This window comes from Helianthus annuus, chromosome 14, assembly GCF_002127325.2.
Source record: "Helianthus annuus cultivar XRQ/B chromosome 14, HanXRQr2.0-SUNRISE, whole genome shotgun sequence".
Lineage (NCBI taxonomy): Eukaryota > Viridiplantae > Streptophyta > Magnoliopsida > Asterales > Asteraceae > Helianthus > Helianthus annuus.
This window is the reverse complement of record NC_035446.2, coordinates 143,237,021-143,309,109: the sequence shown is the minus strand read 5'-3', so window position 1 is coordinate 143,309,109 and position 72,089 is coordinate 143,237,021. Positions and strand designations below refer to the sequence as shown.

Here is a 72,089-nt window from a genome sequence, read left to right as displayed (position 1 = left end):
TGGGGTATTATCGCACTTTCGCTTAAGATCCTTCAACACACGGTCCACAGCGTTCCTTACGGCTATTTTGATCATAGCCTGTAATCCGGTGCTTATTAATTTCAGTCTTGCATCATCCTCCTGATTAACTGGATGATTGTGGGCTTCAGAGGAGTCAGCCATGGTGAAGCTTTGAAGGCTACAAACCAAGTAGTAATAATTGGTTTAAGTATATGGTGAATTGTCAAATTTGATGATTATTTAGCCATGGTACAAATAAACCATATAGGCGAATAGATAGTATTAACTTCATTTGGTTATGTTTTGCCTAAGTTTTTAAATAAACTATCTTTGGCGTTTAAACGGAATATAATCCTTCATATCTATTAGGCAGGGGACGTAAGTCACGACTGCCAATGTCATGCTGACATCTTTTATATAAAGCACAAGGGCTTGTTCCGAAGGACTTTTGATGGCTCATAGGCCTTGTCACTATGGAAATTTTAAATCATAATCAATGATTCCTTTGGATCGGAAAATTTCATATGTCATTGCCTTGACAAGAAGTTCTGAAATAAAACTATCTTTTCATGTATACATCCTTGCCCGTAGGTATACATCCTAATGGATGTTTTGATGTGTTCTTCATGTTCGACGTTTATAGCCATGATTTCCTTTTGATCATCTAGGCTAAACAAGGGGTTTGAAAAATTTTCCTAATATAAAGATGACAAGTGTGATTCTATCACATCACTATTGTCAGGAGTGTTAACATATTTACAATGTTACAAGGGTTTGGATTCTTTGAATAGGTTCTACCACCTTGGCCTCGCCTGGGATGACATATAGGCTAGGTCGTACCTTCAAGATTCTTTTTAATAAGTATGCTGGCAGGGAAGGAAGGATATTTATTTTATTCGGAATTTTTATCATAAATCCTAATTTATAAGTTAATAATAATAGCACAGATGGCCTAGTCGCGTAGACAAGTTAAATTTTTAAGCCATGATTTCAGAGAATCGCGGCATTAAGGTTTGAATCAAAGTTCATTACCTTTTTCCTGACAGGGAACTGTAGGCTGCCACTGTCTTCAGTCTCAGAGGACATTAACTATAGCCCGTAGGCACTTCCCTTCTAAGGGATGTTTATTACAGAATTGCCCTTAGGGAAATTCATTAACCATGGTAAACAGAGACCATATTTGGTTAATTTATTATTCATATATTTATTTAGGATTTCTATTATAATTTATCCTAATTATAAAACATTAACAGTTTTATCAGTGGCACTCAACGGCCTGGTCACATGGACATTTATAAATCTTAAGCTATGATTTCAGAGAATCAAAGCATGAAAGTATATTGGCACAATAGGCCTAGTCACATGGACAATTATAAATTATATGCTAGGATTTCAGAGAATCAAAGCATTTGAGGTTTGAACCTAGTTCATTAGCTTTATCTGACAGGGAGTCTTTGCTACCACTGTCTTTTGGCTCATATGGAAGTGAGCAGGGCCCGTAGGCATTATGTTACCACGTATGGTTAAAATATGATCATCTTAATTAATGATGTAAACCCAGGATTCAGAGATCATTAAACTGGGTTAGGAATCTTTTGAAGAATCCTTTATAAAATGACGTGTGTGATTTTAAATGAAATCACATCTGCCAGGAGTGTTAACATGTTTTAAGATGTTAACAGAGATCTGAATCTTTTACACAGGTCTTACCATCTTGACCCGGTCTTATAATTGACACGAAGGCTAGGTTTCACTCTCAAGATTCTTAATTAATGATTTGAATCTTTTTAACAGGTCTTACCATCTTGGCCCGGTCTTATAATTGACCCGTAGGCTAGGTTTCACACTTAAGATTCTTAATTTATAATTAACGCAGAACAATTTTAAATTGAGGTGTTAATATGGATCTAAATCTAATTATGGAATTACCATCTTGGCCCGGTCTTAAAATGACACGTGGCTAGGTCTTGTCCTTTTTAGACTTTGCCATTTTATTATAATGGTAGATCTTATAAAAGAAATGTTATTTTACATTTATTTAATATTTCTTGTTTAGAATGAAAGTTTAAACTTAATCATTCCATTATATAAAAATAAAAGTATAAAGTTGCCCTAAGCGGGACTTGAAAGGAATAATGTTGTCCTCGTAGGGACTGAAAGATAATTATGTCCTTATAAGGACTAATAAGGAAACGATCTTCAATAAAAGGAGTTTCTTCTTCATTTTATTTCTGAATGCTTTCTCCTTGGATGCTCGTTTCATTCTAGCCGTGGTACGAAGCTCAGCATCTCAGGGCTCCGGGTGTGGAGAACTCCTATTACGGCTTCTTCGCTTGGCGACGTATCCAACAAAAATTTGAAAGTAAAAATTTCAAGATTAGGATTGAGAATATTCCTAATTTAAGTCTAGACTCAGAAGGTTTAGATATGTGCAATTTTGTGTAACTGAGATTAAACACTAAGGCTAGTGTTTAATTCACTCAGTGTTGGCTCTGATACCAACCTGTCACACCCCAATTTCCACGTGTCACCGGTGGGCCCGGTGGGGGAGTATCGTGACGTCATGGTTGGTAACGTAATAGTCAAACAACACAATATTTAATATGCACAGCGGAAGCAATTGAAAATATAATACAACCGAGTTTATTTTTGTAATATCAAATGTCACAATATTCGGGAGTTTATCCACAGAAGGATCGAACATAAAATGGAAACAATAGTTCAACAGACTTCGGCATCCTAAGCTTGCGAGACTTTTAATGATGCTAAGGAGAAATCACAGCCAATTACGCTTAGTACCTGCATTTAATCTTTTTGGGAAAATACGTCAGTTTACACTGGTAAATACAATCAACTGACTCATTTTGAAAAATGATTGAAAATTGGTTTGGATGCACATGGCATAAACATTTTATTCTTTAACTTGGGAGAATCATATAATATTATAATCTTGTGAACGAATTACATGTTACTTGAGCGTTCAGTCGCCCGGATCTTGTCCGGGTTTAAGATCAATTGACACACCACACCATAGAGTTATACACTGACAGGTGTACGCCTACACCCCGTGCTCAGGTCGTGGCCAATCTCGTAAGATGATGCCAAGGATATCCGGGACATGGTCATTAACCCCCCAAAGGCATTAAGTAAACAAAACTGTTTAAACGAGCCGATCAAATTAGTCAACTACCCACTCATGATGGAGATTTGATGCTCGATCAAGCGGTATGCTATATACCGTAACCCAAGCCCGTATAGGGAAAATAAGTTAAAAGTATTTACCTGATGCAAGTATTAATCACAATAAGCAAAATGCACGTAGCTTTTACTGGTTCTCCTAATCTGGAACGAAGGTTTATAATAATCTATTAGAATTCTAACGGGTCTTTTATTAAGCTTAAGCTTAGACCGGCTAGTTTCAAAGATACGGTTCGTACGCACGATTAAGCGAAGACCGGATAGAATGTGATTTAGACCCGACAAGTTCAGAGACTTGTTTAATGTGGGTTTATTATTCACATTCTGGATTTTGAGATGAAACCGATAAGGTTTGACCCGTGTCGGTTAATTTATGTCAACTTGTTACATAAACCGAACCGAACGCGTAAAATGCGTAACGGGTATCCGTAAGAGCCATATACAGGTTTCCTAAGTTAATATGCTTCAAATATGTTGTGACATCAGTAGGATGTCTTTCATTATGCCCCGAACTAATTTAAACACAAACTATGCCCCGTAGGGGTAGTTTGGTCATTTTAAAGTTTGTAAAAGCGCTTAGATGTTTAACTGAGTTACTGGTCTGATGTAAACAGCAAACATACTCAATTTGATGAGTTATAACAGTAGGCTAAAGCATATATGTGAAATTTATCATTTTTAACCAAACTATGCCCCGTAGGGGTATTTTGGTAATTTCACATAAGCCGAAAAGCTCAAAAACGAAGTCTGAGTTAATCAACCTTTTCTTACTGTTAGAATATCATAATTTGCCTCATATATCAGTAGGTATCAACCCGAGTATGTTCAATATGATTTTAAAACATACTATGCGTTAAAAACGCTAAATAAGGCGATTAAAGGCCATTTCCGGGTTTGATACTTAAATCTGATATTTTTATATTTCCAGAAGGCTTAAAATAATTTATTTATTATATGTGGTCGGTAGCAAAAGGTTTGGAGTCGTTTCGATAAGTAAAACTCATTTTTATGGCCCGTAAGGGCAAACCGACAATTACCGGCTTAAGCCTACGACTACTAGTTATGCTCAGCCTAAAATTAATTAAAAATCTTTAAAAATGCCAAAATAATATATTACATCAGTGGGTATTAAGTTTGATACCAAAAAGTAGGCTTAACTAGGCTATACGCTAATTACGCTATTTTATTAACATAAAGCATTGATTTAGCGATATTGAGCATAACTCTTAATCTACAAGTCAAACTGATGTCAAACTTTGCATACAAGTTTATATATCGGTAACTAAGGTTTCTACACTTTTACATTTTCATAAATCACGTTTTTAAGATAATAAGGGCATAACGGTCAACATATGAGCAATTAACGGAAATATGCATATTAATTGGATAACTAGTGAACCAAGATGCATAATCGTAGAGGGTTGTTCTAACATGTATCCTAATCCAATTAAAGCTCTGAGGCATTTCTAAAACATGCCTAAACGGGTCAGAACTGAAAGTCAAAGTGAAAGTCAAACTATGTGACTTTCGGTTCCGAACCGGGTCTAAACAGGAAATAGTCGGGTGGAACATGTTTAGACATGTTCTTACACTTATTACTAAGTTATAACAATGATCAAACAGGTTGTATATGTTCTAGATAGCTAATTATGCATAAATGACATTTTAAGCATCCTGTTGACTTTTTAATTATATGTTTGACCCGACTTTTGACCTGGTTAGAGTGGTGATCAGGGGAAACCCTTTTGAGGTTTTATTACCCACATAAATACCAATCTATAACTACTTTTAATTCGAGGTATGACTGAGCCATTATTGACTGATCTCGAAGTCAAACCGTAATTACGACGGGTTGACTTTTAGCTAAATAACTAAGCTAAAATCAATTAAAGAAGGATTAGAACACTTACTGAAGTCCTAAGCTTGATTAGAGAACACTTGAGAGGAAGTTTGAGCTCCAGAAGTGATCCACAAATGCAGATGAAGGTGTGAGGAGTGTTTGGAACTTGAAGGCCCTTTTATAGTGAATTCAATCACCACAATTGGTTGACAAACAAGTCTAGCACTCACCATACCCTTCCAACAAGTGCCCTATAGGTTTAGGGTCGTTTAGGGGCCAAGGGGGATGTGAAAAATCGGTTAAAGTCGATCACAAAGGCACCTAGCAGACACACATCCAAGAAAATCGGAAATCTGCCCAGATATGGCAGTGGCGTAGCGCGACTGCCTAGGCAGTTAGTGCTCGCGCTACGCGAGCCCTTGGGATCATCCAACAAACTTTTTAAAAATTGCAGTTTTGGTCCCTGGCTCTTCAAACTTCAATTAGGCACTTGCTTATTGCATTTTGAGCCCTCGTAATTGATCTATAAGGGCCTCAAGACATATACCCACTTTGTTAAGTCCCCGGGTAACTTTATTGTTACCCGAAAAGGCCTAACTTTCAACGTTGACGCTTTAACCCCTCGCACACGAATTCGATCATAACTTTCTCATACGTTAACGAAACTTTACGAAATTTAAATCGTGCATTCTAGTGAGCATGATTAACATTTACAAAGCTTCGGGTTTGTCAAAAGGTCACTCAGAGGTATATCTTTAAACATGTTGACACATTTAACCCCTGTAGTTTGTAATCTCTCACTTTTAGCTTCGTATGATCCATGATTTATTCGTTTGAATGTATGAGCATCATGTAGGGTTAATGTACATTATATTTATTCACAGTTGACACTTAGAATACGTATATTCACATACTTTCCATGTTTGTCAACTTTAGTCCTTCTATAATATTTCTTTCACACGTTCAAACTTTATGACACGTGTCAACACATTACAGGACGTGAATTTTCGAGGTGTTACATCCCGATACCTGCATTTAACCCAGACGCATCACCTAGAATCCCAACTCCACGTCCTCCAGGATATGATCCATGGTTTTATGACAATAGGTCATATTCGGCCTTATACCCTCCTGAAGAAGAACTAAAACCTTTAGAACCTGATCCGTGGAAGGATATAGATAAGACATTTTTCGAAATGAATAGTGGAGACCCCTACGAGGAACCCATACTTCCACCTGAACCATTAGATCCACCAATGAGTAAACAACAGGTGCAGGAACTCCATCAGTATGGAGAAGATTTAGTGAAAGAGGGGAATAGAATCCAACAGATGGGGGAACAATTAGTTTGGAAATACGATGAGAATGAAATGCAGTACTGGATGAACGGAACTTAGAAATTAATTAGATATACGTGTAATTTTGTACTATAAAAAAATAAATAAAATATATATATATATATATATGTAGGAATGCATAGTATTTTCCTTTCCAGTTGTAATTTGTAATAGATGCATATATATATGAAAAAGAGAAAAAGTCGCAATGATCGACGTTTTTGACCAACTTGTTCGTGTGATTGTGTATAAATGATTGTATTCAATTCTATTATGTGATAATTAATATCTGGTAAATGTCTACAATCCAGATGGACAACGAAGTAAATCAAGAAAACTATAATAATGAGAATAATGGAAATCAAATAGATAACAGTGTCATTCAACATATAGTGGCACAAGGAATTATAGATGCCATGCCTTATATTATCAAGACTGTTAAAGAAGCAGATAAATCTGCAACTAGCAGTAAACGTTACACGCCGAACCAAGTCACAGTGTGAATAATTACAATGGACCTATTATCCAAGTTCCAATCCCTAAAAGAAGAAGAACCGCTCCATACGGTTGTTCTTTTAAAGAATTCTTGGCCTGTAAACCTATAGAATTCTCAGGCAATGAAGGAGCCATTGCAACCTTACGTTGGATAGAAAAGACAGAGGCAGTCATAAAAATAAGTAAATGCGCAGACGAAGATAAGATTATGTTTGCTTCTAATCTTTTCAAAAATGCAGCCTTAGAATGGTGGAATACTATTCTCCAGTCTAGAGGAAGTGACAGAGTTTATAATATGGAATGGATTAACTTTAAGGAAAAAGTTGAAATAAAATTATGTCCTCCTAATGAGAAGGAATAAATAGCCAATAAGTTCTTAAATCATAGAATGACTGGAATAGACTGCAAAGGTTACACTACCATATTCTTTGAATATGCTAGGATAGTATCATCCAGAGCCTCACCCGAACCAGTATTAATCTCCCGTTATATTTGGGGATTAATTGGTGAGATTAGACATGTAGTCAAGGCAGCTAGACCGCAAACCATAGAAGAAACAGTAGAACTAGCCAATACCTTGACTGACGAACTGGTTCGTACGCAAGAAGAAAACCAGAGGAAGAACCTAGCTCAAAAGCTTACACAGGAATTCCGTTTTAGTAATTCCTACCATGGAAAGGGAACAGGTTCTTCTGTACCCTACTGTAAGAATTGCAAAAGAAAGCATTTTGGAAAATGCTCTACTTATTGCAACTTTTGCAAAATCTCTGGACACAAGGAAGAAGATTGTATGAAGAAACCCAACAATGGGATATGCTATAATTGTGGAGAAATAGGACACATTAGACCAAACTGTCCGAAACTAGCTCTAGCCATGCCCAACAATACTAAAATGGCAAAAGCACCCAAGAAGAATGCCAGAGCCTTTGTTCTGACAGCTGAGAAAGCCAAGATGATTCCGGATGTGATCGCCAATATGTTTTTAGTTAATGACATATTTGCCAAGGTATTGTTTGACTCTGGTGCGAACTAAAGTTTTATCGATACTTCTTTCTACCAATTTCTTGATCAACCCTTAGTCAAACTTCAACAAGAATGTCTGGTAGAAACGGCTAATGGAGAATCTGTTAAGATAAGTGAAATCTTGCAGGGAGCAAGAATAGAAATCCTAAACCATCATTTCTTTGCTAACCTTTACCCAATGAATTTGGCCGGTTTCGATGTTGTATTAGGAATTGATTGGTTGGTAGCCAATCATGCCAATATTTTATGTGATCAAAAGTTAATACAAGTAAGTACACCAAGTGGTGAAAAGATCACAATTAAAGGAGATAAGCCAACTAGATTGATGAAATTCATCTCTGTGATGAAAGCTGCAAGTTATGAAAGAAAAGGAGGAGTAGTATATATGATTTCTGTAATCATTAATACTAAAGGAAAAAAATTAAAAGATATTCCTGTAGTATCTAAATTCGCAGACGTTTTTCCAGAAGAGTTACCTGGATTACCGCCTGATAGAGAGGTTGAATTTAGAATTCACCTAATACCAGGAACGGCGCCGATTGCCAAAGCACCATATCGAAGAGCACCAACAGAAATGCAGGAGCTGAAGAAGCAATTGGACGAACTTCTTAACAAAAGTTTTATACAACCAAGTTCATCCCCTTGGGGTGCATCAGTGTTGTTCGTTAAGAAGAAAGATGGATCGATGCGTGTGTGCATTGACTATCGAGAATTAAACAAAGTCACGATTGAAAATCGATACCCACTACCGAGAATTGATGATCTGTTCGATCAACTTCAAGGAGCTCGATTCTTTTCTAAGATCGATTTACGCTCTGGATATCATCAACTGAAAGTACAGGAAGAGGATATTCCTAAAACTGCTTTCAGAACAAGATACGGTTATTGTGAATTTACCGTCATGCCATTTGGTTTAACCAATGCCCCAGCCGCATTTATGGACATGATGAACCAAATATGTAAGCCATATTTGGATAAATTCGTAATTGTCTTTATAGATGATATTCTCATTTACTCTAAGAGTAAAGAGGACCATGCAGCCCTGTTGGTGCATCCGTCTGTCGACTACGTCTTGTATCGAGTCTTGCGTCGTATAGGATAGTTCAGGGCACGAAATCCTAGAAACTTGTATTAGGAGGTGATTTCGCCCCAAATGACATGTGGTCATTTGGAGCGAAACCCTATGTAATCCTGATTTCGCCCATATGTGTCTATATGTTTGATTTCGCTCATAATGTAACTTCTTGATTTCGCTCATGTGAACATGGTATGTAGGAGCGAAATCAGAGGATCTATATATAGGGATATGTAGGAGCGAAATCATGAGCATAGTTCTAGGTGTTGTCTTCCGGTAAGCCACGAAGTGCTGCCGAAGTGTTGTCAGAGCTTGTAATCGTTATCAAGATCAATACAAATACAGTTTAAAGTGAATACAGCTGAAATTGCACCAAAGCATTAGTTTCCGCCTCTTGTTTTGGATAGGAATTCTTCTGATCGACTCATACAGGGCCGAAAACGATCCTACAAGCCCTTCTGCATACTCTCCTCATATTGTTGAGAAAAGAGAAGCGTTATGCTAAATTCTCAAAATGTGAATTTTGGTTACAAGAAGTGCAATTCCTTGGACATCTGTTTAATCATGAAGGAATGTGGATCCCACAAAAATCGAGGCGATTACTAAGTGGAAAGTCCCTGAGTCACCAATGGAAGTACGAAGTTTTCTTGGACTGGCAGGATATTATAGACGGTTTATCCGTGATTTCTCTAGAATAGCCATTCCATTAACTAAACTGGCCTGCAAATCAGTTAAGTTTGAATGAGGACCAAAACAGGAAAAAACTTTTAAGATTCTTAACCAGAGGTTAACCAACGCACTCATACTGGCATTACCAGAAGGAACTGAAGACTTTATAGTCTATTGTGATGCATCTAAGTTAGGATATGGTTGTGTGTTGATGCAACGTTAAAAGGTTATAGCCTATGCCTCTAGACAACTTAAGAAACATGAAGAGAATTACACAACCCATGACTTAGAATTAAGAGCCATAGTTTTTGCCCTTAAGATTCGGAGACACTATTTATATGGAAATAAATTTGTTGTCTTCACTGATCATAAGAGTTTAAGATATATTTTCGGGCAAAAGGAATTAAATATGAGACAGAGACGTTGGATGGAAATTCTTAGTGATTATGATTGTGATATCCAATATCACGCTGGAAAAGCCAATATAGTAGCTGATGCTTTAAGTCGAAAGTACCATGAAAAACCAAAGCGAGTACGTTCTCTCATATTAAATCAACAAGTAGATTTAAATGAACAAATCAGAGAAGTACAGGAATCAGTAATCAAGGATGATACTGAAAAATTGAAAGGAATGATTAAGGAATTATAACAAGGAACAGATGGAATTTGGAAGTTCCATAAGAAAAGAATATGGATACCTAAACAAGGAAACCTACGTCATAGAATTCTAGAAGAAGCTCATAAATCTAAGTATACGATACATCCTGGAAGTGATAAGATGTATCAAGATCTAAGAAAGAATTTCTGGTGGATAGGATTGAAAAAGGATATAGCAACTTATGTTGCTAAATGTCTAACTTGTTCTCAAGTTAAAGCTGAGCATAAAAAACCTTCAGGTTTATTGCAGCAGTTAGAAATGCCCATATGGAAATGGGAATTGATAACAATGGATTTTGTTACCAAATTACCCAAGACAAGAAAAAGAAATGATACAATCTGGGTGATTGTAGACAGATTGACTAAATCTGCTCATTTCTTACCGATGAATGAAACTTTCAGTATGGAACAGTTAGCCAAGCTATATGTAAATGAAATAGTTTCATTACATGGATCCTTTATCTATCGTATCCGATAGAGATAGGCGTTTTACTTCTCATTTTTGGACAAGTTTCCAAAAAGCAATGGAAACCAAGTTGAATCTAAGCACAGCTTACCATCCACAGACGGACGGACAAAGCGAAAGGACAATCCAGACTATGGAAGATATGCTTAGAACTTGTGTAATTGATTTCAGAGGAAATTGGGACGATCATTTACCATTAATAGAATTTTTCTACAATAACAGCTATCATAGTAGCATAAATGCTGCACCATTTGAGGCACTTTATGGACGAAAGTGCAGAACTCCAGTCTGTTGGGCAGAGATTGGAGAAAAACAATTATCTGGACCAGAAATAGTGCAAGAAACGACAGATAAGATAATTCAAGTCAAGGAAAGACTAAAAGCAGCGTGAGATCGTCAAAAGAGTTATGCTGATAATAGACGAAAACCCTTGGAATTTCAAATAGGAGATAAAGTGTTGTCAAAAGTTTCTCCATGGAAAGGAGTAGTCAGATTCGTTAAGAGAGGGAAGCTAAGCCCTAGGTATGTTGGACCTTTTGAGATTATTAGCAGAATAGGACCTGTAGCTTATCAGCTACAATTGCCAGAGGAAATGGCAGGAATACATGATGTATTTCATGTAAGTAATCTCAAAAAGTGTTTAGAAGACGAATCTCTAGTAATGCCTCTTAAGGACATAGAGGTAAATGAGAAACTTAAGTTTATCGAGAGACCTATTCGGATTGAAGATAGAAAAATCAAGAATCTCAACACAAGAAATTAGTTCTGGTCAAAGTGAAATGGGGTTCCAAAAGAGGACCGGAATACACATGGGAACTCGAATCTGAGATGCAAAGGAAATACCCACACCTGTTCCAGTAGATCTCGAGGACGAGATCCAAAACAAGGTGGGGAGGATATAACAACCCCCCTAAAAATATTTTTGGACACCCTAGATGTCCCTAAATATACCCCGTACATGAAAACCGGACCCGTTATACCTCTATACTTAGAAAAATCAACAAAAACTAAGTTTAGCAGTTTCTCGCGGGCCGCGTAAGCCTAAGCTTTGGCTTTCGCTGGGCGCGACAGCCTGGTCCTTATCCGGACACGTGGCGTGCCACGTGGCATGTGACTCAGTAGACCTACCCCTTGACTCAGCCAAGCTATAAACGACACGTAATCGCTCGCGGGCCGCGAAGGCTTAAGCCTTGGCCGTCGCGGGGCGCGACAGACCCCGCGCCAGGCCTATATAAGGGGGGTCGAGCTCATTTGAATCGTCGTTCATTTTCTGAATTATCTCTTAAACTTTCTAATAGTAGAAACTCTACCCGGGCATTATACCCACTATATAGCGAAGCTCTGCCTCGTTGTAAGTACTATAACCCTGCTATTACCCTACACGATCGATTTAGGATTCCGTAATGCATGTCGGCTCCGCCCGACTCAGTCATTGGAATTCTGTCTCGTGTGTACACCCGATCGATTTAGAACTTCCGTAATGCATGTCGGCTCTGCCCAACTCAGTCATTGGAATTCTGTCTCGAGTTGTACAGTTAAATTGAATTGGATTATTTTACTAACACGTGTGCATTATTTGATTTATTAGATAATAATCAGGAGATTCTCAGGAAGCCTTAGTATTATCTAAACTTGCAATGTGAATGATTCCTCTTTTCACAAACTGTTTTGCAAAATCTCAAATGTTTAAATTATATTTCACAGTGATTGAGTATTTGTAATTCTACAATAATCGTCGGTATGTTGGGGTTTTGTATACAAGATTTGTTACTACACTGTGAGTAGTGACATTACCACCAGTCATGGATTGACAGTACCGTGGGTGGTAATTAAGGTAGAATGGTAAACAAATGTAATTGCGAAATCGCCCTCAATGCAGTAAAATGATAAAAATCTGTTTTGATTAAATTGGGATTCACTCACCAGTATTTCCTGCTGACAAAATGTTTTAAAACGTGTTTCAGGTAACATAATGTCACACCCCAACCGATGGCGGAAACATCGGGATGAGACAAAGTGTGTATAGATTGATAGAGACTTCATAACACTATGTGACAATATTTAATTAAATTCAAATTTCATTGCAATACTAAATTGCCATACAACATTTTAAAGTAGAAAGAACAACATTGTTCAAATTTCAACATAACATCAAAAGATAAATAGATTAAAGGTGTGTATCTAGTCCACCCTACACTTGTTTCATCATTCATCCATACTTCATAAATCAACCTGCAACATGTATTAAAATAGAGTTTCAATGCAAAAGCAAAGGCGAGTACACAAGTTTAATTACGTAGCCTAATAGAGTAAAAACTCAAATCCAACATGATTCATAACGTGTGACTACTAGTATGCAATTTTGGCGTACAATATGATCAAACCCGAGAATACAATGCATAAAAGAGCCTAATCCCAAAAGTTTAGCGGGGTGGTAATGTTTAACTTAACAATACCCAAAAGTATAACGGGCGGGGCGTTAATCCTATAGCGCTATAATTGTTAAGGTGGGCGAGTAAAGTTAATGAGCATATAACGTTCCAAAGCGTTCACAAAGCATACGAGAATAACAAGCAATTCACATTAGTTTCATGTTTAATCATGGATAGAGTATGTTTCGTTTGAGTTTAAAAAGTTGTTTGCATAATCATACATGTTGCATCCCAAAGTGTAAAAGGGAAAAGGGGATCGAGTATACTCACGGTTTTTTACAAGCTTTCCTACTTGATGTTCCGTGAGTGTTGGTTGTTTTAGATTGAAGCACCTTGTCCTCTTTTGTGAAGTAGGATGAATCTGCTCGAACACCAATTTGCAGCTGCGTTTTTGGATGATTTGAGAGAGATTTAGATGAGTTTGTAAAGTGTTTAGGACTTGGATTAGTGTGGTATTTATAAGAGAATGTTTGGGTTAGGTTGTAGTTGAGTAATTAATGTTAAAAATGAGTTTAAAACTCAAATAAACATCAATTTCGCGCTTAAAACACGAGCTGGAGGAGGCTGCTGGTCGCCAGGGATCTATCATAGCGAGTTGTTAAAGGAATTAAGAACTGGATTCATTTCGATGTGAAGACTTGGCTCAACTGGTTAGCGTGCCTTTGGGTGAAATGATAGACCCGGGTTCGAGTCCCGTGGTCTTCATTTTTTGTTATTTATTTTCATGTTTTGTTTTCTTTTTTTTAAACCTTAACTTTTAGAAAATTACATAATCAGTCCTTGTAAGTTTAAATCCCAGCAATTGCACAAATAGTCCCTTGTCTTAAACCACTAACTTATATTATGTTATAAAAGAAACTAACTTTATAAAACAAACTAACAAGGTTAGTTTACTAACTTTAAAATTTAACGAGACTAACATAGTTTATTATAAAATAACTTTTAAATAGTAAAATTAATTAATTTAATTAAGTTAATAATTGGTAAATAATCATATTTATAATGAATTAATAAAAAAAAGATTTTCAAGACTCGCTTTCTAAGTTAGGAATGAAAACGCAGGGCGTTACAGTCTCCCCTCATTTAGGAAATTTCGTCCCGAAATTTATTTAAGAGAAAGACTTTGGAGAACAAGCATTTGGCTAAAAGAGTTGAGATTCAGCATAGGTAAACGTGTATACATGTGTGTGAGTTTAAACAGTTTGAATCAATTTAGAGACGTATACATATAAAATGTGTCGTGTTAAGAGGAAAATATTGGTACAAAATGGTTTGTATTTTGAAGAAAAGTGAGATAGTTCGTATGGAGGGTTTTTAAGGATAGTAAAATTCACATATTTTTCAGAATTGTTATCGGGAGGAATGAGAAGGTTGGTATGTTAAATAAAGTGTCAACATTATAGAAGTTACGTTTGCACAAGAATAAAGAAATGGAAGGATAATTTTAGAGGTATGAGGATAGGTTAAGATTCGAGCGTTTAAACAGACTTGCTAGTGTACGAGGTTCGTATAAGAGAAAAGAATAATGGAGAATAATAGGAGTATTAAAGTGAACGATTGACCTTTAATAAACGAATGCAAGTATAAGAGTGGAATAAGTATTGGATAGACGAAAGTGACGTGTTAAGAATGAAGTCTCATCGTGGATAATCGGATATAATGCGTTTGTGAGTTGTTTAAAGTTTGAACTTTGGTCTAAAAGGTCTGCAAAACATTGAATTTCTCATGGCACGTTTTATGAAAGTTTAGTATCATGGTGAAAACACTTATATATAGGGTGTACCAGCGGCGTATCCACCATGTTTTGACCATGTTACGTCCGTCTCGTATTCGGTGTCATGTTACGCTCCGTGTCTTACCATACACAGTAGTACACTCTATGGTTCTCATACACCTATCACTAAAATCCCGTGTGCACCCGTGATTATATTGATGGTCGCATGATCCGCATAGCTTGTACTAGTTGAGTATGAGTTAAGATATACATAAATTTTGAAAATAGGATTGCGTGCGAATGGAAATGTGGCATAATAGCATGTTCACGTTCCAAATAGTGTAGACCAATGTAAGCGAATCCCTCGGGTTTCGCTCACGTATAGGTGCGAAAGTATAAACTTTGAGTATAAATAAAAGCATGAGCATAGTATAAGTTTAAATATGAATACACATGTGAGCATAATCACAACACGTATGTCAGGAGTATTAGTACAAGTATAAGCAAAACGCGTATGAAAATGAGTATAAATGTGAGTACAAATTTGAGCATAAACGGATGAATGTGGGTATAAAAAAATCGTATAAATGAGAGCATACATATGAGTACGGGTATAACATAAATTGTATAAATGCGAGTATAACTATGAATATAAGTGTAAACATAATTGTATTGATATGAATATAAACTTGGACATAAGTATGATGTAAATGTATAATTTGTTATCATGATTATAACGTAAGTGTATGAATATGGATATGATTATGAAAATAAACATAAATGTGTAAGTATAAATATAAGTGTAGACATAAGATGCCTAAATACGAATATGGATATGAGTGTAATAAGTAATGCTTTTGTATATGGTATTAGTCGTAATATACGAATTTAAGCATGTAAAAGGCCAAGAAGTTTTGAGTATGAAAACAAAATGAGGGGTATATGTGAAATTGTCGTGAGGTATAAACTAAAACACGTAAGATGATATGCATATATAGTTGTTTGAGCAAAACGTGAAGTTAAAATAGATTGAGTTGTCATGGAACGTAGAATCTAGTTTGTGAATGTAAAGAGAATATAAAACATCTTTGGATTATGCGAAGGGGTACTTCGTAAAAGAATGTAAATGCTACTATGGTTTTTAAAACAATTGATATAATTGAAAATTATTGGTTTCTATGAAGTTTCCTTACCCATGTGTTTTGAATTTAATTGACGTATCGAGTGAGGTTTTGAAAAGTCCTAGGGATTAATCAGTTTGCACCGTTTTAAATAACTTTGTATAAAAATTTGAAGTTTATAGATTCTTACGAAAAGTTGATCCTTAGAAAAGGAATTTGTTATATGGACTTAGTGTTTATCGAAAAAGATCTTTTAATAAGATGTTTTATTGAATTTTGAAAGAAGTTTTAGTAAATGTTTGAATATAATTTGTAATGTTTTATAGACGTGTGCAAAAAAAAAAGTTGCTTGATTCCCAATTGAAAATAAAAATCTCTAGTTTAATGTTGTGAGGTGAGCGTGTTTTTAATAATTACTTTGAATACGAAATTTCGTGGGCAATGGGTTTACTGGACCGACTAAGTTGATGAGTAACATTTCATGAAATTTTGAATATTGAAGAACAAGCGTTTACGAAAAAGTTAAAAATTTTGTGTATGTGAGCTATGTGAAAATAGATGGTAGGGTAAGAAATTCCTTTATATAAATAATGCATTTTGAAATAATTAGAGATTTAATTAATGATAAACGATTTAGATGTAAACATGATCGGGTTTACATAATATAGTCTATTAAAAGAAAGTATCGGTAACGATCACCAAGGTAAGGGAATCACCCCTAACCCATTGGCGAGGTCGTTGTAAGATGAAAAAAAGAAGCGAAGTTAATCGTCAAGGTAAGGAAATCACTCCTATCTTGATGATATGTCTCCACTTGTCGTTACAAAAAAATGTAAATAAAATTACGAGAAATTATGCATGCAAATAATGCATAATCGTATGAAAAGTAATAGTATGATGTATGCGCAAAAGTGAAATCTCACAAATAGTTCAAAATTGACAAGAGAGAATTTCATCATAAAAGGTCGAAAATAATAAAGCGTAAGTTCGATTAAAATTTGGATGGTTCCAAAATGGAACGTTGACTAACCAAAGTGGTCGAAAGGTCTCTTGAAATTGGGAAGCATGCTTTGGCCTAATAGGTGGTATACTCTCGCCGACAAGTCGGTTAACGGTATTCACCCTTCCGGTTACTACATGCCCCAATTCAATCGAAAATTCGAGACTTGGCGGGATCTTTAAAATTAAGGAGTGGGACTAGTCGACGAGGTGCGGGTTTCCCCCTAACTTGACGACTTTGTACCCTAAATGTGGTTGGTACTCGTCGGGTCAAAATTAAATTTCAACACATTGACGAGGGTCCACTAGAATTTGAAATTGAAATTTCCATTAAGATGTGGGTTCACCCCTGACTTAATGGTGTAATTTCATGCAAAAAAATAGAATTTAAACGGAATGAGAGTCGTTTATATAATATGAGTGTTGACGGAATTATAATAATCAAGAAAAATCTTAGAAAGAGCGTATGTTAAGGGAATAAACGAACAAGTATAAACACGTAAGAAGGCATGTCGAGAATAACACATAAAGAATAGAACAATAAAGCAAGTATCAACACATAATAAATCAAGTATCAACACATAAGTGACATATATGTTTAAAAGATAAAAAGAGAATAATTAAGAAGCAAATAAAGTAGCATGCAAGTAGTTTCAAGAAAAGTATAAGAATAAGGCTCTAAAACTATAGACTAGGTAAAAGCATTCCTACATTTCCTAATTCCCTATAGTTATGGCTCTGATACCAATCTGTCACACCCCAACCGATGGCGGAAACATCGGGATGAGACGAAGTGTGTATAGATTGCTAGAGACTTCATAACACTATGTGACAATATTTAATTAAATTCAAATTTCATTGCAATACTAAATTGTCATACAACATTTTAAAGTAGAAATAACAACATTGTTCAAATTTCAACATAACATCAAAAGATAAATAGATTAAAGGTGTGTATCTAGTCCACCCTACACTTGTTTCATCATTCATCTATACTTCATAAATCAACCTGCAACATGTATTAAAATAGAGTTTCAATGCAAAAGCAAAGGCGAGTATACAAGTTTAATTACGTAGCTAATAGAGTAAAAACTCAAATCCAACATGATTCATAACGTGTGATTACTAGTATGCAATTTTGGCGTACAATATGATCAAACCCGGGAATACAACGCATAAAAGAGCCTAATCCCAAAAGTTTAGCGGGGTGGTAATGTTTAACTTAACAATACCCAAAAGTATAACGGGCGGGGCGTTAATCCTATAGCGCTATAATTGTTAAGGTGGCGAGCAAAGTTAATGAGCATATAACGTTCCAAAGCGTTCACAAAGCATACGAGAATAACAAGCAATTCACATTAGTTTCATGTTTAATCATGGATAGAGTATGTTTCGTTTGAGTTTAAAAAGTTGTTTGCATAATCATACATGTTGCATCCCAAAGTGTAAGAGGGAAAAGGGGATCGAGTATACTCACGGTCTTTTACAAGCTTTCCTACTTGATGTTCCGTGAGTGTTGGTTGTTTTAGATTGAAGCACCTTGTCCTCTTTTGTGAAGTAGGATGAATCTGCTCGAACACCAATTTGCAGCTGCGTTTTTGGATGATTTGAGAGAGATTTAGATGAGTTTGTAAAGTGTTTAGGACTTGGATTAGTGTGGTATTTATAGGAGAAGGTTTGGGTTAGGTTGTAGTTGAGTAATTAATGTTAAAAATGAGTTTAAAACTCAAATAAACATCAATTTCGCGCTTAAAACACGAGCTGGAGGAGGCTGCTGGTCGCCAGGCATCTATCATAGCGAGTTGTTAAAGGAATTAAGAACTGGATTCATTTCGATGTGAAGACTTGGCTCAACTGGTTAGCGCGCCTTTGGGTGAAATGATAGACCCGGGTTTGAGTCCCGTGGTCTTCATTTTTTGTTATTTATTTTCCTGTTTTGTTTTCTTTTTTTTAAACCTTAACTTTTAGAAAATTACATAATCAGTCCTTGTATGTTTAAATCCCAGCAATTGCACAAATAGTCCCTTGTCTTAAACCACTAACTTATATTATGTTATAAAAGAAACTAATTTTATAAAATAAACTAACTAGGTTAGTTTACTAACTTTAAAATTTAACGAGACTAACATAGTTTATTATAAAATAACTTTTAAATAGTAAAATTAATTAATTTAATTAAGTTAATAATTGGTAAATAATCATATTTATAACGAATTCATAAAAAAAAGATTTTCAAGATTCGCTTTCTAAGTTAGGAAGGTTATGAAACGCAGGGCGTTACTGATGGGGAGTGTGAAACCCGGGTGTTAAAGTGTTTAAATTACATGTTTTAGTGCACTGTAGACGGTTATATATTTCGTATGTGATAACTACGAGTTCATGTGGTTTTACAGGTTAACCGTCTAAATCGGTGAAGTTGGATTGCTTAATGATGAAGTGGAATGACCATGGGTGATGACCGAGACATATTACATCATTCGGGATTCGTTTGGGTCAAAGAGATAGCCAAAAGTGATCAGCATGTACTGGGCGTAACTTACTGTTCAAAGCGTAACCTACGGTTGGTATATTATGTTGTTGTCAGCATGTTCAAACCACAAGGGAAGTCAACAACATCATACATGCACGTGAAGAAGAGGCAACACATCAAGTCATCATTCTCAATATATATATACGCAGACAGGGAGGTGATTAAAAGTCAAAGAAATATCATCATCATCTCATCGACACAAGGGGATATTTGGGCCACACATGGGCTTGGTGGAGGCAGAAGACATAACGCAGCCCAAGGTCAAATAAACAACAATAATCATCATCATCACGGCAGTTTAGGAACATTGGTGGCTTCTTGGTGGGCCGACTTTAGAGAATTGGAGCAGACCACTCATGTGCACTACAGGGTTTGGTCAAATAAACATCATCATCACTAAGTAGAAATGGGCCGATTGGAGCAGACTTTTGGATTTTGTTTTTCGGATTGGGCCAACACATCATCACGTGAAGATTGGAGCAACAACACATCAATTTGAGATGAATTTTATATCATCTTCGACGGCAGAAGAGGGGAGTCTCGTAGAGAGAGGGTTTCAACCGTGGTTCAAGCCTACGAAGATCAATCTTACCATATGAGCGGCTAGTCTTTAATGCTTTTCTCCGGATGGAGGGTTTGTGTAATTAGGTACTTTTATGTGTTTTTAATCATTGTAACTTGATGATCTAAGCATTCGATATTGTTCACCATGGATTTAATTGACTGATTGTAACTGGTTGCATTTATTTAAACCTTGATTTCTAAGCATTCAGTTCCCGAGAGTTCTAGTAATTGGGATATATTTGACATGGGATTAGGGTTTGTAATTGTAATTGATAATCATTCGATAACCACCCGTTATGTATTGACCGGAGTACTTAGTCGTTGGTTATCACAATTGGTTAATTAGGTTAAACATTTATGTCTATGTGAATGTTTTGATTAAACATATAACTGAACTTGTTTGCAAACCTGAAATCTGGAGGAACCTTTCTTTTTCCTATTGTTTAAAACCTCAAGTTCTTAATTCATAATTTAGTTAATCCACAAATCAAACAATCATAAGTTTATTTTTATAGTTGTTAACAAATACTTGACGGTACACACTTTCCACAATCCTCCTCTGGTTCGATATCCGACTTACTCTAGCTACTAGTTTATTTCGGTTTTTGCATGTCACTAACGACAGACATCAAAATGGCGTCGCTGCTGGGGAGGCGTGCACAAAGTGTTTAGTGTTAAGTTTTAGTAAAAAAAATAAAAAAAATAAAAAATAAATCTAAAAATCCCAAAAAGATTTTTCTTTGATGTTCGTGATTTACACTTGGTAGTTGAGTTGTGTTGTGCAGGATGACAGAGCATTACACAGATTTCAGCTTTCCTACGTGTATATTGTGCGGGGGTCCACGTCATCCGTATATCGGTTGCCACGAGGCCCACTACAGGAGGGCACATGGAAAACCGGTGTCTTATGTTTCACAGCTTCCACCTCCATCATACGCTGATAATTATGACCTAGAGATGGAGGATGATTATTACTCGGATGGATATGATCGGGACGAGGATGCTTATTATGAACCAAGGACGGATGGACGATGTTTCTGTTGCGGTCATAATCATACTTCTGTTTATGAAGATGTGTGCGCGGTGTATTTGGAAAATCCAGAGTATTGGAATAAAAAAATGATGGATGCATACATCTCAACACCGTATCAGGGATACCGACAGTATCATCCCGAGGAATATCCTGAGCCCGAGGGTGTCTATGCTTATCAGACCGAGGAGGAGAAAGAGCTTGCTATGTCGGAAGTGACTTTGTCCAAACTCGAGCAGTATTTATTAGCACCCAACCTTTCCGATGAAGATCGAATCAGCTGCCTAGTTTCCAAGTGTCAGAAGTTAAAAATGAAGATAGAAATAGAAGAGCGTCTCTCACCATTACCTGATGATATTAGAGATTATTCTCACATGGAGGAGGAGGTTGTGGAGGATAATACCACACCAATGAATTCTTTATCTAATGAAGAGTCTCTGGTGGATAAGATGGTGTGTGAGGATGAGGAGGCAGAGCAGTCTGATGAGATGAATGTGTGTACCGAACCTCTCCCCATATCAATCATTCCAATTAACAAGTGTGGGGAAGAGGGTTTGAGGAAGAAGATGAGAAGGGTGAAACAACAAGACATCAGGGTATATTGCATGAAGTGGATTAGCGAAACCCGCATATGCTTTCTAAACATGCCAATTATACTGACAAGCTTATGGAGATGGCATGTAAATTTCCGGGCATTCATTGGAAATGTTTCGGGTAAGTGTGCATTGAGACCACCATAACGCATATCAGGTACGGTCTGGCTGAAGACCTTTAAACTTAGCGCTCTCGGGAGGCAGCCCGAGGATGTAGAGTATTGTATTTTGGTTTCGTTTTGGTGTGTTTGTGTTTTGACAGGTTTTTATGTTCCATCTTCACGGATGCAATGATTCAAGTGTGGGGATGTTTTGCAACATCCCTGATGAGATATCAGAGAATCCAAGAGGAGTTTGCGCCCCTGTCTGATCACAGCAGCTGCACCGCTACAGACACTTGCTGATTTACTGATCAGGTCAATGTGTCTCTCTATCCTGTGTTTTATTTGTTTTCGTGTATTTGGTGGTGTGAAATTTTTGTGTATTTGAGCCTACTTAGTGATAGTTTAATTGTTATAAATGTTCATTTGTTAAGTGTAGGCCATATGCTGCTTTGTGTTAGAACTTGTGTAGTTTGATACGTACCGAGACTGTGGTTTAGCGTATGCACATAGATGATAAAGGCATTAGGACCCCTTCCATTGTGTTATCTGTTGATTGTTGATTCCACCCGCCCTAGTTAACCATGTTGAGGCTTATACCCTTCGTTTGTTACACCTTGTTTGACCCGCTTGATTACCAACCATGAATGACAAGTATGTTTAGAAGTATGTTATGAGAAAAAAAATGAAAAGAAAAAAAAAGAAAAAAGAAAGAAAAAAGAAAAAAAAAATCATTGTTATGTTCGTGTTAAATAAATGGGTCGAAAATCACCCAAAGTGTTAGTATCATTGTGAATAAGTTGTCATGGTTTGGTATGTTCTTTTGTGTTCGCCATATAAGCATAAAAAAATAATAAATAATTACCTCACCTTTACCCTTAACCCAAAACCCGTAAGTCCTTTTGATATGTGCTACGTTATTTGATACAGTGGAGGTGTGATTGCTATACAAGCTTATGATTGCAAAGTAGCGTAGTTGGTTGTGAGTGAATTACATACTAGCACATTACACGCTAGTCTTGATTGAGCCGAGAGGAGTGATTATTGTGAGGGGCGTGTGGCATGTGTGTAGTACCATAAGCATGTTAGTTTTAGTTAGGCAAGTCTTAAGCTGTTTTAAATGCGTATTATTTACTTGTCAGATTGTCAACCTCGATTGTGTTAGTCTATGGGAAGGGCATGACTTGGGGCCTTAAATTGTTGATTCGGTAAGGGATTTAATGGTGATGTGTTAATAAGGTGAGTAATGTGTGTAATAGTTGCTTGAGGACAATCAATGTTAAGTGTGGGGATGTGATGGAGAGTGTGAAACCCGGGTGTTAAAGTGTTTAAATTACATGTTTTAGTGCACTGTATGCGGTTATATATTTCGTATGTGATAACTACGAGTTCATGTGGCTTTACAGGTTAACCGTCTAAATCGGTGAAGTTGGATTGCTTAATGATGAAGTGGAATGACCATGGGTGATGACCGAGACATATTACATCATTCGGGAGTCGTTTGGGTCAAAGAGATAGCCAAAAGTGATCAGCATGTACTGGGCGTAACTTACTGTTCAAAGCGTTTGGTATATTCTGTTGTTGTCAGCATGTTCAAACCACAAGCATGGGCGAAGGATAAGGTATCTCCGGGGGGGCGCCCGACCCCCCGAACTTTTCAATGCGTAGTGTTATGAATAGTACTTTCGTATAGGTATATACGTTGCCGCCCCCCCCCCCCCCCCGGTTTTGCGAAAATTCGGGGGGGGGGGGGGGGGGGGCGTGGCTTCGCCAATGACCACAAGGGAAGTCAACAACATCATACATGCACGTGAAGAAGAGGCAACACATCAAGTCATCATTCTCAATATATATATACGCAGACAAGGAGGTGATTAAAAGTCAAAGAAATATCATCACCATCTCATCGACACAAGGGAATATTTGGGCCGCACATGGGCTTGGTGGAGGCAGAAGACATCACGCAGCCCAAGGTCAAATAAACAACAATAATCATCATCATCGCGGCAGTTTAGGAACATTGGTGGCTTTTTGGTGGGCCGACTTTAGAGAATTGGAGCAGACCACTCATGTGCACTACAGGGTTTGGTCAAATAAACATCATCATCACTAAGTAGAAATGGGCCGATTGGAGCAGACTTTTGGATTTTGTTTTTCGGATTGGGCCAACACATCATCACGTGAAGATTGGAGCAACAACACATCAATTTGAGATGAATTTTATATCATCTTCGACGGCAGAAGAGGGGAGTCTCGTAGAGAGAGGGTTTCAACCGTGGTTCAAGCCTACGAAGATCAATCTTACCATATGAGCGGCTAGTCTTTAATGGTTTTCTCCGGATGGAGGGTTTGTGTAATTAGGTACTTTTATGTGTTTTTAATCATTGTAACTTGATGATCTAAGCATTCGATGCTGTTCACCATGGATTTAATTGACTGATTGTAACTGGTTGCATTTATTTAAACCTTGATTTCTAAGCATTCAGTTCCCGAGAGTTCTAGTAATTGGGATATATTTGACATGGGATTAGGGTTTGTAATTGTAATTGATAATCATTCGATAACCTCCCGTTATGTATTGACCGGAGTACTTAGTCGTTGGTTATCACAATTGGTTAATTAGGTTAAACATTTATGTCTATTTGAATGTTTTGATTAAACACATAACTGAACTTGTTTGCAAACCTGAAATCTGAAGGAACCTTTCTTTTTCCTATTGTTTAAAACCTCAAGTTCTTAATTCATAATTTAGTTAATCCACAAATCAAACAATCATAAGTTTATTTTTTTATAGTTGTTAACAAATACTTGACGTTACACACTTTCCACAATCCTCCTCTGGTTCGATATCCGACTTACTCTAGCTACTAGTTTATTTCGGTTTTTGCATGTCACTAACGACATACATCAATTACACATAATATGAAAGCCCAATAGAAGCCAGCTGGAGAGCACTGAAGGCTTGGGATAGTGGCTATAAAAGTTACCTAAAATAAACAAGACATTTTGTTTTCAATAATTAGGGTTTATCTCTATCAATGTATTGTCAAATGAACTTGGGTTTTATCCCCATGAATTATTATTATAAAAAGTTCGGTGTTTTACTCTAATAAAAAAAAATATTTCCTAACTACGGTCCTGGTGTATTCCGCTGCCAAATTAATAAACACCGATACTTTCCGCTCTGAGTAGCTCACGGCCGCCCGCTCCCGGGGAAGGGTCGGGGGTTGCGACATGTATTGACCTCATCACATGTTTGGGGGATTTGATCACTCTTGATGTGTGCAATCGATGCTACCAAACATTTCGAGAAAAGCCATGTTTCCCTAAATGTGCCTCATATAACTTTTAAGTGTCACTCCACATATGTTTTTGCAAATATTGCTTGCCGTAGAGGTTAATTATACATTTACATAATTTGTATATACTTACCCGTAAAGTACTTTTATACATCTTTAAATACTCATTCCATTGGGCGGTGAAGGTGTCATACGATGTTTGATGAATTCGAACGTGCACTTTTTTGCAAAGGGGTAAAACCATGTTTCCCTTTAGCATCCCAGTGTTGCAAAAACATGACATATTTATCTAAACTGACGACTATTCATAGAAACATTTGCCGGTTCATTTGAAAACAACGCCCAAACATTTAGTCAAGATATATGGAATTATCGGCAAATAATTACGTACCAGACAATCATTAACAGGTTCACGATCGTTGGTTAAACGAGATCTTCTTGCTTATGTTCGTGAATTTTCAGGTTATTGTACTACCTTTTGGGTCACAACTATGATTGTTGTGATAAAAGCCTCATTTGCCTCGATAGATGATGACGATGATCATGAAGATGAATAAATAATTAGAGAAAATATTAGAAAGTATGCACAATAAGTAATTGTTCTGGAAAAAATAAATAAGATTAATAATTGATACTTTCATGTAAAAATTTGATCAATTTATTTTTTAAACAATTTCATAGTGGTTAATTTTTTCTTTTTAAACAGTTTTATAGTGGTTAGTTTTTTCTGGCATTAATCACGGGCATGATTGAGCTCATAGAACTACCTCATGCAACTCCTCACGCACACGGACGTGGTGTCACTGGTGTTCTTTTGTGGCTCACGCTCTACGTCACTCTCACACCACTTTTCTCACTTATGTTGTCAGGTCTGGAATGATATTCAAGTAATTAGTTCGACCAGATACGTAATTAACAAAATATAAGGAACAAAACCGTAATAATGTAATATGACCCACCTTAGAGCATTCACAATAGATCTCCTATATATTTGTGAGTGTGTTACTTATATCATAAACGAACAAAATATCCACCTCTATAACTTTTTTAGTATTTTTAAAAGTGATCATGACTTTAGGAGAGAAAAAATATAACAATAAAGTATACAAAATATGATTTAATTAAAAAATAAATAAAAAATAAAAACTTTTAATGTAATTATAAAAATAAAGATAAAGATATTGATAGGCTGTTTGGCGACATCTGAATGGTTAAGTGCTGAACCAGATCTGAAGCATTAAGTGCTGAACTAGTAAGAGGTCTGAATCACTAAGAGCCTATATAATGCTTAACCGTTCAGAGACAAATGTCTGACCAATTCAGGTTAAAGGTCTTAACCATTCAGACTCTGTATAACGCTTAACCATTCAGAGGCAAATGTCTAAACCATTCAGACATCTGCTCGTGAAACAAACAGTCTGAACCATTAAATATTGAACTAGTAAAAGGTCTAAACCACTTATAGCCTCATTAAGAGGTAAACAAAGAGCTCATGAATCCCTAATCAACCATAAGTTAAATAGCAAAGTTGGTAATTTTGGCCTTTTGCTTTATAAAGAAAAAGCAGACAAATTTGAAATCAAAGTGATGCTGCCAAAGCGAGCCTATAACAAACACTTCCCAATCAATCAATTCAATTCAAGTAACAACAAATCCTCCTCCTCCTCCTCCTCTTCAATCCCTTCAATTATTGACTCCATTTTCTCATACTCCTCCTTTAAATCCCAACCCCAGTTTACACCATCCACTTGTAGTCTTTTACCTCTTCTACAATCCAATAATATTAGTAGTTGACGTTTGGTTAGAAATCATAAAATCGAAATTATATATATAGAGAGAGAAATGGGTGCCTGTGTTTCATCGCATCACAAATCTTGTGCAATGAAGGTCCACATATCATCCGGGTCTGATCGTAAACCTGATAATCACGTCGCGATCATACCTCATTCGCCGATTAAAGAAAAACTTCCGATCATCCATGGCAATCTTCCTGTTAAACCTCAGCTGCCTCCTCTTCAATCAACCGATGAATCTCTCCATTTTGGTATTGTTTTTCCTTCTCTACCCTATGTTGTTTGTTTCATTAAATCGGGAAGGACTGTTTCAAAATTTTGTCTAAATTGGTTGTTGTGTTCATCGTTTCGGTTTTCATTATGGGTTTTGTCACTTTGTGACTCTGCCTGATCATTGGTGGGTGGGTCTATTTGCAACACTTTATCAAATCCCAAGTTATTCTGTTTCCGGTTAAACGTGCTTGAGTTAAGCAATCCACGATGGGTGAATTTCTGAGAAGTTTCCACCCGACAAAATAAAATAAAATAAAATCCGTAAGCTCTTTGTGCGCAGAAGGAATAATATTGGTTTGGCATGAAGGTCCATATGTTGACTTTTGATTTTTTTTTTTTTTTGGTTTTATTGAATATTCATTTGGTCTTGTAATTGTTTGGTGGGTCTATTGAACTTATTGATATTAGTTTCTTATTTGCAGGTAGTAAAGATGAGACGTTTTTCGATTCACAAGCATGGTTAGAATCCGACTGTGAATCGGATTTCATGAGTGTAAATGGAGGTATGATCAAAAGTTTATTTTACTTTAATTTATTTACTTTTTTGCTTGTGTAATATATTGTTCTTATTTGTTGTTTTTTGAATTGAAATGATTTAATTTGCAGAATTTACACCATCAAGAGGCAATACACCGATGCACGGTAACTTCGCTGCCACAACTCCACCAATAAAGGGTGGCGCACCCGCCGTTAATAGCTACAACGACAAGCTTTCTATGGCCGTATCTCAGCCATATACTTGTCCAATAAAGAAGAGCAAGAGGCTTTCTGAACTTTTCAGTGAGAGTCCAAGAGTGAACCGTAACTTTGATGAGGAAACTGTGGGTAGCCTTGAAGCGGCAGCAGTTCATGGTGGTGAGTTAAAGCCGAAGAGAGAGAAATGGGCGGAGATTGTGCGGGTTCCAGGGTGCTTACCGAGGGTGCTTTCTAGTCGTAGGTTTGTAACTCAGCAAACGGGTGTAAGAGGAAAGTAAGCTTGAGCCTTTACCCTGCCCCTGACCGTGATGCTTGGTTATGAACCGGTTCTCAGAACTATAATCAAGAATGTACAGAAACGAGAAGTGGTATCTCGTATATCTAATGATTTTGTAACTCCAGTTATACTCTTCTTATTTTCTTAATCTTTAAATATAACCATGCATATTAAACATAATTGAAATTTGTCACATAACATGACATAACTAAACACGGATGATCCTAGCATTGGATCGGTTTAGTTCTTCTTTTATGCTGTGATAAGAGGATTTGAAAATGTGTTTTGAAAAGATTATGTGATATTGAACAGTTTGAATAGGATACTTAATTACTTAGTACATGAACCAAAGTTATATTTATGTCAGGAAATGATCAAACGTTACATATTGTATAGAACATAGAATACAGTCAGATTGAACGAACCCAACTGAACGTGGATGATTATGAACCTACAATTTTGGTTTGGTTGTTCGATTACGTGATAAAGGGGTTTGAATGTTGAATGTGTGTTTTGAAAGTGATTTTGTGATATTCTTAGGAAATAACCAAACATTACATTCATCACCAAATATTGTGATATGGATGTGCTTTTATTGTATACAGTTGCATATTGCTTTCATATTCATGTGAGATAAGGAGAGGCTTCAAATCAAAATCTCCCAAATTAATTATAGCCATATAAAATTTATAATTGTAAGCTTAAAAATAATCCATCTTTCATATCATATTAACTATTAGTGACAAGCTATGTTACAAAACTATCCTTTAGACGCGTTTTATCTTTAACAAAAATACAGATTCTCAAAGTACTCAAGATTCACAACTAAAAAGATCTTTTAGTAGCCTTGATCTTTTATGTACGAGGCATGACTACACAGACTGTTCTCTAATTATTTTGGGTCTTATATCATATCAATTAAATGATATAAAGATGCAATCTTGTGTCGACCAGAACACTGCCCAACCTATAAGTGGTGCCTAAACACTTTTATGTACACAAATAACATCATAATGTACAAGAAAAAAAACTATTGTGTTATACTTACGAAGATAGGCTCACCGCATCTCTCGCTATACACTGGTAGCATTACTCTCAAAGATAACGTCGCTCTATCTTGATTTACACTGGCTAGCTCATAAAATCGAGTGATTTAAAGTCCATTTTAATTGGTTTTATTTGTTCTCGCAATAAAGTACATCGATCAATATGGACTGATAGATCCAAATACACATTACACCAATTCTTATAAGCAGCAGAGGTTGATTATCAGAGTTTTATATTTAACTACTAAATTATTAATCAAATTATTATTGTTTTGTCAATATTAGAAAAGTCTATTTCCGTAGTCAATTTTAAATTAAATATCCTTTGTTTGTGTAATTTAGTCTCGACCTTGGGATGTTTTCATTGGACATACTAGCTAGGGCTATAAATGAGTCGAGCCAGGTTGGACACAGGCTCGAGCTCGAACTTAAAGGAGCCAACTTGGCTAATTAGAGCAGAAAAGTTGAGTTCAAGCCCGACTCGTAAAAAGCTTGAACTAGTTCATGGCCATCAAGCCTTCCTGTTATTCTTTTTTAACATATATATGTTATTTTTGTTTCTTTTTTCAATATTTTTATGTCATATTATTATTATATACACTAAATTTGTGTTTAATTTAAACAAGCAATCGAGCGAGCCAACCTTCACCCAGGCTCTGCTCGACTCTGTTCATTTACAAACAAGCTTTTATTGAGCCTCGCTCTAGCTTTTTGAACCAATGTTTTAAAAACCGGTTTTTAACCATACCTGGTTGGGCTTAGAAATGGTTTAACCGGTTGTACCGGGTTATGCCAGATGGTTCAACCGGTTAACCAATTAACCCTATAATTTCGTAAAAAAAAAAAAAAATACTTCAACTAAAAAAAAAAATCTAAAAGTACATAATTACATAATTAAAAATAAAGTTTCCAAGAAAGTTCTATTGAATAGAAGTTTATGAAATGCTTATGGCATTGGAGTGTTGAATGCATCAAATTTATGATGAAATTTACTATTATCGTCAACCTCATAACTTTAGGTATTTAACACTCATCTTAATCCTAAATAGATGTTAACAAACAATTCATATTTTTTTAATTGTTTAAGTTGATCTTGGATATACTAATACACATGGTCAATATCTGATGATTAAAACGTAAAAGATGTCATTTTTAACAATCGATGTAATTGTCACAATTAACAATCTTAATACAAACTATTTGCAATGTTTCATCTTGAATTTGGTCTAAAGAATGACTCGTCATGATTAGTCACAAATTTTTAAATTTTTTTTTTTTAATTTTTCTGGTGCGAAATTATGCTTTGGAACTTGTTCCTAGGTGCAACATTGGGCTAAACGAAACTGGTTCGCCAGTTCAAACCGGTTATACCGGAAAAACCGCCGCTTCAATCCAAGACTGAATACCCCATTTAAACCGGATCTTGTCGTATCGAACTCACCACCGGTATGCGGTTAAACCGGTATAACCAGCCAATTTGAACCGGTTTTTAAAAGATTGTTTTGAACAACCCTAGAAAAATTCAAAAAACACACTTTATGCCAATTATTGACTATTGAGCATATGGTAAAGAATAAAGAACGGTAAAACAGCTTATGAGCAACGCAAAAACCCCACACACTCACTCCCTTTTTAATCTATTTTCCAACGACTCTACGATGACGACGGCGATAGACGCCGTGATGGAGGCCGCTTCCGGTCCTCATTTCTCCGGCCTGCATCTCGATGCCGGATTCCATTCTTCTCCAAGATCTCCGTCGACCTCCATTCTTGCTGAATCAATCAAACAGCCATTCGTCATCGGTATTTTTATACTTTTATCAATCTTTGCGTTTATTAAACCGATTAGTTAACTAATAAGACAATCAGTTGTTGGAATTTTGTGTGTATTTGATTATCTTGTATTTTTTTAGGGGTTTCTGGTGGTACTGCTTCTGGTAAGACGACGGTTTGTGACATGATTATTCAACAGCTTCATGATCACCGTGTTGTTCTTGTCAATCAGGTGATGTGTTGTTATTAACCTGCATTTTTAGTACGGTAGTAAAGGCTGATAATGAGAGTTTTTGAGTGATACTGGTCCCACTAGAACGGGTTGAAAAGTGTACGAATGAATATAATTAAGGTTCTGTTTGATGCTGATGTTGACCATATGTGTTCATTATTTTTTTATTATTCTTATTAGGCAAATTCGATTTTAATAATCTAAACTACGACTCAGTGAGCTGATTATTATAATCCGTACTCAACAATTTAACCGATAGCACTCTTAACTTTCACTTTCGTTGCCAATGACAATCTCAGTCGCATAATTATCACAGATTTACACTTGATGGATACTTGATTTCGCTCACAAGAAAAGTACATTTCCCCGTTTCACTCATAATCATCTCTGTGGGCGAAATCAAGTGTAAATCAGTGATGATTATGTTGGGATTGTCCTCGGCAACGGAAGTGAAAGTTAGTTGTGTCACTGGTTAAATTGTCGGTATGGATTATTGTCGACTGATGGGTCATAGTTTGGAATATTAAAATCCAATGTGCCTTATTGTTGTTATATCCCATTTGAGGCCGGTGCTTGCATCTACTAAGCCCCTGGTCACTTCAAAGAATATTACAACTCTATTGTGTATTTCAGGCTCCTATCAAGTTTTAATTATAGATGCTATCAAACATTAATAAATAATGAGTGGAGAGCATTAATGGGCTTTCTTAGTTTTACATATTTGTCCAAATATCATCTATGTTGTCAAAAGCGTGTGAGGCGCGCGCCTAGGCAACCGGCGCAGCGAGTCGCGGCTATAGCGACTGGTGGTGGCTCAGGCGAGAATATGGGTTTTTCTGTAAAAACGCTGCTCAGGCGAGCGCCCAGAACCAGGCGCAGATGAGAAACGGCGTGGGCTTTAAACTTGTGACTTGTGAGGCGCAATGAAGAAGATAAAGGAGTGACAAACCGATTTAAGTGCAGCAATCGCCTTCTGTGTCTTCGTTCTTCTCACGTTCCTTATTTTTTTTTTTTTTTTTTTTTGCAAGAGCGGCAGTCTTTTTCTTTGCATATACTCGTAGGGTTTTATTGTTTGCGTATTTAAAAAAATATTAGGCTTTCCTTTTCTATTTTTGTTATATTTGAGCTTTTCTTTTTATTTGCTACTGAGATTTCTGTATCCATGATTTGTGCCATAAATCTTTCAATTAACCTTTCAACATTTGTTTTGATATAGTTTACTACTATTAACTTTTTTATATTCAGCGTCTTTATATCTTATTTTCTTATTTATAACAGCTTTTATTTTTCTTATATGAATTATATATATAATAATTAGATTTTTATTGTATTTGTAAAATAGTATTAATGTAATGATTGTTTAAGGCCTATTATTAAACTAGCCCTAAACAAGTCTAAAACCCCTAAAACTAGTATTTTTCTAATCTGCACCTCACTTAAAAAAGCTCTCGCTTTTTTAGCGCCTTGCGCCTAGGCTCCGGGCGAGACATATGCGCTTTAAGTGCGCCTTGCGCTTTTGACAACATAGTATACCATGTTAGGACACCTAAAAAATATTTAGAAGCTTTCATTGCGTCTCATGATGCTGACACACACTAGGCTTGCTAGATACAAGATTTCTAGTGTTTAGGTTTGTTGATCAACTTATGCATGGAGTGCTTTTTTGTTTTTAGATAGTTTGTTGTTTTTAATTCCTGATTCTTTCTTTGTTGCAAATAGCTAACTTCTATACCTGAATGAAAAGAATCCTTGAAGTTCTCTAACATTTCTTTTCTGTCTGTTGTGTACTTATATAGGATTCATTTTATCGTGGGTTGACTGCTGAAGAATCTAAACGGGTCCACGAGTATAATTTTGATCACCCTGGTAATGTTCTTATTAATTTAGGTCATCATTTTTCAATTTGCCACCTCATGCTGTAAATTAAAAAATTCTTGTTGCTGCAGATGCTTTTGACACAGAGCAAATGTTAGAGTGCATTGAGAAGCTCAAAAAAGGAAACTCGGTACATCTTCCAATATATGACTTCAAAAACCACAGGCGATGTTCTGAATCCTTCCGCCAGGTACTCGCTTCTAAACTTACTGGCTTGATTGGAATGCAGCTGCCAGGTTAATATTACCAATTTACCAAAATCTTACCGTTAAAGATTACTCCTTAACTTGTTTTTTGTGTACCTGTCAGGTTAATGCATCTGATGTAATTATCTTGGAGGGAATACTGGTTTTTCATGATCAAAGGGTTCGTGACTTGATGAATATGAAGATATTTGTAGACACAGGTGTTTATTATTATTCTTAAGCTTTCATTCTATGATCCCTAATTGTAACCGTATTTTGTGGAGCCTACAATTTATTCTTTAGTCTTTGTGTATGTATGAAGTCTTTCTATATTTCATATAATGGTTGCAGTAATACCTTCTGTTGACCTCATTACGATACGTCGATACCAAATTATAACTAACTTATACATTTGTCCTGATTAATGAATTTATATTCATTGCGCTAACTAACATCAGTAACATGTCTTCTTTATTTGTTGACAAATATATGTACTAGATGCTGATGTTAGGCTTGCTCGTAGAATAAGGCGAGACACAGTTGAGAGGGGCAGGGATGTAAATTCTGTGCTTGAGCAGGTAAATTTCTCTACTTTTTAAAATTCTCAATGAGTGTCTCTTTGGAGTTTTCTTAAGGTTCGTCAATCATCTAGTTCTGACCAACATCTGGCAAAACTATTCTGTGCAGTATGCAAAGTTTGTTAAACCTGCTTTTGATGATTTTGTTCTTCCCTCAAAAAAGTATGCTGATGTCATCATACCAAGAGGAGGCGATAATCATGTGGCAATAGACTTGATAGTGCAACATATACGCACAAAGCTTGGTCAGCATGACCTTTGCAAAATATATCCCAACATATATGTAATTCAATCAACATTCCAGGTATACATGACATGTGGATAAACAACATTATTCTGATAATTAAATTATTATTATTAGTAAATAGTAAGACATGTACATTGATTGAAGACCTGTGTTACAGATTCGGGGCATGCATACTTTAATTCGAGATAAAGAGATATCAAAGCATGATTTTGTATTTTATTCGGACCGGCTAATTCGACTGGTTGTGGAGCATGGCCTTGGTCACTTACCATTTACTGAGATGCAGGTAGTCACTCCGACAGGTACGGTTTACTGTTTTTTTTTTTATGAAATTACTTAAGGTGCTGGAAATTACTGGATGCATGTTGTTATTGTTGTATGAGTAACTGCTAGAAATTAAGTAAAAGAAGGTGAATTTGCATGAATAAGAAAATAGCAATTTTTCACTTGTAAATCTTTTCGAAAGTTGCCTCAATATCATTGATAGGTTACTGTTATTGCAGGATCGGTATATAGTGGAGTTGACTTTTGCAAAAAACTGTGTGGTGTCTCTATCGTTCGAAGGTGAGTAATTCTTAAACATTAAAAGATGTGTTATTGTGAGTGCTTGTTATGTATAAGTGCTTGTTTTTTTGTTATCGTAAAGGACACGCTTTGTTATTTCACCTAAACGGTTTTTGTTTACTTCATGGTCTGAGACTATCTAGATTGGGTAATGAATCAGTGTCGGGTTGTAATGTAGAATGTTTACTGTTGAATGCAATTTAGTAACCGATTTTTTTTTTTTTACTTTACAGTGGTGAAAGTATGGAGAATGCATTGCGTGCATGTTGTAAAGGCATAAAAATTGGAAAAATCCTTATCCACCGTGATGGTGACAATGGGAAGCAGGTAAATATCTCTTGTTTTATTGTCTGATAAATTATATTTTTAGTTTTTCTTGCACATTCTTTGTGGACATATTATATTATATTATATTATTATTATGTATGAAAAAATATATATGTTTCATAATATGTGCAGCTTATCTATGAAAAGCTCCCAACAGACATTTCAGAAAGACACGTGCTTCTCCTTGATCCAGTTCTTGCTACAGGTTGGTAGATATATTTTTCAGAAAGACACTTCACTCTTTGATTTTTGTTTGTTCGTTGAACATGTTAAATACATCGTTAGTCTTTTCAAGTCCCAAAGTTATTGCAACATTCGACCAAGATGATGGTTTTATAATAAATGATAAACAATGGACAACATTGAACATTGTAACTCAAAAACTTATGAGAAATGGTAATGTAGTTTTTAAAAGGACAACTCAGGGAATTCATGAAGTTCTGCAAATTCAGTGTGATGGATCATTATCAATTTGATTGCAAACTGAACTACCGTTGTGTGTGATATGGCTTACAGGTAATTCAGCTAACCAGGCAATTGAGCTACTGATACAGAAAGGAGTGCCAGAATCACACATAATATTCCTCAACCTCGTCTCGGTGAGTTAATATGTGTGACTCAGATTCATGGTCATACTATACTACCTATGTAGAGCTGGAAAGTTTGGTGCTCAACATTTCCACATACGTATTCACGCCCTTTTGTATTTATTTAGGCTCCAGAAGGAATACATTGTGTTTCAAAACGGTTTCCTTCAGTGAAGATAGTAACATCAGAGATAGATGTTGCTTTGAATGAAGAGTATCGCGTTATACCTGGTCTTGGGGAATTTGGTGACCGTTACTTTGGTACCGACGACTGACTGATGATAATAAGATGATTAGTGATTGGTATAAGTGACAACCAACCGTCATGAAGTTCTTTTCCCTCTTTTTAAAATTAATCAACGTAAAGGTACTACTCCTACGATGGAAGAAAAATGACATTTGTTACCATTTGATGTGTTTAAACTTGGTGTGTTTGGTGGCATTTATTTAGTTAATATTAGAGCCGCTGGGAAGGGAATTTACAAATGCAGAATTGTTTCGATTTAGTATTCTTTTACCAGCTACAATTGTTGGTTCTCTGCATCTTTCCCTAGGTTTATATTTTCTTCTTAACATTTTTGGAACAACATATCTTTTCAAATCTTTTGGAGAATAAGTTCTGGTGATTAAAAATGTTATTATTAGTTATTAAAAGATGTTTATAATATCATTGACTAGCAGGTTTCCTTTGGTGATGATGCTGGGAAAATTTTATAGAATAGTAACCAAGTTTAACATGTGTTCTACCAAAGTCACTTAAACTTTTTTTTGTCTCTATAAAGTCACTCAACTTTCAATTTTGTTCCAGTCTTATGCGTTTATCAGGTTAAAAGATTACCTTGATGGCTTGTCAGTTAATCCATATTTTTATTAATTTTTGTTAGTAATTATTTATATGCTCATCTTAAACCCTAACCGCCAGCCACGTTTGCATCCAACACCACCAAGAACCACCGCCCACTTCAACATCTACTTCTCAACCTAATTCCGGCGAACTTGATTCCGGCAGCAATGAATCAGCTAGAACTCCGATCAATTCTTGTAGTATGTTCCCGGTGTTGCACCGCAGCATGAACATCAACAGAACGGATATCTTGCTCAATTGCAGCCAAGATATGGATAATCCTGAATCTGTAAATTATTGAAATGTGGTGTTCCATGCAAATTGTGTTTATGAAATTAGGAATTCATCGTTTCTTCCTTTTTATTGATAAACTTATCCATATTTTCTATTAATCTTTATGTGGATAATCTTGAACCTGCAAATTATTCAAATGTGGTGTTCCATGGAAAACGTGTTTATGAAATTAGGAATTCATCGTTTGTTATTTATTTACTTTTTTATTTTTTTGAATAAACTAATCCATATTTTTTATTAATCTTTTTAATTGAAAAGGCCATGTCATTGTTTGTATATTCCATGTAGGCATTAAAAATTTAAAAATGAAAAGTTACCTGACACATTATCAAGGTAACTTGTTAACCTGATAATTACGCTAGATTGAAACAAAAATTGAAAGTTGAGTTACTTGAGAGACACAAAAAAAGTTTGAGTGACTTTAGTGGAACAAACGTGAAACTTGGTTACTATTATGTGATATTTTCCAAATACGGAATAATAAAAGTTTATTTAACGCAATATTTGGTTTAATTACATAAAGGGCACTCGTGTATACAAAAGAAAGAACTGTTACTTTGATGAATTTGTACTTCCATTGGCTGTTGAATGTAATATTTAAAAAAAAAAACTAATAATGATAAAAATAATATTACTATTAAGATTAATACTAATACTATTAACAATTTGCAACCTCCTAAACAATTCTCTAATCTGATTGATCTACATGTCACATTCTTTTGCCTAGTTCTTTTAACATTCATGACCATCATCGCCGAAACAATAAGCACAACCTTTGTGCAAGAGACGGGACGATTGAGATTCATCAGATGGTGTCGTCGCTTAAAGCTATAAACACACCGTAGTAGGTTTTGTGAATTAAAAATACACATAAGGTGATTTAGGATGCCTTAAACTTAAAAATTCACCTAATTCATCAGATTTTCACCTGTTTTTAACCAAATTTCAATATTAGTTGTAAGTTTTTTTTTTAAGTTTGATTTAGGATGCCTTAAACTTAAAAATTCACCTAATTTTTTTTTAAATAGTAAACTGCAATGTTACCCCTGTGGTTAGGGGCGAATGCCACCCTTACCCCCTATTTTCAAAAAATTGTTATCTTACCCCAGACGTTTTCAGATTGCATCAATGTACCCCCCTTAACGTGAAAGACGTTTTTGCCCCTAATAATAAAAAAATAGAAATAATTGACACATTTACACCCTGTGCTTTACCTCCGCAGACACGTTTACACCCTGTTTTATTATAGTGTCTTCTCCAGCGATGTTCTGAAAGCATCTGGTGGTGGAACGAGTGATAAGGATGTGTGTAGTGGTCGGAATACGCTTCTCCAGTGGTCGGAATATTGTCGGAGTGGTCGGAACATCGCCGGAGAAGACACTTTGATAAAACAGAGTGTAAACATGTCAGCGTAGGTAAAACACATGGGGTAGAATTGAAGTTTATTGAATAAATATGGGTAAGATTATGAAAATGCTTGGTAAGATTACAGATTTACCCTTTCAGGGATACCTTGATGCAATTAGAAAACGTCAGAAGATAAGACAACACTTTTTTAGAAATATGGGATAAGGGTGACAGTTGTCTTCGTCCAAAATCACTAAGGGATAAAATTACCGTTTATCTAATCACTAATTTTTACTTTTGTAGTCCCCCCCCCCCCCCCGGCTTTGTTAAACAAATTACCAAGATTGTTCTAATAGTATCGGGACAGGGCCGATAGGCTCATCATATTATTCGATGTTACCATTTTGCCCAACGGCCGGAAAAGATGTTTGTTTTGTGACACATTTATCCATTCCCGCGCCACCACTACGCCACCGCCGACCAAAAATGTCCGTCTTCTTCCTCTCTGCTCCGCCGTCCATCTCTGTCTTAAGCCACCGCTCTACCACCACCACCTCCGTCACCTGCTGCTCCTCTCTTCAGACACTACCGCAACCACTATCGCATCCACAACCGTCATTATCTTCACCGTTATCGTCAAATTCATTGCTTACAAACTCTAAAACTTCCTCAGGATGCTCGCTCAACTGTCCTCACTTCGATTCGTACGTTACTCCACCACTAATTTTGAAATTCAGTTCTTTCTCCCTGTATACATACTGAATTGTGCTTGAATTTTACAGGTGTTCAGGGTGTACTCACGAGGATAATCTCCATCGTCCGGTTGTATTACAAGAGGCCACTACCTTCTTTAAGAAGCTCGGTGTCTCCGATTTCACTTTCGATACTTGTAGGCTGGTATTTCTTCTTGCAAACTACTCTATCCCTCCTTTAATGACATTTAGTATTAAGTAAGTTGCTTTTAAGTTTTTGATATCTAGTCTAACAGTGGCAATAATTTTTAGATAGGTTTCAGGTTTGAATATGTGAAATCTATCCTTAACAGTTACAGTCCCTATATTAGGATCTGGCTGCAAACACACACACAAATAAACTGTAGAAAAAATAAAGAACACAAGGATTTACACGGTTCGGTCTAGGTTAGTCTTTACTGAAGTGATAATCAAATTGCAAGTAGCTGCGTTAGTGAAATGGCAATTTTGAAAGATATTTTATGTTTATTGCTTTTAAATCCTTTTAGATCTATGTCTAAATGGAAGATCCAAAAGATAGCAATTTGTGGGATATTTTTTTTCTTGGTGACAGAGAATGATGTAGAATTCTCTAAACAACACTGGTTCAAACGTAACGGCCAAAGGAACAGGATAGGCTACAGTTAGTTCGGATACAGAGAACACCACCGAACTAAACTGTAGGGCTGGATAGAGCCTAGAGGCTATGAACAACTTGAGATATAGAATTCGCCACTCAAGCTATTATATAGGACAAAATATTTTAAACCGAGATACATATGCACCACTCGAATGGAATTTAGGTTCCAAAGATGAGCATTCAGTTTTGCCTGACCTGAACTAGCACTGGAATAGCTTTAACCCACGAGTTGCGAGATAAAACCAAACAAAGTTTCTTCTAATATTCTTCTCTGCTATTTTTATTTCCATACTTTATTTTAAATAGAAGAGATTACAAGAAGTTATTTTTTAAAACACAAAACTACCCTTGACTCCACTCACCTAATTACTAGAAGAAAGTAAACAACAAAAGAAAAATGAAACGTGCCTGAAAAGAAAAAAGGAAAACAATAATTTAAATTGAATAGAAGTGGCTTGCTGACGGGTTTCGGTGAACCGGTTTACATCAGAGAGTGTACTGTAAATAAAGCTCATGTAGAAACTAACTTGCTTTCAACTGCAGTGGGGATGGAGGTGCCGAGCGAAACTCGCCATTCGCGGGTCATCAACTGATCCTCTGATTGGGCTCTATGAAGAGGGTACACACAATGTAGTTGATATACCTGATTGCAAAGGTTTGAATTTGTGCATCCCGACTTTTAATTACCATTCGAGTTCTTTCTGAGCTAACTGTACAGTTCTTCACCTTTTATATGTGCAGCACATCATCCAAACATAAATGCTGCAGTGGAGCTGCTGAAAAAAGGCTTGTTCTAAAATTCTGAACTTGCTTTATTTCTGGAATGTATAAGAAGTTCGTATGATGACGTAGGTTCTTTCATTGTTCTTTCTGTCTTGCTTTGAACTTTTTTCAGGTATAAAGATTCTAAACATCGAACCTTATGATGAAGACGAACGGACTGGTTATCTGAGATATGTTCAGGTACAACATGTTTTCAGTATAAAGGAAACTTAATTATTATTTGCGAGTTAGTGGCATATTTCTATATGCTAATTCAACGGTAATCTGTAGATGGCTGTCACTACATACAACACATCTCTCCCTGCTTCTGAAAGATATAGAAGTGGTCAGTTATTAGTGCTGCTCAGTATTTTATCCTCTTTGTGAAGCTTGTGTTTGACTATTCAAAAGTTAAAACTACCTTGGATCTTATATTGCGATGGTTATTTTTCAATTTACAGGTAGAGTACAAGTTTCTTTAGTTTGGAACGCACGAAGTGAGACGTCGGCAAGTTCAGAAAAGCTAAACAACTTAGCTACGGTAAGACTATGTAACTTCTCTCCTTAGAACATTGTGATGTCGCGTACATGAAAATTAAATACTTTTCCATTTTTTTGTTAACTAAAAGTTAAAATAAAGATAATGATTTTCTTTATGAAAGACCCGACTCCTCCATCGTTAATATCCCTTTGCTATGTATACTAACTTTGATAAATTTGTTTTTGTGGTTTGCCTTGTAGTTCTTGTGGAGAAATGGGGGCCCAAACAGTGAAGTTCATTTAATTCATTCTGTTTGGGCAAACTTCCAAACATCAACTAACAATGTGAGTGACCTATTTTTTGTTACTGTGTTTCTATTAAGGATCAACTAATTAAACTTACTTTTATCGGGTTATGAAGGTAATTTTCGGAAATAGATGGAGGCATCTATTAGGAGAAAGAGATTTCTGGGAGCATGTTGGAGGGATCGATGTTTATTTGCCTCCATCGAGCTTCGGTCAAGCAAATACAAGGGTGAAAACCTTATCCATCACAAATTTGTTTTGGTTTAAACTTTATTGTCTATATAGTTAGCACTTTCATGCATTGTGTATGTGTGTGATGTTACGTGTTATACTTCAGGCCTTTGATTCGTTGCTTCAAAAACTACATAAATATGTCCCTATTGGTTCATCGGTGACTGACTTATATGCTGGAGCTGGAGTCATTGGATTATCACTGGCTTCCACAAGGAAATGCAGGAAAGAAATGTTTATATGTTGTTTGTTCTGTCTAATTTCAAGTGTTTCTGAGCTTATTTTATTAACTACTTATACCTTTTTCTTTAAATATTGATATTTTCAGGTCAGTTAGATGCGTTGAGATTAATAAAGAATCTAAGCTTGCTTTTGAGAAGACAATTGACCGGTTGCCAAGCTCCCTTGACAGCAGCATTAGCTGGCATCATGCTGACACTTCAATCGTTAGTATTAAATCTTCAATCATGCATTCTTATTATTTGTTTAGTTTAGGGTCATACATGCAGTAATCTCTTGATAACTTTTAGGGTAAATTGCCATTTTAGTCCCTGAGGTTTGGCCCAAAACGCCACTTCAGTCCAAATAGTTTTTTTTTCTCCTTTTGGGTCCCGACGTTTGCAAATTTTTGTCATTTTCGTCCAACCCACTAACTCCGTCAAAAAATGTCAGTTAACACAGGGGTATTTTGGTCAGATTACACATTTTGTTTTTGCTATTTTCATCGAAAACCCATTTTATACCCATCTTTTTGTAATCATGTAAAACGGGTTTTGGATGAAAATGGCAAAAACAAAAATATGTGTAATCTTACCAAAAAACCCGTGTTAACTGACCTTTTTTTACGGAGTTAGTGGGTTGGACGAAATGACAAAAAATTGCAAACATCAGGGACCCAGAGGAGAAAAATAAACAACTTGGAGTAAAGTCGCATTTTGGATCAAACCTCAGGGACCAAAATGGCAATTTACTCAACTTTTACTAGCATTACCTCCATAAAGTTGTTATAAACTGTTGTAGAACCAACATTTGATTCACATACATCTCTCAGGAACCACTTTCTTGGCTTGTGGGGTCAGATATTCTTGTGGTTGACCCTCCTAGAAAGGGGCTTGACCCGTCTTTGATTGGTGCTTTACGGGACATTAAATCAGCAGAGCGTAAAGCCATGACACTTGAAAGGTATGCATAGATGCAATTTTTTAGTTGACTTTTATAGTCAAGTTATGATAAGAAATGAAGAATCTGAAACTGTTATGTGTTTTCAATATTGTAACTGTAGCCCAACCTTCAAGGCGAAAGATGAAAAAAGACCTTGGATATTACGTGCAAGAGAAGATTCAGTTCAGATTCCTAGCAGAACCACACAAGAAGAAAATCGGTCATTACCTCAAACACTTATATATATAAGTTGTGGCTGGGAAAGCTTCAAAGAGGTACTTCTAGTTCTCGTTCTTTTAAAATGGTTGTTAAAAGCTGCATTTAGAGGTGGCAATATGGCGGGTCAAGTAACGGGTATTTTGTACCGCTTAAAACATATTCGATTGACCTAAAACACTTTCTGTTCAAATGATTTAATTTTTTTAAGATAATTATGGCATCATGTTTCATCAATTGTCTAATTTTTAATAAAATTTGTTAGGAGGGTTTATGCATCAAAAATACACTTAGGCAACTTTTGACACATGTTTTGTTAATCCAAAACGAGTTTTTATAATATTTCATCGGTAATTAGACATGTTTCCCTTTGAGTTTTACATGTTTGACCAGATCAACCGTTCACAAGTAAATCGGTCAATAATACCGAAAATACCATGGCTAGTTCCATCCGTGTCTGATTTCCATGTAATTTTTCTGATGTGCATGAATTGTTTTACAGAATTGCACGGCCTTATTGTCAAGCAAGGCCTGGCATTTGAGTAAAGCCCATGGTTTCAATTTCTTTCCTGGTACCCAGAGGTACATCTCTTTGTGTTAAGTGATTTATTATTTCACTTTGTACAATATGCTGATTAAATTTGAATAATATCTAATCATACTTGATTATTGTTAAAATGTTCAATACAGCATTGAAATTTTGGCTGTATTTAAGCGAGGACCTGGAGCAAGTGTCAAGAAAAAGAAATCCGGGAAGAAGAAAAAGAAGAATAAACTCGAGAAACAATCCTAAGATGTAACCTTTTTTGTGTACAACCAGCTAAACAATGCAATCTTAAGCGTAATAATAGGAAGTATTTTATCTTTTTGTGTCGATAGTATTTGAGGTCAGACATTCTTTATATAAAACGTGCTTACAATGCTTATTCTTAGTTATAAGTTACCAAAACAAATATCTTGTAAAGATTAGCGACATATCTACACTACAAATATGACCAGTTTCTCGCTTTCTTGTACCAAATAACAAAAGAGCATATGTTATGTTTTTTTTTTCTCATAAACAGGGGTAATACACTAAATTAAACAATACATCCGGGGATTTAGTTTCTAAACAACAAATATACGCAGTACATCGTAAGATCATAACACAGTTTCGCAAGTGATGACTTGCAGGAATCAAAAGCATTTTCCCGACTCAATTTAGAGGACTGTCTTCAGGCATTTCCCAGTTATCGTTATCGTCATCCTTCTTCTTGTTCACACTTTCCGTCTTTTCATCATTAAAGTTTCTGAATGGGCCACGTCTGTAATTTCCCATTAAAACACAACTCTAGTTAACACTTCATCCTTCCCAATGACACATAAAATATATAGATAACAAAAAATCGTTACAACAGTTGTATTACATGTATAACATAACCCAGCAACCAAATATTATCATATCGGGTCCTTATAAGTTATATCATTACACCACCCCTCAACAACGGACACCAAGGCACCTATATATGGGCCATATAGAACAGCGAGGAATAGGTGATACTGGCCGTATGGGTCATATCACTTGTCGCGTCCATCATATCTTGTCATGTCACACTATCATACGACCCATATGAGGACTTGTGTTGGGTTACCACATCAATGGTGTACCAATATCATCGTCATTATATATCCTATGAAAGTAGAAAAGCATTTGACTTTTGTGGTCAAACTAATGCAATACACGTAACACCACGAGTGCACCTCAAGTTATGTTATCCAGAAACATAAGTATCTACCATCCTAGTTCTGTTCAACAAGTATAGATCACAATATCTTAAGAAAATCGATTCAATTCTGTTCAGTTTATGGTCAAAATACAACAACTCATTTGACCCTCAAATCAAACCCTTTTCTATTTCAAACTTATCAGATGACTGGCTTCTTTCATGTACTACACATATTCCTCTACAGATTTTATACATTCAAATGTTTAAAGTTCATATACCTGAGAGCAATATCATATCAGCTTTATTTTGTAATTTTGCCCTAGGTCATAAATAACTGCATTAAACTCATATAAATTCAATCAATCATGAGAAAATGGAATAACCTGCGTCGATTGCGCTTAGCAGCCTCACGATGCTTCCGCTTCTTCTCCTCCTGTTTATTCTCAAAATACCTACGACGCTTACACTCCTGAATGACTCCAGCCTTCATAACTTCCCTACGGAACCGTCCCAGCAGCTTCTCCTCAGGCTCGTTATCCTCCACGATTACCTGAACGTTGTACGCCGATCTGAAGTACAGCGTGTTAGCGTACGCGAATGACGGACAAACCACCGACATCAAATCACCAGGTAGAGAGGAATTGGAAGCTGACGATGATGAAGAAGAAGAGGAATTGGAAGTGACGGCATGTTTGTTGTTGGAAGAGGAGTCGGTGGAGAGTGAGAGGTGCGACGGTGGAGCTTTGACCGGCTGTGGTGGCGACTTAAATGGTGTGAAAATGGATAAGAAATTGGCTAAAGCTGAGGACGCCATTGTTGCTTGCAACAGTATAGAAGGTAATGGTTATCTGGCGAGTTATATCATCATCCCCAAATCGAAATGGATAAACTGAGTTGACTCGGTTTTACACGGCTTATGGGCTGGAATAAGTGGGCCATACTTTTTGTTGGATTTGGACTTATGTAGTCAATTTAGCCCATTTAATGTAAGATGAACCCAAACCCAAAATGTGATAAAAATGACAGAAAGAATGCAACAAAAATTTTATGTTTTTATCGTTGTACGTATAAGCTTTTTTTATATAACAAAGGTATGATGATATATACTGAATTTGTATACAATAATAGGCATGAAAGTTTATTATGTTAGTGTAATAAGGACAACTTAGTTTCATGCATGTTGTTTACAGGTTTTAATGAAAGTTTTATAAATCTTGTACTTTGCAATCTCAAATACAAGTGATGTTTTGTCATTATGGACGAGAGTTGAGAGAGGAGAGAACAAACAGTTAAACTTGAGTTAAGACGGTTACCTTCACAACTTAAGAGTGGACTCCTGGCTACAGACTATGAACTGTGAAGTGCAAAGCCAAACTGTCCAAAATGAGGTAGTGACGGTATGTTAGATTGTTAGGGTTAGAGAAATGTGAGTTTAGTGAGTTAGTGAAGGGGACTAAAAGGGAGTTAAGTTCCGACAATTGTACAGTCACATGCTCATGTTTCGACAATATTAGGCCAACCATCTCAAGTGTATCATGTATGGGTGGTCCAACTTGGTCTGGTTTTATATGGTTACTTTCAATATATCTGTAAACCAACCTATTTTGAGACCTTTTAAACTAATCAACCGAAAAGTCAAAGAAAAAACAACCACGAAACCAAGTTGATGATTGGTCTGAACAGTTTCACAGTTTTAAACCCAACCATAAAATCCCTGACTCTCGTATAATCTTAAGAAATTTATTTGATTATATCTAATAGTACTAGTTTATGATAGTTATCATCTTGGCTCCATAGTTCTCACTTTTTATTAGATTTTGGCTTTGGCATTATTTTGTGGGTAAATATGTTTGTGTATTGGAATAAACAGTTGAAATGATATTAGAAGTACAATAATAATTCCATCTATCTTGTCAAGGTGCTTTCAAAATAATTCATTATTGTTACAAAAATTCCAAAAACGTCATTTCCATACTAGTAACTTAGGTTAATCAAAATTTTGTTATTAATTCAAGCCTTCAAACTTAAACCTGCTTCAATAAGCTGGCCTAAAGTTCTTTAAAATTGTATAACCAACCAAAAAAACAGCCTAAAAATCTATACTACTCTAGTCTAGGCCTTTAAAGATAACATGAACGGTTGTTCGTTGAAGATACTAAAAGTTTCAAGTAATTGAATAAAATAATGTATATAATGGATAATAGAATTCCATAATACTAGACTTTAAAATACTTTAAATTATCTATAGATGTTAACAAAATGAAATGAAATAATGGTTAAAAAAATACTTTACACATGTTCTACACATATGTCGAAGCATACTCCAATTGCCTTGATACATGTGTTTTTTATTTATTTATCGAAGATAAACTTGATTAGCAGTATTTTATTAGAGCCAATGAAACCTCTTTAACCTAGTTTTAGATCAATTAAGATAAATTCTAAAATAACGTCGTTTTAGAGGGACGTGACATAAATGATACATAGCTTCTTTTGTTGTTTCTTTATAATTATAAAAAAGAAAATTGGCCTGTAATAATCTCATTAAGACTTTATTGGTCATTAATAATTCCAACCTCAGAATATTCCTCCTACCAGTCCCACATTTCACCTATTTTTCCTATAATGGTCCTCCGTTAAAAAAACTTAACGGAGTTAAGCTTTTTTCCAAATTACAAACAGATTTTTTAGGGCGTTTGATCAGAACGATGATACGAGTCCATTGATGTAAAACTTACTTCGAAATGGTGCTCCAAGTGACTTGATTTTGGTTAATTGGAAATTTGAACACCCGAATTGAAGCGTCGTTTTCATCGTTTGGAGCACCGTTTCGAGTCAAGTTTTACATCAATGGACTCGTATCGTCGTTCTAATCAAAAGCCCTAAAAGATCTGTTTGTAATTTGGAAAAAGCTTAACTCCGTTAAGTTTTTTTTAACAGATGACCATTGTAGGAAAAATATGTGAAATGTGAGACTGGTGGGGGAATATTCTGAGGTGAGATTATTAATGGTCAATAAGGTCTAGGTGAGATTATTACAGGTCAATTCCCCTTATAAAAATTGACCATTTTATTTTTTTGTATATTAAATCAGAACATTTTCCTACTTTTATAAAAGAAAGTGATTATTTATAAAAAAAAGTATATAAATACGATAACTTAAAAAATACATGACATGATATGCATTATGAAACCCTAGCCCAATCTCTTTAAACAAAGACACGTATTCAGTCGACTCCTATGTTTATGATTGTGCTACGATTGCTTTTCCAAACACACTGATTTGTAAAATTTATGAGGTGACTATTTATGTAAATCTAGTAGATTACAAGGATGCAAAATCAAATACCGTGATTAAGAAAACAACCACTTTGTGTTAGTACTTTTTTTTTTGAACGGCCAACAAACTCAATCCCGAGCACTCTCGGGGCACCCACTGGACAAACGGAGTACTCCGAGAGTAACCCGAGTCCACCACCAATTCCGGGGAAAACCCGATAACCCACCCGCCCGTAGGCACGACGGTGAAATTACCGGTAAAACCCGTTTGGCTCAAGGATCCAACACAGGTTTCCCTGGGTCTCCTATCATTGCCCACCAATGCCTCACTCTGCACCAAGTGGGAGTCGAACCTGCATCTCTCAAGAGAAATGCAAGCCCTCCACCACTTGATCTAGAGAGATCATTGGCCACTTTGTGTTAGTACTATATTGAATGCACAACTTGTACTATATTTTTCTAATTTGTTTTTGTTTTCGTGGATTTCTATGATGAGTATTTTACATAGAAAAAGCATAAAGTTTATAGGTATTTGAGTCTTTTGATGAGTAGTTTAGGAAATCCTCTTCATCTCCAATAAGGATGTAGTGCCTCAAAAGTCCTCCATAAATTACTTAAAAGTGTGATTATGGTATAACCTAAATCAGTGGGCTAATGTCACGTGCCACGTGTTAAAGACTTATTCGTTAGCATGATTTGTGAAACAACAAACAATGAAAAGATTGTAGTATTTGGATTCAATTTTGCAACCAAGATGAGACGTATAATAGTGGTTTTCAACCAAATTAATATAAAGTAAATTTATTTGCTCGAGTCAAAGTTAATTTTGGCTAGAGCCGATAACAATACAAGTTATGATGGTTTTGTTTCTAATGTGTGATCCGAGTTAGAAATGGTAATGGATGGCAATGATCCCCATATCAATTGGTTTGGGGGAGGTGGGAAGGTTTACTCATATATGTGAGGTTCCTACTCGAGAGGTCTCAGGGTTGAATTCTTGCGGGACGAACTGTGGCACCGGTTCAACCTGTCAGTAATATGTCAACCGTAGGATTCCTATTCGAGACCTAGGTGATTAATGGCCAAAGGACTAATCAGGTGATATAACCGCCCCAAAAAAATGGCAATGGCTCTATAAAATTGCTTTTGGATCCCTTAAATTTAAATAAATAAAGTAACAATTATATAAGTGTTTTTGAAGTTGAACATAACCAAAAATGACATGTTGCATTGAGCTTTATTGCGACATTTTCTTTCTATAGCATGGTGAGATTAAGGTGTTAGTTGTACAACCAAGTTCGTCAACATTACTTTCTTCCCTCATCAACTCACGCTAAATTGTTTATACGAGTAAACTAAATTCAAATAAGTTTTAATAAGATAATTAGGAGCTGAGTTGTAACTCAATGGTTATTTACTTATTTACCTAACTTCTACTATTTTCATCTCAAAAATGATTTATAGTGTTAAAAACACACTTAAAACGTTTTTTATGGTTCTTTGAACATGGAAACCTTATGATTTGGGACCCTTTAAACTTTAAAGCATGGGTAATTGGGTATCTTGTTTACTAATGATACATACTTTATATAAAACAAATGTTTTAATATAAAGCACAACCACAAGTAATTTTAATTGTTTCCCCCTCCTTGTTATTAGACCATGTGTAGTGGGGCATTATGTGGGCATTATGCTCAAAAAAAACGCCCTCCACTCCCATTACATAGGGCATTATGGGGCATTATGCTCAAAAAAAAAATTGCTTTGGCGTGATATATAAAACGCCCAAAGGGGATTGTGGGAGGGTTGACTGACCAATGAGATTTTTTAGGGGTTTTTTCTTTATTTTATTTAATGCCCCAATAATGCCCAATAATGCCCCATCCCCATTACACCCTATTTTAGAAAACGCCCAATAATGCCCCTTTACTGACTGGACCGCTACATGGCGTAAAATGCCCTAGAGTGGGGGCATTATATTCCCCTTTCACTACACATGGTCTTATAGATAGATGTCGTGTCATGCTCTATGTGTCAGAAAAATAATATATATTATTCACTATATTCCAATAGGCAATATCAGAGGTCGTTACAATAGAAAAATAATCCAATATTATTCTTTTGTTGATTATATAGTAGGTAATAATAAAAAATAGTTTATTTGTAAATAAAACAAGTAGACGTACATAACAGTTATTTTATAAGTTTTTAATCATTTATTCATAGTAATTGATACCTAACCCACTTGTAAAGTGCTTGTTACAGTCATCAATTTGTTAGGAAACTTTTTAATTATTTTTACACTGTTGGCCAATGAGGTAACGAAAATTTTCATTAAATACATTAGAGAATCTACAATATATTTGACTATTTTATTAAGTTTATTCGTATTATATTTTGTTATGTTTAATCGTTATATATATTGTTGAATATTTTTAATTGTAGTAAAATATATTTATTTGTTAATGATAACAAAATTGAACGAAAAATTGTCATGTGGTAATTGTAGTTAAACATAATAACGGTTAAACAAAATAGAAGTTACTTGTAGTAAAATATATTAATTGTAGTTATCCCTATAATATTTTTAAGACTAAATTGCATAAATCAACTTTTATTTTATACCTAAACAGCACTTCATACCTTTCACTATGCATAAATCAACCTTTATATTATACCTAAACTGCACTTCATACCTTTCACTATGAAATCGGCAAAACCCAACCTTTATGTTCATGTTTTCTAACGTTTTATAACCTTTACAACTAACGTGGTCCAAAAATTAAGTTAGTTACCTCACATGCTTTGCATGTGAGGGTACTATGGTCTTTGATTACATAAAGGTTGATTTGTGCAAAAAGAGTTAAAAGGTTGATTTTTGCAAAAAATGTTATTATATATATAGTAATTTTTTTTTTGCAAAAACATTATTATTTGTTAATAATCATATATTTATATATATAAAAAATTAGTTTTAAAATTATTTTATAAAAATTTTGATTTTAATTTTTTTAACTTTTATAAAGTAAATAATAATGACAAGATAAAATATTTTTATATAAAGTATAAATAAACACAAATTCTTTTAAAATAAAGTTATTGAAATATCCAGAATATTTTTATAATTATAACGGATGTTTTAAAACTACTCAAACTAAAAGGTATTTTTTATGTATATGTAAGTATGTGTTTATAAAAACAAAATATTAGACAAATTTATATCGATAACAGAAAGTACTAAATTAATTTGACGTTTAAAAAAAATCGTTAATAAACTCCAGTAAACAAATTCTAAATATAATATATATAAATAATACAAGTGCAATATTAAAAATATATATGCAGTTTAAGACATTCTATTATTTCCTATTGCATTTGTATTAGTATTATTTACATATTATATATTTGGAATTTGTTTACTGAAGTTTATTAAAGATTTTTCTAAATGTACAATTAATTTATTAGTTTCTTTTATCGATATAAATTTGTCTAATATTTTGATTTTATAAACACATACTTACATATACATAAAAATACATTTTAGTTTGAGTAGTTTTAAAACGTCCATTATAATATATATAATTATAAAAATATTCTGGATATTACAATAACTTTATTTTAAAAGAATTTGTGTTTTAGTTATGCTTTATATAAAAAGTACTTTATCTTGTAATTATTATTTACTTTATAAAAATATATTAAAATCAGAATTTTTATAAAATAAATTTATATATGTTTATATATAAAAATATATAACTATTAACAAATAATAATGTTTTCAAAAAAAAAAAATATTTTTACTATATATAATAACATTTTGCACAAATCAACCTTCATATTATAAACAATTTTTCTGCACAAATCAACCTTTATGTTATAAAAGACCATGGTACCCTCACATGCAAAGCATGTGAGGTAACTTAACTGAGTTTTTTGACAAAGTTAGTTGTAAAGGTTATAGAATGTTACAAAACATGAACATGAAGGTTGGGTTTTGCCGATTTCATAGTGAAAGGTATGAAGTGCAGTTTAAGTATAACAAAAAGGTTGATTTATGCAATTTTGTCTATTTTTAATTAGTTATTTGTAAAGTATTTTGAATATAAAATGAAATATAAATTAATATTATATTTAGGTAGCATAAGGAATTGTCATGTGGCCATTTTTGGAATGGTTTATTAGAGTTTATATAGATAGATTAGATAATATTAAAATTAAAATTGAGAGAATTTTGTAACACCTCAAAAAGGTTTATTAGACATAAGTTAAACTAATTAAAATTTAACTTAACTAATGAGAAATGTTACAATTACTAGTAATAAAATGAGAAGCGTTTAACTTAAATAAGTGAACAAACTAGAAGGGCCAAAGGTGTTAAATGTCAAAACTCAAATTAATAAAAGAATGAAAAATTAAAACACACACACTGTGTGTGAGTCTGGGCGATCGAACAGAGGGCAGGGACAAGGTGAAAACCCTAGTTTTACCAATTCCACCAAATTGAGTAGAGATTTCAAGGATAATCAGTTGCATGACCCTAATTTTCGATCATCTAAACATACTCAGTAAAGTGGTAAGTCGAATTTCTTGATTTGGTGAATTATAGGAAATGGGTTTCAACCCTAATCATGAGTTTATGATATGATATGAGTAATTGGAAGTAGGATTTGCATTATAGAATAAGGTTTATGTTGATTTTGATGATTATAAAGACTTGATTCATGAACCCGTTTTGTATGAAATCTTTATGAATGTAGGATGACCAAAATGATAGTAGTAACCATGTATGAACTTGAAATCTTAATGGTTGATCTTGTTTGTGATGTATGAACACTAGATAATTTGATGTAAAGTAAAAGGATCATATGACTTGTTTGATTATTGAAGAATTAGTAGATGAACTAGTAGAATCATGTCTTAAGATAATTGTATTTAGTGTCCTGTTAATGCGAAACCCGCCAAGTGTTCAATGAAATGCTTAAGAGAAAAAATATGTGAAATTTGGAAATTTGTGATAATGTTATCATATGATAAACTATGTAAAGGATGAAATGATATTCGTTGGACTAAATGAAGGAATGAACTTGTTAATGTAGGCGTGAAGGAAGAAGGTTCAAGTGCTAGGAAAACGGAAGACGCACAAAATCAATGTATGTTGTATTTCAAACATAAAATTTATTTGGTCGTTCAATGTTTTTTTATAAAGGCTTAGGCTATACTAGTTTAGTGTAAATATGAAGTAAGTAGCCTAACCCGTTGTGAACGGGTCATTGGGAATGAAGGTTTATGAAATGACAAGTGTATAGTCGGCTCGTCTTAAACGAACCGAAGGAATGTATGTTGATGCAAAAAGGAAAGTAATGAATTAAATCCGTTATAAACGGGTTGAAATGGATATATGTAATTGTGATGAAAAGGATGTATTTGATTCGTTATAAACGAACCGAATGGATGTTTATGTACGCTTGCAAATGCCCGTTTCAACGGGTTAAAGAATGGCATGTTTTATCTCAATTACGAGATAGTATGTTTTGACCCGTTTCTTCGGGCAAGAAAGTGCATGTATGAAATGAAAGTATGAAATGGATACGATTTATTAGATTAGAAGTAACATTACTGTCGAAATTAATTTTGATGCTTGATGTAGGTAAATCCTCAACTTAAATGGCTTGGCGACTTGGAACGAACACACGCATGAATCACGCCCATTATGCGCTTCCGCTACTTTTGTATTGACGTTTATGGGTCAAAATACTTTGTTGTAAATAACTTTTGTTAGTAGCTAGACTTTTAAAACGTAATGTTATGATCTTTGTTATGTCTTTTGAACGTGTCGTAGAATTAGTTGAAATGATGATTGTTAAAACAGGGATCCGCTTGTTGTACGGACGAGTCATGCCCAAATTCTGTTAAAACTTGTATATTATTATTATTATTATTATTATTATTATTATTATTATTATTATTGTTGTTGTTGTTGTTGTTGTTGTTATTATCTTCGAATGTGAAAAGAATGGGCGTTATAAATTTATAATAAATGATAATAATAAGGTTAACAAAATTACTTTTAAATAAAATTATAAGATTAAAGGAAAGATTACCATGTGACATTAATTGAAGTCTTTTATTAATATTTAGATATGTTTACGATTTAAACGACATACAAAACTATAATAACTTGGTTAATGGTTGTAATTTCCCTTATATAATTTATCACTTTTACTTTGTGAGGCAAAACTACTGTTCATTTTTTTACAAGTACATAATGCAGATTAGGTTGAGTGTACAAGTTGTTGATGCATTAGGATCATCACCCATCTTCACTTTAGGATCATCACCCATATTCACTTTTTCACTTTATTTTAGGTTTCCCTCTTTCTATCCGTATTCAACTTTCAAACACAAAAGTATCACACAAAGTACCCTACACAACCTCGCCGGAAACCAAAAGACCTGCTACTTGAGTTGCTTGGTAGCGGCCTAGCGGTGGTGATGCACTTCGTTTGGATCAGAGGTGACGAAAGGTTCACCACCCGTCGGCGTATTCCGCCAAACAGGTCGAACAATGCCCGGATGGTAACATTCCGACAAGTTCTGTGTTATGGAGAATGTTTGTAGAGAGAGAAATGGAGCAATGGCGGTGTTGTAATGGTGGCGGCTAGATGGGTTATGGTGGTTGGAAGTGTTGAAGCTCAGTTTTTCATCTATCAGAGAGATGATGAAGATGGTGATGGTGATAACGGTGTTGGTGGTGGTGGTAGTGTGATTGTGGTGTTGCCATGGTGGTGATGCCGAGTTGGTGGTGCAGCGGTGGTGGCTAGGTGGTTAGTGGCGGTGGCAGTTTGATGGTGGTTCTGTTGTGTTGATAGTTATGGATACATAAAGAGAAGTAAGATGTTACATGGAGTGTGTCTCATTGTTATAATTAATGATTTATATTGGGTAAACATTGTAAATGGAAAATATTTGGCAAAATTGTAATGGCAACTATGAATTTAATATTTACAATATATTTTGTTACCAATTTCTTTATTTAACCATACTGAAAAATTCATAATTCAGTCATATCCATGCTGACACCAAAAAATATTAGTGACACCCAAGAAAAGAAATTGTAGGATCATCGGTAACGACATATTTAAATAACCCACAACACAACACCAAAGTTTCAACAAAAGTTGAGTTGGAACTAAAAATAGGCTTAAGTGTATTACGTCGCACCAAAGGTTGGTTAACAAGCCAATGTTACCATTTTGTTTGCATAACGGTCCGTGTTATGGTGCAAGGTTAAACGTTTTAATGCCTGCTTTTTGGTTTAATATATCCGCCGCAACGCGCGGGTCCAAAAAAACTTGTATATTTAAAAGGTGCATTATTATTTTGTTTTCCTTTTGTTCATACTTATCATCTTTACAATAATCAAAAAGATCAGATACAAGGCGTAAATGGACACATAACAACGTTAATACATCATAATAAAATTATAGAAAAAGTGAGAAAAATTAGCATTTCTCTGTAGAGTTATTATATTTTAATAATCCTAACTTTCACCCATTGGCCGACATTAATCTCAACATAAAAAATTGGATTATTGGATTTTATCTCTATCAACTATTGGGTATTGGTCGTTGGCACCCCAAACTATCACTTTGACTCCCACCACTCCCAACTTAACACTTTGTGTATTGTGTCACCCCGCTGGTGAACATTTCTTATTGTTTGCCTAGTGTTATTGGTGATATTAGGCTAACATTTTGTGAATTACTAATGACTACAGGTGCATCTGCTCCTAAAAGACAAAAGGGGAGCCAAAAACCACTCAACTTGAGTGACATAACACACAAAGTGTTAAGTTGAGAGTGGTGAGAGCTGAAGTGATAGTTGGGAGTGACAGCAGCCAATACCTAATAGTTAAGGGTGATAAAATCCAATAATTCAAAAACAATTTATAACAATCTCAACTTGTAAAAATTTGGCCCTCATCAATTATTTTCTAACTAGGTTATAACCCAAAAATTTTCTCTATCAATCCCAGCTTTTAAGAATTTGGCCCCCATTGATCCTTTTCTAACTGGGTTATAACCTAGTTAGTTTTTTGCTGACATGGCAACTTGCATGACACAAACCTAGTGATTGGCTGATGTGGATGCTTATGTGGCACAAACCTAGTTATTGGATTTTAATAATCGTAACTTTCACCACCACCATTAGTCGCCACCACTACCACTATCAACAACCACCACCATTAGCTGCCACGACCACCACCATCAACAACCACTACCAAGTACCACCACCATCAGCTGCCACCACCACCATTAGTCGCCACCGCCACCACCATCAATAACCACCACGTTTGGAAAATTGGTAGTGGTGGTTGTTGATGGTGGTGATGGGTGATGATGGTGGTGGTGGCGACCACTGCTGATGGTGGTGGTTGTTGATGGTGGTCGTGAAAGTTAGAATATTTAACTTGGTTTGTGCCACATAAGCAGTCAAATCTGCCAATAACTAGGTTTGTGCCATGTAAGCTGTCATATAAGGCTATAGGGTGTGGTCATGACCCTCACCCTCATGACCACCATGACCCGCCACGTCAGTGTCATGTCACACACCTCTAATCCACAATCCAAAACCACTGCCCTAAGGGTGTGGTCATGATCCAAACCACTATTCCCTTATTTATTTTAGTTTATCTTTGTCTAAAGAAAAAGGAAATAATTACTTGAAAAATGGAAAGGAGGACCATGGTTGTCATGGTTTAATCCATGCAAACCCTGATGGATTAGGGAAGGGGTGGTATAGCCTTCCATTAATGTTTCTACGTGCCGAATCATGTCCCAACCATGATCCCACACCCTTTAGCCTGAGCAAAATACTAATTGGGTTATAAGCCAGTTAGAAAATGATAGATGAGGGTCAAATTCTTACAAATTGAGATTGTTAGAGAGAAATTTTTAAGTTAGAATTAATGTCGCCCAATAGGTAAAAGTTAGGACTATTAAAAGTCAATAATCCATCTTTGTATTGTGAATCTATGTTCGACACTCAAATGAACTTATATAACACATAGAGATAGGGGAGAGATGAAATAAAAGATTTATTAATTTTAAAAGTTTAATGCGTTTAAAATATAACACAGAATAAAGAATTTTACTCACTTTTATTCGAAATATATTTTGGTCATTTTATTTTAGTTTCTAAACCAGTTACAACGATATGCTTAACATTAGAATGGTATCTCTAAATTGTTTAGATATGACACATAAATAAGGTATCTAATTATAGCGGTGCGTCCAATTCATTATAATTATTCAAAACACCACTTGTACTTTAAAGGGTAAGTCTACTAGCCCTAAATTACCTGTGTCACACGTTGGATAATTCATATGTTTCACACGCTAATTTCCCACTATTCCACCCATATACATTTACTAGGATCAGTTCCAACAGAAAATGGATTTCGCGTGACAAGAGTAGAAAGCAACAAGGTGGTGACACATGTACATTAGGGGTTTTAATTTATAGGATATTTGCATCCAATTATGTACACATGTTTATATCACAAACAACAAACGATCATCATATTGTAAATGCTATAACAACACTTTGTCTCGCTAAGAGCGTTGCACATTTTATTTAAATAAAACATTTTAAATACATTAGTATTACACTCATATTAAAGTGAATAAAATTCATGGTTCTCAGGTGTAACTTTTAAAAGAAAATAATTAACTACAATAAAGTTATTCAAGTTAAAAAAAAATGGATGAACTAGTAATTAATGAAAAATGTAAATTAGATGATAAATCTCCCTTTTACCCTTTCCACTCATTAGTTGGATCATCTCCAATATATTACCCTCTCTTTCCTAATTCTCTTTATTGATTAATTATTTATCACACACAATTTCTTTATCTCAAAAAAATGTGGACTAAGATAAGAATTTTCAATTTTTCATTACTGTTCTCTTTCAACTCTCCCTTTACATCAACTTCAACTCTTGCATTGTAAGTCTTGTACATTGGAGATGGTCTTAGTTGTAAAATTGTCATTATGTTTATTTGAACAATAGATTGCTTTCTAACACTTTTCATACAAATTCCAACTTGTATTTGATCCGTTATCTTTATCTATGTATATGTATATATATACACACTAATACGTAATGCATATATTAGATAGACAACAAAGTAATTTAACTTCATTTGAAGATACCATTCTAATTTACCTCAAAGCTTAAGACATATTAATACATTATTTAATAAACTTCTAATTAAATACACTACATGCACTTTCTCAACAATAGTTATTGCACTCATATATATATATATAAAGACACTCCCGGGTGAAATACATATATAACCAGAACAGAACAAAACAAAATTAAAGAAATTTAGAAAACACAATAACTAAGGCGCGATATATTAAGACGATAGATATATTGGTTATAAAGTGAATATTTGAAATTTAATTATCCATCGTTCTAATCCAAAGAGCGATCACCTCCTTCTTTTCAATGTAGCGATTGTTTAACCTCCTAATAACCGACATTTTCATTTATTTTTTTATTTGTTCAATCCTATTAAAATTATATTATTGTAGTGAAAACGACTACTCTACCGCATCGCGCGGGTTCCCGCTAGTGTATGTGTGTATGTATGTGTGTGTGTATGTGTGTGTGTGTGTGTGTGTGTGTGTATGTATGTATGTATGTATGTATGTATGTATGTATGTATGTATGTATGTATGTATGTATGTATGTATGTATGTATGTATGTATGTATGTATGTATGTATGTATGTATGTATGTATGTATGTATGTATGTATGTATGTATGTATGTATGTATGTATGTATGTATGTATGTATGTATGTATGTATGTATGTATGTATGTATGTATGTATGTATGTATGTATGTATGTATGTATGTGTGTGTGTGTGTTTTTAGGGGTGGGGGTGTTTAGGTTGTGGTGGGATGGGGTGGGTTTTTAGGTTTTTGGGTGGTGATGTGGTGGGTTTATTTTGTTGTATTGACATTGGTTCCTGCAATAAGGGTGGTTCTCGCATGAACCCTGTCATGTATATATATATATATATATACATGACAGGGTTCATGCGAGAATCACCTTTATTGCGAGAACCAATGTGAACACAACCTAAAATAGCTAAAAAAACCTAACCCCCACCCCCCCCCCCCCAAAAAAACCTAACCCCCCCCCCCCCAAGCTAAATGCTAAAAACGAAAACCCCCAAAAAACCAAAAAAAAAAACTAACCCTCCCCCCACCCCAAAAAAACCTAAACCCCCCTCCCCCACCCCCCAAAAACCTAAACCCCCCCCCCCCCCACCAACCAAAAATGCTAAAAAACTAAACCCCAAAAAACCTAAAAAAAATCTAAAAAATAAAAAAAAAATCTAAATTTTTTTTTAATATTTTTTATGTTAAAATTGCTACTTTTAGTAGCCAATTTTTTTTTTTTAATTTAAATATTTTTTTTGGCTACTAAAAGTAGCGATTTTTATATAAAAAATATTAAAAAAAAATTTGTGTGTTTTTTAGCTATTTTTAGGCATTTCTGGTTGTGTTCACATTGGTTCTCGCGGTTCTCACAATAAAGGGTAGTTCCTAACGGATCTTTGTCCTATATATATAGGGGCTGGTTAACGTACAAATGCGCTTATCGTACATTACGTACGCTACAATCTCAGCCGTCAGATCATCTTCCCGCATTGAAAATCGCATGTTGTTTTTTTGTAACAATTTCGCATGTTGGTTTTTTAACATGCGATTTCTTCAAAATTACCACATGCGAAATTGTTACAAAAACCAACATGATATTTCATCAAAATTATCACATGCGAAATTGAATTACCACATGCGAAATTGTTACAAAAAAACAACCTGCTATTTCATCAAAATTATCACATGCGAAATTGAATTACCACATGCGAAAACCTTCTATTTCATCAAAATTATCACATGCGAAATTGAATTAACACATGCGAAATTGTTACAAAAAAACAACCTGCTATTTCATCAAAATTATCACATGCGAAATTGAATTACCACATGCGAAATTGTTACAAAAAAACAACCTTCTATTTCATCAAAAATATCACATGCGAAATTGAATTAACACATGCGAAATTGTTACAAAAAAACACCTGCTATTTCATCAAATTTATCACATGCGAAATTACTACAAAAAAAAAAAAACAAACAACAACTTGCGATTTTCATTGCGGGAAGATGATCTGACGGCTGAGATTGTAACGTACGTAATGTACGATAAGGGAATTTGTACAGTACCCTTTACCTATATATATATATATATATATATATATATATATGCGTATGTGTAATTAAAACACTCATCTCGATGTAGATTAATGCTAAGCCTACGCTCGCGGTTCTCGCAATAAAGGGTAGTTCCTAACGGATCTTTGTCATATATATATATATATATATATATATATATATATATATATATATATATATATATATATATGCGTATGTGTAATTAAAACACTCATCTCGATGAAGATTAATGCTAAGCCTACGCGATTACGACAGTGAAACCTAGATTATAATATAATTAAGAATAAAGTATCTTATGCAAAACCACCAACCATGCCCATATAATCACTAATGAGTGGACACACAACCCCATTATTAATTGCTCCACTTTTCTACCCTAAGATTTATTAAACAATGCTTTTGGGAATTTAACCACTTAATAGTTAATACTTTATTTAAACAAATTGATTTGTGTTATCATAAAGGGTCAAAAAAAACAGTGACCTTAAAAAATGATTTAATATTTAATAAAAAAAATTAATCAGTTAGTTTGTCTAATTGTTATAGTTACAATTTAAGCTCAGTTATAGTTACAATTTAAGCTTAGTTTATATAATAGTTTTTTATTGTCCAATAAGTAAATTACATGCCTTAATAGTAATCATTTAATTAATTAATTAATTACATATATGAATTTATTTAAAATTTTTGATGATTTTTAGTTTATTTTGATAAACATTAAAATAAATTCATGGTACATGATTTTAAGTTATTAATATTTTTTACATCTAAATATCGCTTAATCTTGCTATTCTGCTTTTGTGATGCGTAAACATCACTAGACTACTCAGGTCATGCGTGATTATAAGTTAATCAGAGAATGAAACTTATACTAGCGTCTTTTTTTTTATTTCCCATTGAAGGAATTAGAGCTTATTAAAGCAACTAGATTAGATTTGAAAAATTTTTAGAGGATTTCAAATTTGAAGAAATTGGAATCAGTTAAAGTAGTTAGAGTTTATGATACATTTGCTTGATAAAAAAATCGCATAGGAATTAGAATCTAAAAAAATGGCACCTAAATATTGATCATTGCTGCCACGATTGTAAATGCTACCTTCACCACTGTCGCGATGGTGATGGAGACGGATAGTGGCGGAGGCAATGTATAAGAAGGGGTTAGCCCGAATGACCTCTAAACTCCGTTTTCATAGTGTAAAAATACATTTTAACTCCGTCTATGTAGTGTAAAATCTTTCAAACTCCGTCACTGACGATTTTGGTGGTGGTGGTGGTCTTGCATGTATTTAATAAAAAGTAGTATTAAGGCCCCCGCATTGCGGTGGGGGCGTAAAACCGTGACAAATAGCACTAATGTCATACCATCGCCAGCAACCACCAACATTAAAGTTGGGGTGTGTTATTGCGAAGAAATTCGACCGAAACATAAAATATAGAAACTAATAACTAAGTCCATTTAGGACCTACGTGTTGTGGCGAACCTGTCAAGTGGCAAAAAATAGACGAAGTAAAAATGTTGAACCATACACGCACGTTGCGCCATTTTAACTCACAAAATTTAGAACGAAGTGTAAAACGAAACGTAAAAACGTTGAACCACGCAAACATGTTGTGTCATGTTAACTCGCAAAATCTAGAACGAAGCGTAAAACGAAACGTAAAAACGTTGAACCACACACGCACGTTGCACCATGTTAACTAGCAAAATCTAGAACAAAACGTAAAATGAAAAATTTGCCACATATGAAAAGTGTAGGGGACCAAAGTTGAAAGTAAAATGTTGTTAGATTAAATTGAAAAGATGAAAACTTTTGGACTAAAAGGAAAAATCAAATAGTTGGAGATTAAAAATGTAATATCAACTTTTTTTTTAAAAAAAAACCCCTAAGTATGGGATACAATACCTCCATGCACCAACATGTTTCTTATTTATATGATGTAAATAACCACAAAAGGGTTATTTACTTTTATTTAGACTAATCAAATATGACCATTAAATTCTTATTATTTAAGTGAGTTAGAGGATAACCTGAGAGTTAGGATATTAAGGTTTTAATGTCATGATAAGATATAATCTTTTTTTTTAACAATTAACGAATCTTCCAAATGAGGTATTAGTGAAATTCACCACATCGAGACACACTCATCTCCGAAATTCGCCAGTTGGGAGAAAGAATCCAGGAAGGGGTAGGCATTTATGGTGAGTGGTGGTCACGTTAATGGTGGGTGGTGTTGATCAACAAAGGAAGTGATCGAGGGGAGAATCTAATCACTTTGCCCATTTATACGTTTTTGACATATACATGCAAGTAATGTTTCGCAAAATGCTATATGTGTTTACGGTTTATGATCAAATACAAAGTCTCCTAAAAATAAGAAGTCGTACAAAAGGTATCAAACGAACTCTGTTTGACCTCATTCAAGCGGTATCGAACTCTACGATATGAGATTTTACGTTTTCACTTTTAGATTTATAGGTTGTAGATTTTTGAATTTTTGTTTATTATCATTGTGTCTTTTATTTATCATTGTATTTTTTCTATATTTGCGTCATTGTGTCTTTTTTTGTTACTTGTGTCTTTTTTTCCTCAACATTGTGTTATATTTTTCGGCATTTTGTTATATTTTGCTCGACACTGTATCATCTTATGCAATCTATTGTGTCTTTGTATACTTCTTATTTTTAGGACCCTTTATAGAATAACTTAACCCATGTGTTTACATGCATATAAATGTGGTTTTGAAAATAAGTTGTTGCATAAATTTTCGTTAGGGCGACAATTAATGAAATGACCTGAAATAACACGAACAAAGATGTTTTCGACCGACTATCACGACTCATAATATAAAACAGATCAATGTGAACACAACATGTTTAATAAATGGGTTAACACGTACACAAACCACTCAATAAACTGGTTTATTTAATACGTTTAAGGGATTTTCCTAAAAGTTCATATTTAGATTTTTGAAGGTTTTATTAAAAAAAGTATAAAAAAATTAAAGTTTGAATGTTTATTCTCTATGTATCAATTTTTAAAATTAAAAAATGACAGTCTTAAAATCTTTATCACATCTGAAGTTCCTATAACTGTATTCATTAGTGCTCACTACTTATTATCCAAGACTTAGGCTGGGTGGTGTGAGATAAAGCCTTTAGGACCTTTATCACGCCATTTAGGGGGCACGTAAATGACATATAAGTAGGGAGCATTATTGTTAACTTACGCAACGTAGAATAAAGCCCGTTTAAAGCCCCCGTTAACTAGACATATAAAAAAGAAAAAGAATTAAAAATAAAACGGAAAAATTACAAGTTTTGTCCTTTATCTTTATACCACTTTTCAGGCGGTGTCTTTTTTAACGAATGTTGACAGGTGGTGTCCTTTACTAGGTATTTTGTTGCAAGTTTAGTCCTTTACACCCAACCCAGATAAAAAAAACCTGTTAATTGTTGGGTGTAAAGGACTAAACTTGCAACACAATACCTAGGTAAAGGACTAAACTTGCAACAAAATACATAGTAAAGGACACCGCCTGTCAGCAATTAACAGGGTTTTTTAACTGGGTTGGGTGTAAAGGACTAAACTTGCAACAAAATACCTAGTAAAGGACACTGTCTGTCAACATTCGTTAAAAAGGACACCGCCTGAAAAGTGGTATAAAGATAAAGGACAAGACCTGTAATTTTTTCAAGTAAAACCCATTTAAACCCCTATTAACTATATATATAAAAAAGAAAAAGAATTAAAAATAAATCTATTTAAAGCCACATTAACTTATTGTTTGTTTATAAAACTTAGATTCAGAGGATGGAATGAGTCCTTAGGCCACCTGGTATACTCTAACATTCATAGGTGTTAATCCTAGTTGACATCCGTTAACACCTGTTAAACCGCTCGTGAAGGGTGTTAAGAGGCATTAAAAGCCTAAATGTTAAGAAGTTAACTAGGAGAGAGAATGAGGGAATCAAGCATTTCAAAATTTGCACACACACAACAACAACATGCTATATATATTTATTTTAATTAGTTTTAAGGGGCGTTAATGTGGTTAAACCATTTCCTTGCAGTGAAGTGAAAGAGGGTCAAGTAAATAATGTGATGCCTACGTGTAGTTAAGGGGCAATACCCCATAGCCTTATAAAATGAAGAATAAGACGGCCTGGACCTGGACCTGGACCTGGAGCTTCCACTTTTGCTAAATGACAAATACAGTTCCACTTTACATACTATTTTAACCGCTAAAAAGCCTAATTAGCCGTTGTAGTGGTTTTAATGATAAATGTTTATTATATTTTTATAAATATAATATTTGATTTAAAAAAAAATTAGTTATTTCATTGATGATTCAAATCATAAAACATCTTTAAGAAACACAACACAAAATCGAGAGAACTTATAAATAGGGTTACAACTTATAATTGATTAAAAGTTTTATGGAACACTTCAAGTTTGAGTGTAGAAAATGATAAAATATATATATATATATATATATATATATATATATATATGGTAGGGATATGGTAAAAAGTGTCTAAAATGTAAGAAGGGTAAGAAGTGTTTTAAACCATTGGATATTTGATCTAATGGTTGAGATCAATAGGGTATAAAAATGTAAATTGTGTTTTAATTAGAGGGACCTTATGTAAAAATGAAGGCAAGAGTGTCTTTTTCAATGTTTGAAATATGGTAACCATATCATACACGACCAAAACCTCATACATTCACTCCTTTTTCCTTAAATATAGAAATTAATGATTCACCTTAATTGTAGGAGGTATTTGGTTACATATTCGTCATACATTATCATAAAGAGAACTGTAATCAGATTCATGGCGTGGTGTTTTAAAACAACTTGATAAAATTGACTATGATTCAAGTCATGGTGTTTTATCTGGAGACATTGTTCATGGCGTGGTGTTTTAAACATCTATGATTCAAGTCATGGTGTTTTATCTGGAGACATTGTTCATGGCGTGGTGTTTTAAACATCTATGATTCAAGTCATGGTGTTTTATCTGGAGACATTGTTCATGGCGTGGTGTTTTATCAAAACAAAACATTCCCAGATTTTAAAACACCATGACTATGATTCAAGTCATGATGTTTTATCTGGAGACATTGTTCATGGCGTGGTGTTTTAAACATCTATGATTCAAGTCATAGATAAAACACCACGCCATGAACAATGTCTCCAGATAAAACACCATGACTTGAATCATAGTCAATGTCTCCAATTTTTTAAAACACCACGCCATGAACAATGTATGATTCAAGTCATAGATAAAACACCACGCCATGAACAATGTCTTCAGATAAAACACCATGACTTGAATCATAGTCAATGTCTCCAGTTTTTTAAAACACCACGCCATGAACAATGTATGATTAAAAGATGTTGCGATTAAAAGATGATGAAGAATATAAAACAATCAGATGTATAATGTTTCCTAAAATTTCTCCTAATTCAAAATTCGATTCAAACCTTAAAAAACTTATCGGCAGTTTTTTTTTTTTTTTTTTTTTTTTTTTTTGCAGTTATTCTTAGAAATCAATTAAATGATAAAAATGTCAAATTACTAATATACCCTTTTAAATTAATTAGGATAAAGGACACTTGTCATCCCCAAATTATTTCTCACACTTCTCACAAAAGTCCCACTTATATATATATATATATATATATATATATATATATATATATAAAAGATGTCAAGACTAGCTTCTGATAGCTTGCTTCGAGTTCTCATCAAAGATTATATATTACATAGTGTGAATCAAGGATGTTATTTTATGGTTAACGAATACGGAGTTCATTAAATTATCTAACCTTTTATTTATGATCTCACAAGCTTAGAATTGTTGTCATATAGATTTTATGGTGTGATTTGTCTGTGTTATATAAAAACAACTTTGGGTGCACTCGTTAAGTTTAAAAATGAGTAGGAATGAGCTTGGTATCAATCGGTTGTAACAACTCCCAAAAGACCCTATGAAGAACCCTGATCGAAACCTCGGACATGCACGGCGAGACCCAGTGCGAGCGAAAAACGAAGAAAACGACAACAGGACGCTCAGGAGCGTTACGGGGGATACCCTGTTTCTTTCGCGACGCGCGGGGGAGTAGCAGCACACGTGGCACCAATGCGCGATAAGTGGCAAACCTACACGCGTGAGGGAGCTGACCTAGCCCTAGCTGGCAGCTCCCGCGCAACACGGGGGAGACCCCAGCTCCTCCCGTGACGCGCCTGGGAAGCCCAACTGGGCTATCTAAAGGCCGGCGTGGGACGAGTTCAGTTGTACTTGTTCGATCGAATTCGACAAACTCTTGCTCTCTCTTTCTGTTGTTTTAATACTCGAACCCCTAAATCCCGTAACTCTGCTCCATACGAAGTGTAATAACCCTGATCACTGGTACGATACCCTGTCCGATTGATCCAAAACCAAATCAACGGATGCTAAAGTGTTGCCTGAATAAGGCTATATTTTGTTAACTACGTTAAGGTTTTGATCTCGTGATTATCGTTAAAGTTTGAATTGGGTTAATACACTAATACGTGTTGCATTATGTGTTTATTAGGAATCCAAGCTTAATACCAGGAGGCTATAAAAATCAAAACTCTGATCCTGCAAAGTGAGTCATCCTCTTTTTATCATATGCTTTCAAAACCCTAAATGTTTTTCAAGTTGTATTTACAGTGATTAAGTCTTTGTATTCTGAAATTACAACCGGTATATGGGGTTTTGTATACATTACTTGATAATCTTTACTATTGGACAAAGAGTTAGCCAATAGTGATATGACCACAGTCACAGTAACTACCACCAAGTGATAAGTACTGTGGGTAATTGAAAGATATAAACAAAGGTAAAAACTCTTAATGTTGTAGATTACAATACTGTGTCTTTTCATACAAATGAATGAACTCACTAGTATTTTTCGCTGATAAAATGTTTTTAAACGCGTTTCAGATGACTTACTGTGAAAGATAAGGAATATGCTATGAAGCATCGAAGGCTTAAATAAAGTGACTTTGTTATCAAAATAAAAAAAAAAATTGTGTTTTTAGGGTTTACCCGTATAAAAACCTTTGTTTGTAATATGAGTTTTATCTCATCTGTTTAATATTAAAAACTTTGGTGTTTAACAACTCGGAAATTTTTCTAACTACGGTCCTGATGAAATTTTCCGCTGTAAATTTAATAAACACCGGTACCACTGCTGTAACTGTTCATGGCTCCCGCTCGGTGTAGGGTCGGGAGTTGCGACACCAGTACTGGAAATCTCAAAAAACGAGCACCGGTATTGAAAACACCCAGTACGGTACGTTGCGGTTCAGTATCGGTATTTGAAGGTATAAAGCGGTAACGAAAATGCCAAATGTCCATACCGAAAATCAAACCGATTCGGTACCGGTATCATCTGCTCATCCCTAAAAGTAAGGGTTTTATTTGTATTATTTTAAAGGGTTTCTGGATGTTAACATCCCAAACTATTTGCTATTGGTCGCTACCACCCCAACTTAACACTTCGCTTTTCCTATCACCCAGCCTTAACTGATCACTAAAAATATCTTGGCTCACAATAAATATTAGGGATAATTAGTAACTTTTTTCTAAAATCCTGGTATAAAGTGTTGTGTGTAATTAAACTAATTAATGACGAAATCATCAACAAAAATAACTTTTAGTTGAGTTCAAGTCCTATAATTCTATTCTATAAAAAGTAGCCGATCACCCTTTAATCTCGACAAGTATATGATTTTATAAAGGATCATTAGATCTTAACCAAATCTAATCTTTTTCTTGGATTGGTTTAGTGAATTGAAAAACTACAAATGAGAAAACTTGTTCAAATAAACTTAAAAAGAAAATGGATTTATATAAATGAGAAAACTTGTTCAAATAAACTTAAAAAGAAAATGGATTTATACCGGAATGTTTACAAGTGTCGAGATACATGATCGTTTGAAAATGAAGCACATAAACAAGAAAACCTTATGATAAAGGTGGAGGGAGTCGTTCAATCACTTTAGGGTGTTTGAGTTATTCTTTAGCTAATAATATCATGGCATGTCAAGCCGTCATTCCACTCCTCATTTTGCACTCAATCACCGGCGATGGTCAAACACATGGAGAGTGGTAAACAATTTAAAAAAAATGTGACTGGTTGAAAAAGGGTGAGACCCACTATTAACCCCCTCTCTCTCCTCCTTCCCTCCTCTTCCCGCATCAGGGAGTAGTCACCGATTTAATCATTCACCGAACACCGAATTGAAGCTGGCATCCCATCACCGCTCGACAAACTTGGTCCCTGATCAAAGTCCCCGAGATGATACCGACTACCCTAAAGTTTATGATTTGTTCTTCTATTACCATTTTTCAGTAGAAAACTCTCGTCGTATTTTTATGATGAATGCTTCAAAAAATGATGTTTATGAGTTGCTACCTCTTTAGTTTTTTATTGTATATATAGTTCAGTAGTTATATTGTAAGTTGTCTAAGTTAGATATATAGCTAAAGATACATCAAGTCTAAACCGTTGGGTTTATCCTTGTGGGAGTGGTCTCGTCAAGAATGGTTAACCTTTTGTCTTTCCTCGATGATGATCTGATTGTGATCTGCAAAACAATAACACCGCGAGACTCGTTACAAGGAGGAGAGGTGGGGGTTCTCCTTGTAACCACCATCCGACGTGAGAATAAGTATCGTTTAAGAATAGTAAATGAGTGTGTGTTAAAAATAAGAGAGTGAGAGAGCCGATCCTTAAACATGTGGTTGAAGGTTGGTATTTATAGCTGAAGCGAAGGGGATGAGATTATGGGCTGATGGGCCTTGGCCAGCTGTCGTCTTCGAGGAATATCCATTTAGTCTCCCGTGACAAGACGACATTTGCAGGATTAAGGCTGACGTGGCACAACTCTGTTGGATCCACCTTAGCGCTTAGTTGTACATTTTGTCGGGCCTGTCATCAACCACTTCATGGAGATCGTGGGGCAGCGTCTGAAGACCTGTGAGTGGTGCCACGTAGCGTCCTTTTGTATTTGTTGTCCCTGGCACGATTCTTCATCATGGTGAGTGCCATTGCAGAATTTGTTGCGACCTGATTGGTTGCATGAATTTGTCCATGGCCTTACTCGTAGGAAATATGTTGTTGGCATGGTCTCGTATGCACGTATTCGTGCATACTATTCGGGACCATTGTTACAGTATAAGTCTGTTAGTATTAGTTGGAGGTAGTCGATTGTAATAAGTGATAGTTGAGGGACTGTAATTGTAATATGTGTAAGAAGTAGTTAATGGTAGTTATAAAGATAACAACCACAAGCTATTGAGCTAAGCTTGATTTGGGTTTTCCCTCTCTCTTTCTTGTGCGATTCTTCAATTCAGGCTAACAAAACTAAACCACAAGTATTCTTCAAGTTATGAAAAGCAATCCAAAGAACTAAATAAACAAGGTTTGAGTTTCACATACATGAACCATCCACCCGGAGGTGGTCACAAAAGAATCTAGCCACTCATAGTCATGATTTGATCTTCTTGGTTGTCTTGGATGTTTGATTGCATGAAAGATTGATGAAAATTGAGGTTGGGAACGCCAAAATTCGTCCTTGGGAAGTGGAAAACGGCTAGGGTTAATCACCATCTCGTTTGGGGTTGAAGATATCTTAAAATAAAGTGAAATCCTGAATTTTCGCGTGACTATCTGATGCCAGCGCAAGGTTGCGCCCCCCAGGCACAAGGTTGCGCCCCTGTCTTACTAGCATCTGTATTGCGTCAAAACTGACACAAGGTTGCGCCCCAACCGATGGCGGAATCATCGGGGCGCGACACTGAGCGAAATAGATTGTCCAGAAGTTTCCATAACAATTATCATTACTCTTCAATTTAAAATGACATGTCCCATACCATGCCTCAAACAGTAAACAAATTATTACAGGCAAAATCTAGGCAAATAATTCTGTTCCGACAACTCAGATTTAAATATAGCAATTGTTTATCTGCTTCTAGAGACCCTTGATTTGACCACTACAGACAACTATTTGTTGGACTCTAGAGCTTTATTCTAGCCTCGCTTTCCTAGCAGATAAGCATCCTAATTACCTGTCACATACGTTAAAATAAAAGTCAATACACATAGTGTAAAGGTGAGCATACAAGTTTGATAATAACATATAGAGTTCGAAATAGTTTACGCATAACCAGCACGTACACAGCGGAAAACGAAGCATGTTAATTATCAACACGGATCTATCGATACCAATAACTGCGGGTTGACTACCCGAGGCAGTTCGTAATACATGATCACCACTGTAATCCATGCAAATAATTGTCCTTAACAACCCCCGCATGAACGGGTGCTGAGTCCAAACTATAGTACTATCGTCGTTAAGGCAGGTAGACAGCATTCCATGTGTAAACATAACAAACAAGCATTCATTAAGTCACGTAATACATGCGAGCGTTTAAAATATTGAGTAGTGTGCTCGATTTGGTTTCGTATAAGTAACGTATGTAACACCCAAGAGTGCTTAAAGCAAAAAGGGATCGGTATACTCACCGTGGTTGATGGATTGAAGGGAGCGCTTGAGAGTAATGTTAGCCTGAATAGTTTGATAGAATAACAATAAGCCATGCGTAAAACGGAAACAAGTGCTGATGGGTCGAATGGCAGTTCGGTCGGATGATAATCCGATCGGACGGCCAATTCGTGCGGATGATAATCCGTTCGGGTGGTCATCCGGTCGGGCGGTAGTCCGGTCGGATGACTATTCGAGTGGATTTGTTTCTTCCTATGAGAAGGATGTGTTTGTGTATGATGGTTTGACTTTTGAAGTTTTTGTTATAGCATTTGAAAACATTGAAGTATCTTTACCTTTCAGGTCGGTCGATCGGACGGTCGTTCGATCGGCCGGTCATCCGATTGGTTGACACTTTAGTGAGAACAAGTTCACAGCGGTTTGTCACTCGATCGGACAGCCGTCCGGTCGGGTGGCATCCCTATTGAACTTGTCTGAAAAATCAATTAAGTGTTAAAGTCAAGTATCTCATGATCCGAAGAGTAATCCGGTCGGATGGTAGTCTGATCGAACAGCAGTTCGTTCAATACTCAAACTTCAAAAAGTGATCAAGTGTGGTTCCCATAATACAAGCCGATCGGGTGGCAAACTGTCCGGTTGACGATCTGATCGGATGGTCATCCGATCGGACGGCTTTCCGTCCTGGTCGTTCCGTTCGTCTTACACTTGGTTGTTTTTGATGGTTTGTCGTTTTATCGAGTTATTTTGATAACGAGTCAAACATCGGGAACTTGCCAATACTTGGTTCTCCGGATCGGACAAGAATCATCCATGTCCGACTCGTGAACTGTCGGGACATAGTTCTTGTTTAACCCGAAACTGATGAACCTCGTGGATAGGGTCGGATCTTGAGCGAACGTAACCACAGCATGAGTAGTATGTTGACACAAGGCCCGATTCTATCGGTTTGGAGTGCATTGAGTGTAAAAGAGTTGAGAAAAAGTAGGAAAACCATTTTTCAATCCTTTTCTTAGTGAAAATGTTTAGATCCATGGTAGATCTTGTCTATTTATGTGGAAATCGGTTAGATTTAAGTTGTTCTTGAAGGATTGAGGCCAAAACATGATGTTCTTGATGAACACCATGATGACGTCATCATAGAACACTCGAATCTTGATGATTTCACGGTTAAAAGTTAAAATCCAAAAGATAGAAAGGTGTAGGAGTGCGTGTAGATCAAGGAAGTACAAGATTTAGGACGAGATCTTACCTGGTTTGAGAGAAATCGAAGAAAAGGTGAAGAACACGTGCTGCTCGGACAGAGGATTTCCAAAAGTGGAAATGATGACAATGACAGTGGTATTTATAGGCTTCCAAAAGAGGAAAGTGTGGGTCGGTCGGATGGCACACCGACCGGGTGGCAGCCCGGTCGGATGGCAATCCGGCCGGCTGGCATCTGGTTCGGATGCGCGACGCGACGATTTTTGATATTTCGATTTTGATTGCGAGCGATGCGAATGCGATAGTGTTTTCTTTTCAATTTACTTTTAATCCCAACTACTATATCAACATACAAGTATCCCTATTTCGTATTCGGTTTGCGATTGCGATTCGATTGCGATTGAGTTCGATTGCGATTCGATTGTTTACCACAC

General features: G+C 35.3%; 4 protein-coding genes and 1 long non-coding RNA gene across 5 annotated transcripts; 4 read left to right on the top strand and 1 right to left on the bottom strand.

Annotated features, from left to right (window-relative positions):
• The first annotated feature begins 26,750 nt into the window (after positions 1–26,750).
• On the top strand, positions 26,751–28,433 carry LOC110904083 (uncharacterized protein At3g27210). Its single transcript, XM_022149887.2, has 3 exons — positions 26,751–27,187; positions 27,632–27,712; positions 27,816–28,433. The coding sequence occupies exons 1-3, from the start codon at positions 26,986–26,988 to the stop codon at positions 28,181–28,183; spliced, it is 651 nt and encodes a 216-aa protein (XP_022005579.1). The 5' UTR covers positions 26,751–26,985; the 3' UTR covers positions 28,184–28,433.
• A 2,363-nt stretch (positions 28,434–30,796) lies between these two features.
• LOC110904081 (uridine kinase-like protein 1, chloroplastic) lies at positions 30,797–36,169 on the top strand. Its single transcript, XM_022149886.2, has 13 exons — positions 30,797–31,031; positions 31,142–31,233; positions 33,030–33,099; positions 33,180–33,298; positions 33,418–33,514; positions 33,792–33,871; positions 33,981–34,175; positions 34,276–34,420; positions 34,622–34,682; positions 34,916–35,009; positions 35,142–35,214; positions 35,526–35,608; positions 35,725–36,169. Exons 1-13 carry the CDS (start codon positions 30,824–30,826, stop codon positions 35,869–35,871), a joined length of 1,464 nt encoding a protein of 487 aa, XP_022005578.1. The 5' UTR covers positions 30,797–30,823; the 3' UTR covers positions 35,872–36,169.
• A 2,236-nt stretch (positions 36,170–38,405) lies between these two features.
• On the top strand, positions 38,406–43,486 carry LOC110904084 (uncharacterized RNA methyltransferase pc1998). The gene is made up of 15 exons (XM_022149888.2): positions 38,406–38,785; positions 38,864–38,978; positions 39,996–40,107; positions 40,194–40,238; positions 40,348–40,415; positions 40,506–40,560; positions 40,676–40,755; positions 40,956–41,039; positions 41,116–41,229; positions 41,338–41,456; positions 41,560–41,677; positions 42,283–42,413; positions 42,514–42,667; positions 43,111–43,190; positions 43,299–43,486. Exons 1-15 carry the CDS (start codon positions 38,475–38,477, stop codon positions 43,399–43,401), a joined length of 1,689 nt encoding a protein of 562 aa, XP_022005580.1. The 5' UTR covers positions 38,406–38,474; the 3' UTR covers positions 43,402–43,486.
• A 114-nt stretch (positions 43,487–43,600) lies between these two features.
• LOC110904085 (30S ribosomal protein S21, chloroplastic) lies at positions 43,601–45,210 on the bottom strand. The gene is made up of 2 exons (XM_022149889.2): positions 44,698–45,210; positions 43,601–43,912 (listed from the first exon to the last, which is right to left on the bottom strand). Exons 1-2 carry the CDS (start codon positions 45,126–45,128, stop codon positions 43,804–43,806), a joined length of 540 nt encoding a protein of 179 aa, XP_022005581.1. The 5' UTR covers positions 45,129–45,210; the 3' UTR covers positions 43,601–43,803.
• A 6,821-nt stretch (positions 45,211–52,031) lies between these two features.
• Positions 52,032–53,485, top strand: LOC110906010. Its single transcript, XR_002573588.2, has 3 exons — positions 52,032–52,166; positions 52,690–52,743; positions 53,241–53,485. It is a non-coding gene; the product is annotated as an uncharacterized LOC110906010 (long non-coding RNA).
• The last annotated feature ends 18,604 nt before the right edge of the window (positions 53,486–72,089 follow it).

Bases quoted from the DNA above. Each gene is read 5' to 3' on its own strand.
- LOC110904083 (XM_022149887.2), top strand. From the start codon at position 26,986: ATGGGTGCCTGTGTTTCATCGCATCACAAATCTTGTGCAATGAAGGTC. The intron at 27,188-27,631 runs GTATTGTTTTTC...TCTTATTTGCAG, and splicing joins CGATGAATCTCTCCATTTTG to GTAGTAAAGATGAGACGTTT. The intron at 27,713-27,815 runs GTATGATCAAAA...TTTAATTTGCAG, and splicing joins TTTCATGAGTGTAAATGGAG to AATTTACACCATCAAGAGGC.
- LOC110904081 (XM_022149886.2), top strand. From the start codon at position 30,824: ATGAGCAACGCAAAAACCCCACACACTCACTCCCTTTTTAATCTATTT. The intron at 35,010-35,141 runs GTAAATATCTCT...TAATATGTGCAG, and splicing joins ATGGTGACAATGGGAAGCAG to CTTATCTATGAAAAGCTCCC. The intron at 35,215-35,525 runs GTTGGTAGATAT...TATGGCTTACAG, and splicing joins TGATCCAGTTCTTGCTACAG to GTAATTCAGCTAACCAGGCA.
- LOC110904084 (XM_022149888.2), top strand. From the start codon at position 38,475: ATGTTACCATTTTGCCCAACGGCCGGAAAAGATGTTTGTTTTGTGACA. The intron at 40,416-40,505 runs GTACAACATGTT...GGTAATCTGTAG, and splicing joins GTTATCTGAGATATGTTCAG to ATGGCTGTCACTACATACAA. The intron at 40,561-40,675 runs GTCAGTTATTAG...TTCAATTTACAG, and splicing joins TTCTGAAAGATATAGAAGTG to GTAGAGTACAAGTTTCTTTA.
- LOC110904085 (XM_022149889.2), bottom strand. From the start codon at position 45,128: ATGGCGTCCTCAGCTTTAGCCAATTTCTTATCCATTTTCACACCATTT. The intron at 43,913-44,697 runs GTTATTCCATTT...GGGAAATTACAG, and splicing joins GCTAAGCGCAATCGACGCAG to ACGTGGCCCATTCAGAAACT.